Below are 69,165 nucleotides of genomic sequence, written 5' to 3'. Positions count from 1 at the left end.
AGTTTCACCATGTTGGCCAGGCTGGTCTCGAACTCCTGACCCCAAGTGATCTGCCCGCCTTGGCCTCCCAAAGTGCTGGGATTACAAGCGTGAGCCACCGCACCCGGCCCCAATCATACCATTTCATACTTTTATTTATAGACCAGATCCCACCATAACTAATTATCTGTGTGATTAATGCCTTCCTCCTCAATTTCATTGAAAATTCTACAAAAGGAAAGGCAAAATCTGCCTTACTTATCATTGTAAGTAAGCGCAGAGCCCAGTAGCATAGTGCCGGGGCCCATGGCAGGGCTTTATTCAGCACTCTGGAGTTCAAAGCTCATTAGGCCTCTTCCTCTGAAGGTCAGATTGTCCACAAGATAAAAGCTGAGAACTAATCCTGACGTCTCTCAGTGTTGGCTGGACTAAACATCTGGAGCATTCTACAAGGACAGTTCGTTGAATGCACCCTCACTGGGATTTTAGAATTTAAGTCAGCTTTCATCCTAACGGGATCAGAGCTAGAAATGTAGACGCCCCTGCATGAGGGGGGCGTGTCTGCACGTGCAAGGGGGGGATGGAAAAGACAATGACAAAACCAACAAAGAAAGGACTAGGATTGGCTGGGCGCAGTGGCTCACGCCTGTAATCCCAGCACTTTGGGAGGCCGAGGCGGGCGGATCACGAGGTCAGGAGATCGAGACCATCCTGGCTAACACAGTGAAACCCCGTCTGTACTAAAAATACAAAAAATTACCCAGGCGTGGTGGCGGGCGCCTGTAGTCCCAGCTACTCGGGAGGCTGAGGCAGGAGAATGGCGTGAACCCGGGAAGCGGAGCTTGCAGTGAGCCGAGATCGCGCCCCTGCGCTCCAGCCCGGGACACGGAGTGAGACTCCGTCTCAAAGAAAAAAAAAAAAAGACCCTTTAGACAGAAAACAAAGCCAGATAAAGCCTGAGTCAAGTCTCACTGCTTCTCTCTGCTCACGCTCAGAGACGGTCTGTGGCCCCAGCCCTCCCTGGTGTTCCGTGCTGGCCCGGATTCCTTAACCAGGAGCCTCGTGTCAGATCGTGAATGTCTGACACTGGAAGAAGGTATGCTGAAGTTAATTCTTCGAGCCCCGGAGGGGTAACAAATCAGGCTGACTTACTGCTGAATTTTCTTAGCATCTCCTTCATTCCCGTGATGCGGCACAGACTCAGCTCTGTGGTGGTGGCCTCTGGACACTGAAGCAAGAGTGGCTCGCTCCTGCAAGAGAGCAGAGAGGTTCACTCCTCGGCACAGACCGCGTGACCTGCTCCAGCTGGAGAGTCCACCTCATTTCTCCCCCAGCAACAGCGCAGACCTCCTATCCCCACTCAGAACTGTCCATCAGCACCACTGCCCCGCAGCTTGCATAACTGAACACAGAATGAAAGCCTACCTTTCCAGGGCTCCTCTCACTTCCTACGGGTAAAAAAGAAAGAAGTTAGCATGGTGCGCTTTGATCATAACACAGACGAAATTCATTTTGCATACAGTCCTTGCAAAGCTCACAGAATCTGCTTCCCATGAAGCACACCATGAGTGGGAGCACAGAGAGCAGAGAAAAGCGTCCCCAGTTTCTTCCAGGGATGTGCTGTGGTGAACACAAGGTGTTTCTCACAATGACTAGAGAATACTTTGTCCTTTTCTTTTTCTCGTATCATCACCTTGTCCAGGGAACCTGTTCTGCAAACAAGCCAACCTGTTAGTCTCGATCATCCAGTGAGAGGCAGAGATAACAAAGGAAAATGGGCTGGTGAGAACTGAGGCTAACCAAGCCTGTGTCAGGTCGGGGTGGTGTGTTTGGAAGGCACTAAATTAAATAGTAGCACTCTGTGGAACCAGTCTACAAAACAGACCTGAAGCTGGAGTTGGATCACATGGCTTATGTTTAAGAAAGTCCACGGCCGGGTGCCGGTGGCTCTCGCCTGTAATCCCAGCCTTTTGGGAGGCCAAGGTGGATGGATCACAAGGTCAAGAGATAGAGACCATCCTGGCCAACATTGTGAAACCCCGTCTCTACTAAAAATACAAAACTTAGCTGGGCATGGTGGCACACGCCTGTAATCCCAGCTACTTGGGAGGCTGAGGCAAGAGAATTGCTTGAACCCAGGAGGCGTAGATTGCAGTGAGCCAAGATTGCACCACTGCACTCCAGCCTGGGCGACAGTGCGAGACTCTGTCTCAAAAAAAAAAAAAAAGGTCCTGAAGAATGCAGCAGCCTAGAAGGGCAGTAGACCAAAGGTGGTGAGAAATAGGAGCTCCCTGCACAGAACAGGAGGGCTCTCCTGTCTATTAACTATCAGGCGGGCAGATCTCGTTAGTACCACAGGTATGAATAATTAAATCAGTGCCGCTATTAACCCATCCTGTAGATGACAGTCATCTAGACCTAGAGTTCATATCATAATGGTACTTATCTTCATCAGGTCTTTGTGAAGATTAAATTTAATGTGCCCAGCACATAGTAAATACACATTAATAAACTAGAAAAAAAAATTAACAAAGCTGAGGTTGCAGAGAGGCAGGTACAGAAGAAATTGAAGCCACTCTCAGGCTTGTTTGGGATAGTTATTCCTCTGGATGTGTTTTTTTTTTTCTCTCTCTCTCTCTTCTATAAGGCTTTATTGACATATAGAATGTCAATTCTTTAGGAAAACTACTTTTGGACCAGAACTTAGTTTTTAAGATGAATAAAGAAAACATTATTTCCTATGGCTTGAAGTACTATGAGTTACTATAATTTTTCCCATTACTCTCATGAATGTTATTCTCACCTCAAGAGATTCGAAAGCCGAGCTTTGACTTGAGGACTCAATCTGTGCGATCATTTTGCTTAGGCTTCTGATTTGCTGGGTCAGTTTGATCTCATTGTTCCTCAGCTTCCTCATGTTCTCTTTCTCTTCCTGTTCTAGTAGCTGGAGTTGCAGCTGCTCCTCTTCCTTCAGGAACTGGTGCATTTTCATGTATTCTGACACAACAACCTGTTTACAAGTCTTTGTTTCTTCCTGCCAAAACACACACACACACACACACACACACACACACACACGAGATAAAGTTAGTAAGAGAAATGCCCTTGTCTGTAGATTTTTAATCCTTACAAGTCCTAGAGTTTCTTTCTTTCTTTTTTTTTTTTTTTTTGAGATGGAGTCTCACTCTGTCGCCAGTCTGAAGTGCAGTGGCGCAATCTCGGCTCACTGCAACCTCTGCCTCCTGAGTTCAAATGATTCTCCTGCCTCAGCCTCCTGAGTAGCTGGGACTATAGTCTAGGAGTGTGCCACCACGCCCAGCTAATTTTTGTATTTTTAGTAAAGATGGGGTTTCACCATGTTGGTCAGGATTGTCTCAAGTCTCTTGACCGGGTGACCCACCCTCCTCAGCCTCCCAAAGTGCTGGGATTACAGGTGTGGGCCACCATGCCTGGCCAAGTCCTAGAGTTTCATGGCAACAATTCCTGAAATCCAACATATAATACATTTAATCTGTTGATGCGCTGGGTGTAGAGGTTGATGTTTTCGGAGGTATGTGCGCTATAGATACAATAGTAAACAAAACCAAAATCTCCATTCCCAGGAGGCGGTCGTTCTAGTGGAGAAAACCAAAAATGAGTAAGAAATATGACAAGTAGTGATCAGGACTATGATACAAATAAAACAAAATTAAGAAAAATTATGAAAAATGTGTGTTCATTTATTCAACAAATATTTATTCAATGAAAGTAGGTGTCAGATAACCAAAAAGGAACAGAAACATACATGGCAAATACTCTCACTTAAGAATTCAAAGTCTACGGCCAAGCACGGTGGCTCACACCTGTAATCCCAGCACTTTGGGAGACCGAGACAGGTGGATTACCTGAGGTCGGGAGTTCGAGATCAGCCTGGCTAACATGGTAAAACCCCATCTCCACAAATATACAAAATTAGCTGGGCATGGTGGCACACGTCTGTAATCCCAGCTACTCAGAAGGCTGAGGCAGGAGAATCACTTGAACCCGGGAGGTGGAGGTTGCAGTGAGCCGGGATCGCGCCACTGCACTCCAGCCTGGGCGACAGAGAGAGACTCCATCTCCAAAAAAAAAAAAAAAAAAACAGATTTCAAAGTCTATTGGGAGAATCAGATACATGGTTTTAAAAAATATATAATTTGATATTTAGTCCTTTGCTTTGACTGCTGGAGAGCTCAAATCCAAGTCCGTGACCAACCTTGAGGACTTGTCAGGTATCATTTAAACCACTATTTTGCTTTTATATCTCTGTCTCTTTATTTTTTTTAATTTGCATTTTCCCCTCCATGTTTTTGAGATATTTCTTTTTAAAATCGCTTTCCGTCTCATGTTACATGTCTATAAGTATCACTTGTGTTTTAAATAATTCTACCAGAGCCATCATAGAGGAAGCCACAGCGTTGTCTAGTTATGCAAAGGAGGCTCCTAGAGGGGGCGAATTGCAGCTGAGCCTTGAGACTCCCACGAGGACGCTCAGAAGAAGGCAGCCCAATGCAAGGAAACTGCATATTTTAGAGGTGAGACTGGAAAAATTTGTCTTTTTTTTTTCCTGATATTTCACTAAATTTCCCTTTAGTCCCCCTTATGGGGTCATATACAAGCAGCAAAAGTCAGACAGACACCGACCTGGCACAGTTTCACTCTCTCCTTCTCATGGGTTAGTACAGCCTGAGCTTCCTTTCTCCTTACACGCAAAAGATTCAGGATTTCCTGGAGTTTCTCCTGCAATAGAAACAAACCCTTTCTGGCAAATGAGCAGAGTCCCAGGTCATGAAGGGGCTTTGAAGACCAGTAACTGCGCAGTCCTAGGCCTCTAAAACAAAGGGCAGGCTGGGTGCGGCGCCTCACGCCTGTAATCCCAGCACTTTGGGAGGCCGAGGCAGGCGGATCACCTGAGGTCAGGAGTTCAAGACCAGCCTGGCCAACATGGTGAAACCCCGTCTCTATTAAAAATACAAAAAATTAGCCGGGCGTGGTGGTGGGTGACTGTAGTCCCAGCTACTGGGGAGGCTGAGGCAGGAGAATGGCGTGAACCTGGGAGGCGGAGGTTGCAGTGACTGAGATCGCACTGCTGCACTCCAGCCTGGGCAACAGAGCAAAACTCTGTCTCAAAAACAAAAAAAGGGAAAAAAAAGGGTGTAAACTGGACCCACGCCAGTTTGTGATGTGGTGCTCAGATGGGCCCTCGTGACTGTCCCCCACAGAGGACGTTAGGAAACGTCAGGAAAGCTAACGGAGTTAGCTGCGATGAGTCGTGGGGTTCATGCTGAGCAGCTGTCTTACTCTGTGATGCTCCTCAGCCTCGCTGGAGAGATGCACTCTGTTTGCACCATGGCTCTGGGCTACGAAGGCGCTTCCACCCTGCTCGTCATCGGAGAGCGCCTTGGCAGTGGTGGGCATCCTCCCGTAGCTGCCCTGCTCATCCTCGCTCTGCAGCACCTGGGACCGGAGCTGCCTGGCGATGCTGGCCAGCCTCCCCAGACGCTCGTTTGACTGGAAATGCGGGCCCTCCAAGGTCCTCCAGCACTCAGGACAAGATAAAGGTGTGTTATGTTCCTCCCAGCTCCTGAGGAGACACACCAGACAAAAGCTGTGCCCACACTCGGTGGTCACTGGGCTGCTGAAATAGTCTAAGCAGATGAAACAGGTGAGTTCCTCCCTGAGGTTCTCCATCAGATCTGCTGTAGACATTTTCTCGAGGCTGGATATGCAGCCAGGTTACACCTCTGTTCTGGGATTAGCAAAGCCCTCACTGCCGTCCTACAGTTTTGAGTAACACGCGGGTGACCTGTTCCTATGTTGTTATGACAAGAAACCCTTATCTCTTCTGTGCCTGATTTCACCAGCTGACATACACTGTCCAACACAAAGCCAATTATGACTTAATGTGGAACTCCTGTATACTGGGCTCCTCACCAACCCCAAACTTTGAGACTTATCTCTGTGAAAAGCACACATGCTAGAGGCTGAGGATTCTGGCTTCTAACAGGATTACCATTTTGAGAACTGGTTATTGTACATAAACAGCACTGTGGAACCATGTGAGCATGTGGGTTTTAGGCTGGAAGCTTGGGTGATTTGGTGTAAACCAGTAAAGAGATTTGAGTTTTGATGATCTCTAATAATATCTGAATTGGAAATTTGGTCCAAATCTTTTGGGAACTCCACTAATAAAACCTAGTTGAGAACTGAGAGAAGAAAACTGTAATACATAGTCCTTTTCTCATTAGCCCCTTTTGTTCTGCTTGACCAAAGCCTAAGCTTTTGTTCCTTTATTGGGTACTGTGTACTTTTATTTAATTTTATTCATCCCAACAAAATGAGAGCTCTTCCACTGAAGTATTCCTTGGTGTTAGGCGCACGATGAATTGCCAGAGCTGTTTATTGATCTTCCCTGCACACCCTAGTACTCACCCATCTGCCATCTTGGAAAGCATCTAAAATGACATTCTAATTGGAAGTTGCCTCAAGAGGCTATCCCACTATGGAGCAGATGGAAAGAATTATATTTTAGTATAAATGTAATTTTGCTCACTTATTTTCACCCATTGAAAATTTCCAAACTAGGCCCCTTCAAATCCCTGATTATCAGTTCTTACTGGACAGAAATGAAGTGTGCAGACATTTTTTCGGACATATGAAAAAGTAAATGCCTAGTGTGGAGACTGTGCACAGTGAACTCCGAGATTGGTAACAAATGCCACAAATTCACTGTGTCCCCTGCTCGGGAGTCAGCTCCTGTCCTGGCCTGCCTTCTGCTCACTGCATGCCAGGAAGTTGCACCTCAAAAGCTCTTCCTCAAAGGCCAGCGAGTTTGACCTTCCCACGAACTCATCACGCCATATTTCTGTCTCCGTCCCCTCACTCTCCAGCTTGGCAGCCTTCCACGAGTCGGGTCCATTACTCAGGCTGTTCCGTTCATTGGTTTCTGACTTTCAAGGCTCCAACTGCTACTTCTTTCCCACTTACCTCCAACAGGATGTTGGATGTTTTCTTATCTTGAACTTTGGGAAAAAGAAGTTTTCTGGCTGAGAATGTTTTTTCCTCCACCTTCCTTTCTCCTAGTCAAAACTCACCTTTCTGAAATCATTAATTCAAAATGTTTCAATCCTATACATCCCTTGTAAAGCATACGTGAATTGCTAGGATGAGAATTTAAGCTATGAAAAAATAAGAGCAAAGAGTTATACTACTGTAAAGAGGAAGAGAGGTGGCATCAGGGTGGCATCATGAAACCTCTACCAAGATAGCCTCCAGGATACTAACTTGTCACAGCTTCAGAATATTGCTATGAGTTAGTCTTGTAAGAGTCTTAAAAAAAAAAAGAAAAAAAGTTTGGCCAGGCGCGGTTGCTCACATCTGTAATCCCAGCAGTTTGGGAGGCCGAGGTGGGTGGATCACTTGAGGTCAGGAGTTTAAGACCAGCCTGGCCAACATGGTGAAACTCCGTCTCTACTAAAAATATGAAAATTAGGCCGGGTGCAGTGGTTCATGCCTGTAATCCCAGCACTTTGGGAGGCTGAGGCAGGCAGATCACTTGAGGTCGGGAGTTCGAGACCAGCCTGGCCAACATGGAGAAACTCCGTCTCTACTAAAAATACAAAATTAGCCGGGCATGGTGGCACATGCCTGTAATCCCAGCTAGTCAGGAGGCTGAGACAGAAGAATTGCTTGAACCCAGGAGGTGGAGGTTGCAGTGAGGTGAGATCACGCCATTGCACTCCAGCCTGGGCAACAAAAGCGAAACTCTGTCTCAAAAAAAAAAAAAAAAAAAGTAAAAATAGCTGGGTGTGGTGTTGCACGCCTGTAATCCCAGCTACTTGGGAGGCTGAGGCAGGAGAATCACTTGAACCCAAGAGGTGGAGGTTGCAGTGAGCCAAGATCCCACCACTGCACTCCAGCTTGGGAGACAGAGAAAGATCCCATCTCAAAAAAAAAAAAAAAAAAAAAAAAAGACTACAATAACACTAACTGCCACCACTAGAAAAAGAATTTATGAACTACCATCTCCATTCAGTGTGTTATTTCAACACAACCCCAGGAGGAGTCTTTAACATTTACCAAAATCATTAGAATAAGCCTCACAATACAGTTATAGCACATCACAGAGCCAGTATTCCAATTTGGAATAGGGAGGCTGGCATAGTCTCTGTTCAAGTCACACTGATCTGCTCTATCCCGTTTCCCTCTTCCAGATAATTTTTTTTATTTTATAGGCATCGTAACACAATAACCACGTGTTATTCATTGATGACTACAAGAATTCTTTGCACGTGGCTCGATTTTTCTGTTAATGAGTTATAAATGAATAGAGGAACTATATTATTATGGAATCATAGTCTTATATTTAGCTGGAAGTCAAGAGATCATATAGTCCAACTACCTTCTACAGATGCTGAGGAAAACTGAGGCTAGAATAAATTAAATTCATCTCCTGATACTCACTTACCACATACGCCGGATTAGGACTAGGAAACTGGAGCGCCTACCTCCCAGTCTTTCTCTTTTGTCAACACACTATACTGCATCCACTTGTTGACTTGTGAGTGGGTGAAAATTTCCAGTTATCTCAATAAAATGAACATTGCAGGCCAGGCGCGGTGGCTCACACCTGTAATCCCAGCATTTTGGGAGGCCAAGGCAGGTGGATCACGAGGTCCGGAGATCTAGACCATCCTGGCTAACACGGTGAAACCCCATCTCTACTAAAAAAATACAAAAAATTAGCCGGATGTGGTGGTGGGAACCTGTAGTCCCAGCTACTAGGGAGACTAAGACAGGAGAATGGCGTGAACCCGGGAGGCGGAGCTTGCAGAGAGCCGAGATCGCTCCACTGCACTCCAGCCTGGGAGACAGAGCAAGACTCCATCTCAAAAAAAAAAATGAACATTGTCCAATTGCTGTGAGAAGGAAGTCAGACAGCTGTCATTATGGAGTGATGGTGTGACAGGCATCTGAAATCACTGACCACATTCACTCTTGGGAAGGCAGACTTCCTTACCATCTTTCTCAACATTTTGCTTGGGCTTAATTCATAGATGAAATGCATTCATAGAATAGACCAGCCTTCCCAAAATATATGACCCAATCACACTACCAGACACGGCTTCTGAGATCAACAACTCAAGTAGCTTCTTCTCTGGCCTTTCTCTCCTGAGAGGGTGATGCTAGGAGTACTCCAAGAGGGTCACTGTCACAACTATCACCCAGATGCCATCAGGGTTGGCACATGCAGAAAAAAATGAACTTTATAGATACAGTAAGGGCTTATTTGTTGATGAGGCGGTGGACTAGTTGGGAGCTTATTTGAAAAATACATTGCTTGAAAGCCTAGCTTTAAAAATAAAGTTAGCCAGGCCCAGTGGCTTACCCCAGTAATCCCAGCACTTTGGGAGGCCAAGGCAGGTGGATCACCTGAGGTCAGGAGTTCAAGACCAGCCTGGCCAATATGGTGAAACCCTGTCTCTACAAAAATACAAAAATTAGCCGGGCGTGATGGCGGGTGCCTGTAATCCCAGCTACTCGGCGCTGAGGCACGAGAATCACTTGAACCCAGGAGACGAAGCCAGCAGTGAGACATGATCACCGGTGCACTCCAGCCTGGGCACAGAGCGAGATTAAAAAAATACAATTGACCCTTGAGCAATGCAGGGGTTACAGGTGCTGACCCCTTGCACAGTCAAAAATACACTTTAACTTTCCTAGAACATTAACTACTAATAGTCTACTGTTGACCAAGCCTTATCAATAACAGAAACAGTCAATTAATATATTTTTTTGTTACATGTATTATTTTATTCTTATCAAATAAGCTAGAGAAAAGAAAATGTTATTACGAGAAAATCTATTCACTAAGTGAAAGCGGATCCTCATAAAGGTCTTCACCCTTGTCGTTACCACTTTGAGTAGGCTGAGGAGGAGGAGGTGGGGGTGGGAGGGCTGGTCTCGCTGTCTCAGGGGTGGCAGAGGCCAGATAGGTAGAGGAAGTGGAAGGCTGAGCAGGAGAGGCAGGCATTCTTGGTGTCACTTTTATTGAGAAAAATCCGTGTATAAGTGTCCATGTTGAGGAGTTCAAACCCAGGTTGTTCAAGGGTCCTCTGTATATCTGTCATTTCATGCCAGTCTGGAAAAGATAGGTTACTCAACACACAGTTTAGGGAAAGTCAGGGAGTCATCTGGAAAAATAAATTCAGTTGATCTCTACCCAGCAACTTATACCGAAGTATATTCCAGGTAGATAAATACAGGATATATGTGTGTGTGCGTGGGCAGGGGGGAGTGTGTCTATTTTTTCCCAAGTATGAATTTCTACTCATATGTTTCCTTTTTTATTGCTTTTTTCACCTTATTTATATATTTCTAGGAAAGAGAATTTGCAACAGTTGTCAAATATATACTCTGAAATTATGGAGCAGTCTTACATGAATGTATACTTAAAATAATAGCTTTTATTACTATTATTTTTTTTTTGAGACGGAATCTTGCTCTGTCGCCCAGGCTGGAGTGCAGTGGCGTGATCTCAGCTCACTGCAACCTCCGGCTCCCAGGCTCAAGCGATTATCATGTCTCAGCCTCCCGAGTAACTGGGGATTACAGATGTGCACCACCATGCCTGGCTAATTTTTGTATTTTTAGCAGAGATGGAGTTTCACCACGTTGGCCAGGCTGGTCTCAAACTCCTGACCTCAAGTGATCCACCTGTCATGGCCTCGCAAAGCGCTGAAACTATAGGCGTGAGCCATCACACCAGGCCAAAATAATAGCCCTTCATCTTACTACATAGACATTTTTTAAAAAGCAGATCTGTTTACATACATTAACATGATATGACATCCATTATATGACATTAAGGGGAAATAAATTTTTGCCCTCAAAAATAGTTTGTCTAAATAATAAAAATTATATTCCACTATTTGTGTATTTTTCCTAAAAATAAGAGGTCATGCTATAGATGTTGACATATGTATTTGTGTAGATGAAAGCACAGAAGAAGTATGGAATTTCATGACTGTGACACTAAAAGCATGGTCAAAAAAAGCAACAACAGACAAAGGGAACTACATCAAGCCAAAAAGCTCCTGCACAGCAGAGGAAACGATCGACAGCGTGAAGATGCATATTCTGCGGAACGAAAGAAAATGCAGTGGCCCCTCAGCGTCTGCAGGAGACTCATTCCAGGACCTCCTGCAGATACCAAAATTCAGGGATACTCCAGTCCCGGAAAAAAAATGACATAATATTTGCATTAACCCTGCACATCCTCCTGTATACTTATAAATCATCTCTAGATTACATGTAATACCTAATACAATGTAAATGCTATGTAAATCGATGTTATACTGTGTTGTTTAGAGAATGACCCAAAAAAGCCTACATTTGCAGACTTTCACATTTATTATTTATTTTTAAGTATTAAAGTATTTTTAATGCTCTTGCTTTTTTCCCCCACACTCTGCATGTGGCATCCAAATAGTTAACATTCTAAATACAAAAAAACTTCAAAAATAGAAAACTTAGAGGTTTTGGCAGACTGTAGAACCTGACGAAGTGGGAGTCGGGCTGGAGGTGAGGGTGAGCAGAGAGCCAATCACAATAGGCTTCTGTGTTACGCCAAGTTTTGAAATTCTTTCTGTAATCGATGGGAATTGCTAGAGATTTTAGGCACAGGAGTGATAAAATTATAAAATATTATATAACATTTTCAGAAGATCAAAGAACCACACATGTGAAAGAAATACAAATAACATGAACACCCCAGCTTTTTCTTTATAAATGAGAAATTAGGAAAAAATAAAGGAAAATCTCTACCATCATGGAATTTATATTTTAGTAAGGAGAAGCATAAGATCAAAAACAGATATATATTAAGTAGTTATAAGTGCTAGAAAGAACAATTTTTAAACAAGGTAAGGAACATAATTTTTTTTTTTTGAGACAGGGTCTCAGTTTGTCACCCAGGCTGGAATGCAGTGGTGCAATCATAGCTCATTGTAGCTTCAGGCCCCCAGGGCTGCAGTGATCCTCCCACCTCAGCCTTTTGAGTTGCTGGGACAACAAGTGCACACCACCATGCCTGTATAGTTTTTATTTATTTTATTTTATTTGTAGAGATATGTTCTTTGTATGTTGCCCAGGCTGACCTCAGGCTCCTGGCCTGAAGCCATCCTCCCACCTCCGCCTCCCAAAGTGCTAGGATTACAGGTGTGACCCACCATGACTGGCCCCATAATGAGTCTTTTAAAAAATATTTTTGATCCACGGTTGATTGAATCAACAGATGCAGATCCCATAGATTTGGAGGGCTGACTCTGTTTGCAAATCACATGTCAGATAAGGGGTTAATTCCCAAGATATATAAGGAACTTCTATAACTGAATAGCAAAAAAACTAATAGCCAGATAACAATATGGACCAAAGAGTCAGATATTTCTCCAAAGAAGACATAGAAAGGCTAACAGGTATATGAAAAGATGCTCAATATCACTAATCATCAGGGAAATGCAAATCTACAATCACAAAGAGAGCACCTCTCACCTGTTACATGGCTATTATCAAAAAACAGAAAACAAACAAAAAACAGACAACAAAAGTTGGGGAGGATGTGAAGAAATTGGAACCCCGTTGGTGGAAATCCAAAATAGGGGCAATTGCTATGAGATGAGGGACCAGGCATGGTGACTCATGCCATAATCCCAGCACTTTGGAAGGTCAAGGTAGGAGGATTGCTTGAGAGCAGGAATTCAGCCTGGGCAACATAGCCAGACCCTTCTCTACAAAAAAACTTCTTTTTAAATTAGCCAGGCGTAGTGGTCCATGCTTGTGGTCCTTAGTCCAGCTGAGGTGGGAGGATCATTTGAGCCCAAGATGTCAAGGCTGCAGTGAGCTGTGATAGTGCCACTGCAATCCAGCCTGGGCAACAGAGTAAGACCCCGTCTCAAAACAATTTAAAAAATAGCGGAGATGAGGAAACAATTAAATGTCCATCGAGGAATGAATGGATAAAGAAAATGAGATCTACACATACCAATACATATATTGAATGCACTATATTGAATATACTCTCTTGAATATACTATACATATTCAAGTCAGTCTTGAAAAGGAAGGCCTGTCATATGCTACAGCATGGATGGACCTTGAGGACATTATACTAAATGAAATAAGTCAAGCACAGAGAACAAATACCACATGATTCCCCTTCTACAAGTTACCTGACATAGTCAAACTCAGAAGCAGAAAGTAGAAGGGTGGTTTCCAGGGACTGGGGGAGGGAAAAGTGAGAAGGTGCTAAACTGAGTTGGGGAGGCCAGGCACGGTGGCTCATACCCATAATCCTAGCACTTTGGGAGGCCAAGGTGGGCGGATCACTTGGGGGATCACTTGAGGTCAGGAGTTCGAAACCAGCCTGGCCAACGTGGAGAAACCCCGCCTCTACCAAAAATAATTTTTAAATTAGCCAGGCGTGGTGGTGAGCATCTGTAATCCCAGCTACTTGGGAGTCTGAGGCAGGAGAATCGCTTGAACCCAGGAGGCGGAATCGTGCCATTACACTCCAGCCTGGGCGACAAGAGTGAGACTCCATCTCAAAAAAAATAAAAAAATTAAAATTAAAAAATAAAACGAAGAGTGGGGGAACAGTTTGAAACCAAGGGTTTGAGACCAGCCTGGGCAACATAGAGAAACCCTGTCTCTAAATATAAATATATATATATATATATATATATATTTAGCTAGGAGTGGTGATGTGTGCCTATAGTCCCAGCTACTTGGGAGGCTGAGGTATGAGGATCTCTTGAGCTCAGGAATTCAAGGCTGCAGTGAGCTATGATTGTCACTTCATTCCACCCTGGGTGACAGAGCAAGACCCTGTCTCCAAATACACACACAGACACACACACACACATATACCTTCTAAATAATTTGTCAGCAGTTTTTTCAGTAAAGAAATATTGGAGAATAGAGTAGGAGCTAAGAAATGTGAGGTGTGACTTGGAGTAAGCCAATTAATGAAGCAATTTTCCTCAGCTTTAAGGATAAAATTGTCTCTGAAGATTGGTTTCAGCTGTGATATAATAAAATTTTTTAATAGTTTGCAACTTCAATGGCAGCTTTTATTTATTTAACGATTAGATATTGCGCCTCTATTATATAGAGAGCAATGAGCTCAGTGCTGAAAGTGACTAAAAATTATTTCTCTTCTTTGGGAGCAGAAGATATACGTGCAAAAGAAGAAGAAAAATCTACGAAATGAAAAGACGTGTGCCCTGAGAGTGGTAGAATTTAAATTAATTAACTGCTTTGGCATTTTAGTGGCGGGAACATGACATTCTTGCTGGAACAATTAGAAAAAACTTCCGGGAGAAATGGTATTCGATCTGGACCTTTACGGACTAACACGTATTTCAACTGAAGAGATAAGCTACTATTTAGGAGTGAGAAAACTCACTGAATATTTCAGAAATAAAATGTGTAATCTGATTGACGGTGAGTCAAAATATTACAAACAAACAAACAAAAATCGCAACACTCTTGTTATCTCTGAAATATTTAAAGACACAATTCAGCTTGACAATATTCGCCTTTAACATTACACAGCAAGACATGGGGCCATATCTGTGGGGAAGGTTCCGGGCACTGTAACTGCACAGGTTTCCTGGTGTGTGGAACCCAGCCACTCTCAACCAGTTGCCCAGCTTGGACACTGGGAGGTGCTCTCTAGAGCTTCCATCTGCGTAGCTTCCCTGAGGATTTAGGGGGAGGTGCTTTGTTTGTTTCTGGAGAATAAAGGCTATATTGTTCATCCCCTTGCTTTAATAAATGTTAAATGAAGAAAATTTCCTTGTTTCAGGCTTTCTGCTGGGTGCTTTATGTACTTGTCTCTTAAAGAGATTTAAAAAAATGGGGGAGAAGTCAAAAAGAAATTGTGTAAGTTGGGGAGCCTGGGCAGGAAACTTTGAAAAGCAGTTCAAACAAATAAGACAAATAAGAATTTAAACACTTGGTTGACATTTAGGAGTTATAGTCTAAGGCCAGGCGCGGTGGCTCACGCCTGTAATCCCAACACTTTGGGAGGCTAAGGTGGGTGGATCACCTGAGGTCAGGAGTTCAAGACCAGCCTGGCCAACATGGTGAAACCCCATCTCTACTAAAAATAGAAAAATTAGCCGGGCATGGTGGCAGGCATCTGTAATCCCAGCTACTTGGGAGACTGAGGCAGGAGAATCACTTGAGCCCAGGGGGCAGAGGTTGCAGTGAGCCGAGATCATGCCATTGCACTCCAGCCTGGGCGACAAGAGTGAGACACCGTCTCAAAAAAAAGGAGTTATAGTTTAACTTCTTCCCTCATTCTAATGCAGATTCTGGGGTTTGAGATTATTAGAGATAAATAATTTGAATTACTACCATGTGTATAGGATTTAATATTGGTAAAGAATAATAGCAGATTAATTTAGAAAAACTCTTGAGATCAAAGGTCACTTGTTCTGTGCTTGCTTCTATCACTTAATTCTGCAGGAATTATTAAAAACCTTTTAAGTTCTAGGTGGTGTAATACACCCAGTATATTAGGAAATAAATAATCATCCCACATTAAACTAGTATTTTATAGGGAAACAGATGCTTAAGTATATACACGTTGTTTCCTCATCTGTTTTTTTTGTTTGTTTGTTTGTTTGTTTGTTTCTGTAGAGACAGAGTCTTGCTATGCTGCCCAGGCTGGCCTTGAACTCCTGGGCTCAAGTGATCCTCCTGCCTCAGCTTCCCAAGTAGCTGGGACTATAAGTGCACACCACTTCCTTAATGAGAAAGTCCACTTTTTGCTTTTCTTAGGGAAATCTTTTTTTTTTTTTTTTTTTTGAGGCACTCTCTCTCTGTCGCCCAGGCTGGAGTGCAGTGGCGCAATCTCGGCTCACTGCAACTTCCTCTTCCCAGATTCAAGCAATTCCCTGCCTCAGCCTCCCGAGTAGCTGGGATGACAGGTGCCCACCACCATGCCCGGCTAATTTTTGTATTTTTAGTAGAGACGGGGTTTCACCATCTTGGCCAGGCTGGTCTTGAACTCCTGACCTTGTGATTCACCCGTCTTGGCCTCCCAAAGCGCTGGGATTACAAGTGTGAGCCACCGCGCCCGGCCCAGAAATCTTAACATTTATCCATAAGACTCTACCTCTCACCCCCCTGCAAAAAATAGGATCTTTAACGGAAAGAAACGAGACTAGTTGTTCTAATGGCACCCAATTCTTGCCAGACACCATTCTGAACACTTTCAACATGTGACCCTGTGAGGTGGACATGAGTTCCTGCCCCATTTACAGATGAGAAAACAAACTCTAGTTATGTGAGTTCTCTTAGATTCACAGAGGTGGCCTTTTTTTTTTTTTTTTTTTTTTTTTTTGAGATGGGGTCTCCCTTTGTTGCCCAGGCTGGAGTGCAGTGGCTCGACCTCTGCTAACTGTAACCTCTGCCTCCCAGGTTCCAGCGATTCTCCTGCCTCAGCCTCCTGAGTAGCTGGGATTACAGGTGCCCACCACCACGCCTGGCTGATTTTTTTTGTTTTTAATAGAGACGGAGTTTCTCCATGTTGGTCAGGCTGGTCTCAAACTCCTGACCTTGTGATCCACCCACCTTAGCCTCCCAAAGTGCTGGGATTACAGGCGTGAGCCACTGCGCCCGGCCCAGAGGTGGCCTTATTTCAGAGTCCAGGCTATCAACCACAGAGCCATGCTGCCATTTCCACAGAACTGAATGAGCCACAAATGCAGAACTCAAGGAGTTTGGCTGGCAACCAGACTCCTTGAGTTTTGTGACCAAAAGGAGGCTTGCTGGGCAAGGATCCTGTCAAGTCCGTCCCTGGCAGTGGATGGGCTGAGGTTCCCCTGGCCCCTGAACTATCCAATAATAATTGGTGCCAGATGCTGCCTGGGGACACTCCTCCCATGCTCATTGATTACTTGTAGCCGCAGTTGGTAAGGCCAGAGAAGAGAGCGCTTACTTCTAGGTAAGTTTATGACAGGGCTTTCAAAAGGAGCCAGCAAGGCCAGGCACCGTGGCTCACGCCTGTAATCTGGGCATTTTGGGAGGTCGAGGCAGGCAGACCACCTGAGGTCAGGTGTTCGAGACCAGCCTGATCAACATGGATAAACCCAGTCTTCACTAAAAAATACAAAAGGTAGCTGGGTGTGGTGGCACATGCCTGTAATCCCAGCTACTCGGGAGGCTGAGGCAGGAGAATCACTTGAACCTGGGAGGCAGAAGTTGCAGTGAGCTGAGATCACGCCACTGCACTCCAGCCTGGGCAGCGGAGCGAGACTCCGTCTAAAAAAAACAAAAAAAGAATCAGAATTGTTGTCACTTTTCAGGTGATTCTAACATGCAATGAAGTTAAGAAGTTAAGAATCACGACTTTCACAAATAAAACCACCTCACAAAGACTGGGTTCCCAGGCAGCTGGAGGCTGGCACCCGGGGCATGCTTTTATTCTGCCTCTTAGCAAAACTGTGCCTCCCTCCCCTCATTCCAAATGAGAGTTCCCAGATGAGTGTGGGTAGACAGTAACATTCTGAGGGAGGTGTAGGGTGGAGGGAGGAAAGTCCCAGACAACTTCTATACAGGCTAAGAATGGCAAGTGTGACTCAGTCAGAGTGTGACTCAGAAGATGAAGGCATGTGATCGTGAGCTGACATTAAAGACAAATTCCTGTTGCTGCAAAAAAATCAGGTCAAGATGAGAGGTTTTTATTGATTTTTCTCTCCTTAATCCTTCTCTTCCTCCCTGCAAAGTATGAAGGCTAGCTTGGATCTACCAGATTTCAAGAAAGAGCTGACTTGTTCTATCCATTCGCATCATTTGATCAAACCACTTGTAATTGCAGGTGCACGCAGGCCTTGCTGTGAGTGCCTCTAGGGAGATGGAAAGGAACATCTGGTTATGGCTCCAAGGTTTGCTGTGCAGTAGGGGATGATGGCTGAGATGGCAAAGCATCTGAGATGTCATGTAATGGATTTCAAGAATAGCATATGTGAGATGCACCCAAAAAGCCTGAAGGCTTGTGTTGACAGAGTTGATGCTCCTGTGTGAGACTCGTGTTCTGTCTCAGCAACACAAGTCTCTCTCAAAATTCATCACTGGGAAGGCAAAAGTCATCTTCAAGGTAAGATTGTCTACTCTGAAAATTTCAGGCTGGGAGCAGTGGCTTACGCCCATAGTCCCAGCACTTTGGGAGGCCGAGGTGGGCAGATCACCTGAAGTTGGGAGTTCGAGACCAGCCTGACCAACATGGAGAAACCCCGTCTCTACTAAAAATACAAAATTAGCCTGGCGTGGTGGCACATGCCTGTAATCCCAGCTACTCGGGAGGCTGAGGCAGGAGAATCGCTTGAATCCGGTAGGCAGAGGTTGTAGTGAGCTGAGATTGTGCCACTGCACTCCAGCCTGGGCAACAAGAATGAAACTCTGTCTCAAAAAAAAAGAAAAAAGAAAAAAAGAAAATTTCAGGGGTTCATTCTTGATCATTCTTTCCGTCTTTGAAGACGTGGGGTCTTCAAAACAATTCCTACTAGCTCATTCATTTTCTATCCCTGACCTGTCAACAACGGAGACTCAGGAGCCCCAAAAGCCCCGTTTTGACTGACAGTAATGCTAATTTCCACATTCTAATTCACGCCTAAATTTATGCTTACTTTTGACTTTATAGCTCTAGCATAGCAACCTCCAAGAGAGGATAATCGTTATCCTTTTCAGAATGAGGCCCAAGAAATCCGGAATTCTCTACACAAGGCAATGGTCTCACAAGCGGACAACTGCCTCGGCAGAGAAAAATGAACAGGTGAGTATGCTTGGGGCTCTTCCGAATAAGGATGGCCGCTTGATTAACGAGGAGTCTTCAGTGAGTCCAGGGTCACAGGCTGCAGCTTCTCCTCACCACAGTGTAAACACCAATTTGGCCAAATGTGAGCACCCAAACTATATAAAGGCCAGAAAATATAGCGAGTTCTTGCCTCAAGGAAACTATCCTCATGGAAGAGTCAGAAAAGTCACTGGACAGTCATGATCTAGAAACTATGGTAAAATGGCTGTAGTGAGTACACAAAGCACCAAAGCCAGAAACAGTTTCAAAGAAATAGTTAAGGATTCTACTCAAGCGTCACTTCTTCCATCCTAATAGGGTTTGAAGGAACAAGAAGGCTCAGAGGGCACCATTATTACGTAGAAAGGACTGGAAGGAGGAGTAAGTCAAGCTCCTCATCAGCAAAAGTTATTTGGGAGAAAATAGGCAGGGCCTTGCACATCTAAAAAATGTGTACTTAATTCCAAAGTAAATATATATCCACCAAAGTGGTAAACAAGAGATTGGCAGAGAAAGATTATTTTTTATTTATTTATTTATTTATTTTGACTGGCTTCAGGTTGGGATCAAAATAGTTTACACTGTCACAAAACTTGATATTTGGTTGCAGTTCTCAGCTAGAAGCTGGGCTGGGGTAGTGGCAGTGGGATAGAGATAAGTGGACTTTAATGTTGTATAAAGTCTTAGACATGCAGGGCACGGTGGCTGACACCTGTAATCCCAGCACTTTGGGAGGCTGAGGCAGGCGAATCACAAGGTCAGGAGATCAAGACCATCCTGGGCAATATGTTGAAACCCTGTCTCTACTAAAAATACAAAAATGAGCCAGGCGTGGTGGCACACACCTGTAGTCCCAGCTACTCAGGAGGCTGAGGCAGGAGAATCGCTTGAACCCAGGAAGCAGAGGTTGCAGTGAGCCGAGATCATGCCATTGCACTCCAGCGTGGGCGACAGAGTGAGACTCTATCTCAAAAAAAAAAAAAGTCTTAGATAGCTAAAACTTAGTAATTAACTATAGAAATATGACGCAGATAGTCTTTCCTAGACAATACTGGCATTCCTGAAAAACTGAGTGGATGTGGTTGCCTTTGACACGGGGAGAGAATGGTGTATATATATGTACATGTTTCATCTTGGACACCTTGACTTTGAGGTGTCCTGCACAATATCTGGATAGAGAGCTCCAGTGATCAATATGTACATCCTTATGAGCCTGAAGACGAACAGAGGGACCTAAACTAGAGATGAAGTTCTGGCATACAGAAGGTAGCTGAAGACTAGATCACAGGTAACTGTCCAGAAAGAATATGTAGAATGGGGAGTCTCCACTGTCATGATTATAGAAGGCAGGTGAAACTCAAAGTTCAAATAGATCTTAAACATCCTTGGGAATTGTCCTACGAGGATTAGAAATCAACTGTAGGGCTAAAAATAACATGTTTCTATAATGCAAAGTAAAGGACTTGTTTTAGTATGACAAGAAAATCATGTTGATTCAAACATGTCCTTTCCCTGGCACACTGAAGTTTGGTTGTAAGTAAGAGCAGTCGAAGGCAGAGAACACTAACGCAGCCAAGGCAGCAAGCCCTCAGTGGGGTGATCTCTCTGCTATGATGAGATCACGACAGCCATCCACACCACACTCTTCTTGGCTCAGTTTGACCAGATACTCTGTCATAGAGATGCTGATTTTGCTGTTCCTATGTGCCTCTTGTCCTGGCCACCCTAACTCGGCAGCCTCAACCCTTTCCCAAATTTCTTATCAAATAACTTTCACTTCCAAAAAAAGCAGATTCAATAGTTACCCTGTATTTTTGTTTTTGTCGTTGTTAGAAGTTTATGTGTCCTCGACTCTATATGTGGCCTTTTTTTAAGGGCTGTTAACATTTTGTAAGCATCTGGTTTGAGTTGTATAGGGATTGAGTGTTCCACTCTAACTCTTACGGAAGCACTATTATTTTAATACATTATCTGGCAGAGTGGGGTGTCTTTTTGTTTGTTTGTTAGGAAAATACATTGCACGTAGCAGAAATGCCTATATATGGAAAAATGCATTATTTCATCCAGATCAAACTCTAGATTTAAATGAAAAAGGCATTTGAGTATATTAAGAGCCAAGAAAATGCAAAATCTATCAAGTGATGTGTGTATGTTACTGAGAGGGGTGTTTTGAGCTTCATGAATAGAAAGCTTGAAAGGTTATGAGGTCACTGATGTACGGTAAGAATTCAGTGGGCCTACCGGGGCCTCTGACCAAATCCCAGTCAGCATCCTCACAAACGTATCTGGTCATTATGTCACTTCAAGCAGGCTGCAAAAGAAATACCAAAAAATCACATAGGAAGGGAAGCATCAGCATCATGTGGTGGGAGGTCAGTTCCGTGGTGGGTGCTGAGGAGAAGCACCCTGGGTATCTGCTGCCTTAGAGTTCACGCCCAGCTGAAATGTCCAACCCAATGACAGTGATTCCCTAGAAGGCTAGTGCCTTTTAACTGAAAGAAGTACCATAACCAGAGTCTTCGTACTTTTGGATATGTAAAAATCTATTTAGTTTTGCTTGTGATATTTAGGAGAACTCAGCTATGGAAATAACCAAGTAACTCCAATGTAAAACATATAATTGAGTCATTGATTTAGATTTGTGATTCTAAGTTGAGGTTTAAATATATACAAAGCATTGTGATGTTTCAGAATATCAGGTTCACTATTTTTATAAGTTTGATTTATCATATAAGAATTTTGGGCCGGGTGCGGTGGCTCATGTCTGTAATCCCAGCACTTTGGGAGGCTGAGGCGGGTGGGTCACCTGAGGTCAGGAGTTTGAGACCAGCCTGGCCAACATGGTGAAACCCTGTGTCTACTAAAAATACATAAATTAGCTCGGCATGGTGGCGTGTGCCTGTAATCCCAGCTCCTCAGGAGGCTGAGGCAGGAGAATCGCTTGAACCCAGGAGGCAGAGGTTGCAGTGAGCTGAGATCACGTCACTGCACTCCAGCCTGGGCAACAAGAGCAAAACTCCATCTCAAATTAAAAAAAAAAAAAAGAATTTCTTGCTGAGGAAGGATATTTTTCAAGTCAGACAATTAAACTATTTAAAAATATTGACTACGTTCATTGATAACTATATCCTCACTATATAAAATGGTCTAGCTTTGTAAACGAGACCAAGCATAAGGGTCTTTGAGTGGTAAAATTTACTAGAATTATATAACAACTCTAAACAAACTTAAAAGTTTAAGAAAACCTATTTTGGGGTTTGGCTTTATAAATACAAACCTTCCAGATAGTCTACGTATAAAAATACTGCCCTTGTGGCTCCCCTAACCTTTATATAAATTCACTTATGATATAAGATCTGCTACAGAGCCATGGGAACCTCCATGTAAAATGCTAACCTTTGCAAAACCCTCAAGATTTTGAAAGGACCAGACCAAAGGCACTTCTAGATGATAAGAAGAAACAAAGAAAAAAATTAAAAGAAAGGAAAAAGAAAAAAAAAGAAGAAACAAAAAATTTATTTGTTTTGTACTCGGTAATAGTTTTCCTTTTAAACCACCAATCATTTTGAAGAAGAAAGCAAGCTTTCGTTCATCTATTTGCCCAACGATGACTACTTTTAGAAGTGAGCTGCGAGGATTAATGGAAGATACCTCAGGGTAAAGGGCATCTACCCCACTTATTGCTTCTCAGCTTGAGCTTCCTCCGGGAAGCATTTCCAAGTCTCCTTGGTTAATTAAGTTCCCCCTCTGATACAAGAGCTCATAGTTCTTCCTATCTCTCCTTCAATGCCTTAGTGTTGCCATTTGTCTCTTGCCTTAGACTGTAACTCCCTTATGTCAGTGCTTTTCATACTATTGACCACGACCCACTGGAAGAAACACAGTTTTACACGACATGGGACATGCAACTGATGAAACACTTTTATCTTTGCTGCAGAAAAAGTGCCCTGAATCTTTTTTTTTGAGATGGAGTCTCACTCTGTTGCCTTGGCTGAGTGCAGTGGTGCAATCTCGGCTCACTGCAACCTCCACCTCCCACTCCAAGGATTCTCCTGCTTCAGCCTCCCGAGTAGCTGGGATTACGGGGCGTGCCACCATGCCCGACTAATTTTTTAATATTTTTTAGTAGAGACAGGGTTTCACCATGTTGGCCAGGCTGGTTTCGAACTCCTGACCTCAAATGACCTGCCCGCCTCAGCATCCCAAAGTGCTGAGATTACAGGTGTAAGCCACCACTCCCGGCCCAAATATCGTATTTTTTTTTAGTACTGGTCATGGTTAATTCAACTGACATAGCAACCTGCAGTCTAGAATAACTGGCCCAAGAGGAGGGGACTGTGTGTGTGTGTGTGTGTGTGGGTATTTTATTTTTCTCCACAAATTGCATTCTAACAGTTCTGTGCATATATATGGAGAGTAGCAACAAACAGATGCTGGATAAACAAAGGGCTGGATGAGAATTTCAACTACGTGTGTGTGTGCTGTGTGTCGGATTTCCTTTGAAGAAGGATTTATCTCCTTAAAGTGGAAAGCCACAGGTAACAATCTGTGACTACCTGTTGTTAGCCTCTGTAAGACTGAGAGCGGGTACGCCACTAACTTCGTGGAACGAACTTCAACCACGTGGATTACACAGTTAACTACCAGTAGTCAAACGTGAAACCTCTCGTGAATGAGTAGGAAGTGGAGAAAAACAAAGAAAATGCAAGAATCTGTCAATACCTGCAGGAGGCTTCTCTTATGCAGAATCTGGTCAGAAAAAAACGGAAACCATGATCGCTTCAGCAGCACATAAACTAAAATTGGAACTATACAGAGATTAGCAAGGCCCCTGTGCGAGGATGACACCCAAATTCGTGAAGCATTCCACGTTTTCTTAAAATAAGAAAATTCTTAAAATAAAATGTAAAACTACTGAAACTGGTAGCAATTTGTGCTCATTTCACTGAACATGTGAAGACATTTAGTTCATTGTCTTGTGTGAACAGGTATAGTGACAAGTAGGGTGAATTTTTGGAAAACAAATACTTTGTATCTTCTAAAGAACTTTGGTTCAGGGAGAGGGTTTCACCCTTGTAGGGGAAGGGTAAAATTTACTACTTTCTCATGAAAAAATCCTCACCGAGTATATTTTCTTTCTAGGTTAAGTTCTGTGTCAAAGCTATTCTAGGTTTGTGTTGAGGCTATCATTTTGGTCTAATAAAATAATTTTGAGTTAGAACAGAATTCTTGATTTGTTTTCTTTTTTTTTTAGATACAGTCTCACTCTGTCGCCCAGGATGGAGTGCAGTGGTGCTATCTTGGCTCACCGCAACCTCCACCTCCCAGGTTCAAGCAATTCTCCTGCCTCAGTCTCCCGAATAGCTGAGATTACAGGCATGTGCCACCATGCCCAGCTAATTTTTGTATTTTTAGTAGAGACAGGGTTTCACCATGTTGACCAGGCTGGTCTCGAACTCCTGACCTCAGGTGATCCACCCACCTCAGCCTCCCAAAGTGCTGGGATTACAAGTGTGAGCCACCACGCCCGGCTTGATTTGTTTCCTGAACCCAACATAAGATGTAGGCGTTGCTTGAAGAATCCACTTCTAATCCTCTTTCTTTATCTCCTTAGTCACTGAGCAGTTCAGTGGAGTGTCTGCGTCAGTTGTCTATTGCATTGTAACGGGTGACCACAAACTTAGCATCTGAAAACAACACCCATGTACGAGCTCACAGTTCTGCAGGCCAGAAATCCAGCATCCCATGACTGGGATCTCTGCTCAGGGTCTCAGAGGTTGGACAGCATGTATTCTTTTAAGTTTGGGGTCTTCTTCCAAGTTCATTTACATCGTTGACAGAACTCAGTTCCTTAAAGTTACAGGAGTGGATGAAGACCCCATTTTCTTGCTGACTGTCAATGAGAGTTGCTGTCAGAGGCCACTGTCCGCCACTGTCAGATCCCCGCCGTGTGTCTCTCCAGAATCCTTCTCCCAAGCCACCAATCCCTCACATTGTGTCTTCCTCACCACAAAAACCCAGTCTTTGTTGGGGGCTCACAGGAGTAGGTCAGGCCTATCCAGGGCAGTCTCCCTACCTTAAGGTCAATTGATTTGGCCTTAATTACATCTGCAAAATCCCTCACATCAACAACCAGATTTTTTTTTTTTTTTTTTTTTTTTGAGAGATAGTCTCACTCTGTCACTCTGTTGCCCAGGCTGGAGTGCAGTGGTGTGATTTCGGCTCACTGCAACCTCCACCTCCTTCCAGGTTCAAGCGATTCTCCTGCCTCAGCCTCCTGAGTACCTGGGATTATAGGTGCACGCCACTATGCCTGGCTAATTTTTGGAGGTTAGTAGAGACGGGGTTTCACCATGTTGGCCAGGGTGGTCTTGATCTCTTGACCTTGTGATCCGCCCGCCTCGGCCTCCCAAAGTGCTGGGATTACAGACATGAGCCACCGCTCCTGGCCAGCACCCAGATTAGTATGTGTTTGAAAAACTGGGAGAAAGTGTATGTGTACTAGTGGGTGAGAATCCTGGGGGCATTCTCATATTTCTGCCCACCACAGTGCCTCTTCTCTATCTGCCTGTGTCTAAGGGATGGCCTACTTACTGCAGGTATCCAGTGAGGGAAGGGAGTAAGGAAAACAAATTTTTTTCTTAGCATTACCTAAACAGAATAACTCCATCTTTGTTCACAGGCACCATTCCAAGATGAAGAACGTCCCCAAGGTGGTTTTGAGAAGGCCTGAGCATGCAGCAAGATGGTAAGAATGGATGAGAGAATTTTCAGGCGAAGTCAGCAGTGGCGCAGGCGAGCTGGCCTGGATTCACGGCTGTTCTATCACTGTACTGCACCTCCAAGCTTGGAGCAGTCAAGGGAAAAGACCAAGGCTTACCCATACAGGATTAAAATCAAATGAAACTGTCCATGGGACACAGGACTTAGATAGAAATAGCGGTTTCCTTCTATCCTCTCTCTTTTCAGGAACTATCAGTTTCAAGAAAATGCTTTTGGTTCGCAGGTTTTATGTTGCAGCTCTTCATTATTAAAGCCACATAGTCTAGAAGGCAGAGACAGTCTGAGTCCTCCTCCACGATTAACACTGCTTTTTCCATAGCTTTATCTCCTGTTCCTAAGCCACCTCCCCTCGCCATCACTGCCAAAAAACTCAGAATGATCCCATGAGTTATCCCAAACTCAAATAAATCCCATGCTCAGCTGTCCATGTTAGATCTTCCAGATCTTAACTTTAGGACAGTCAATGTATCCAATGTACTAGCTTCAGCTATGTGTGACAGTAAAAAGCAAAGTAACAGTGGCTTAAAACGGGTGGAAGTTTATTTTCCTCATTTAATACCCAGTAGGCAGAATGAATTCAGGGACCTCGACTCTCGTTTCTTCGACACATACAGCCTCCGTCCTACAGGATATCTGATGACCCAGTTTCTATCATTATGTTTACATTGAAGCCAGGCTCAAGAGGAGAAGGGTACACCCTCTCTCTTTGAGACTCTACAGAGTGACCAGGCGTGGTGGCTCACGCCTGTAGTAAACCCAGCACTCTGGGAGGCTAAGGCAAGTGGATCCCTGAGGTCAGGAGTTTGAGACCAGCCTGCCCAACATGGTGAAACCCTGTCTCTACTAAAAATACAAAAAATTAGCCGGGCATGGTGGCAGGCGCCTTTAGCCCAACTACTTGGGAGGCTGAGGCAGGAGAACCGCTTGAACCTGGGAGGTGGAGGTTGCAGTCAGCCAAGATCATGCCACTGCACTCCAGCCTGGACGCTGTCTTAAAAAAAAGAAAAAAGAAAAAAAGGACTCTACAAAGTGGCACAAAAACTTTGTGGTAGAACCTGTTGGCGAGAACATAATGACATGTCTATACATTGCTGTGGTGGGGGCTATGCTTTTTTCCCCCGCATTGTGACGACTGATTTTAGGTGTCAACTTGGCTGAATTAAGGAATGCCTAGAAACCTGGGAAAGCATTATTTGGGGTGTGTCTGTGAAAGTGTTTCTGGAAAAGATGAGGGTGAGAGTCACACTGGAGGGGATGGGGAAGATCTACCCTCAATCGGGTGGGCACTGAATCTGTGTGTCCATCTTCTGTGGTGGGATGCAGGCCCTCTTCCTCTCCTGTCCTTGTTCACCAGAACTCGGGGTTCCCAGGCCTTTGGGCCCCAGGACTTACACCAGCAGCAGCCGGGGTTTGCAGGGCTTCAGCCCTGGCCACGAGCCCCACCATCGGCCTCCCTGGCTCTAAGGCCTTCACACGTGGCTGGTCTCCGGCTGGAGACACACCCTCCAGCTGACACACCAGGGTGTGTCGCATCCTGGGACTTATCAGCCTCCTAATAGCATAAGCCAGTTCCCCTAATACACCTCCTCTCATGCATCTCTCTACCTATCCTACTGATTGTGTCTTTCTGGAGAACTCTAATCCCAGTGCCTAAACCCTGGATAGGAACAGAGCCCTTCCCTCACGGAGTCCTCAGATTTGCAGTGTGTGGTTAATCGAGGTGACCGTCTTGACAGGCTGATTCTCCTGCCATCGTGAGAACTCAGAACTTGACCTCTGGAGTCATTACTGGGGGTGCGTGTGGGAGAGAAGCGTGGCTGAGCAGTAGGAGTCAGGCAGGTATCTCGGAAGACAAAGTCGTCTCTTTCTCCAGTGTGGATTTGTATTTGCCGAGGTGCTTGGCAGACACCACTGTATTTTCTGTAACCACATTCTTTACTATTAGTTCCTCAAACAAAGCTTGTTACAGACAAGGAAGAGCTCTTCCTAGGTATTTGGGGGCTGTTTTCGTTTATGATGCTATTAGAGACTGCCTCCTACTCTGTTTGCCAATTGTGCCATTAGAACTCTGCATCCTGTCTTCTTTTTTTTCATTCCCACAATATGCGTGGGGATTCTGTACCATTAATTGTCTGCCCAGTCCACAAATCTTTAAAAAGAAAACTATTTTTAACCCTCTGAGAAAAAAAAATCCTGGATTAGGAGTCAGGGACTTTTGCACTAAGCAGATAGAATAATAGATAAAATGTAGGCCTGGCTCCTGCCTCCATTGTTTCTAGTTACAATCATAATGCGCACTGAAATAGTTACAGGCTAAAGAAGAAGTTATTTGGCAGTAATGATACCACTTACTTTCTTTCAAGATTGTAATCACCGTAACATTTAACCAGTCCCTACATTCTACCTACTACTGATGAAAAAGCATTGACAAAGCTAGCTCTATGTTCTAACAGGGCCAGCGCCGTGGCTCACGCCTGTGATCCCAGTACTTTGGCGGGGAGGATTACTTGAGGCCAGGAGTTTGCGACCAGCCTGAGAAACAAAGCCAGACTCTGTCTCTACAAAAAACTTTGTGAAAAAATAGCCAGGTGCAATGGCGTGTGTCTCTACTTAGGAGGCTCCGGTGAGAGGATTGCTTGAACCCAGGATGTCAAAGCCGCAGTCAGCCGTGTTGGTGCCACTGCTCTCCAGCCTCAGCAACAGAGGGAAAAACATTAATTTTAAGTATTAGATATATTGACTTGGTAATGATCAGAGATCAAGACCAAGCATTTAAGTTAGCATCTACACTAGTGGAAATGATATAAATATTAAGATTTAATAATGTGGGCCGGGCGCGGTGGCTCACGCCTATAATCCCAGCACCTTAGGAGGCCGAGGTGGGCGGATCATGAGGTCAGGAGATCGAGACCAGCCTGGCCAACATGGTGAAACCCCGTCTCTACTAAAAATACAAAAAATTAGCGGGCGTGGTGGCGGGCGCCTGTAGTCCCAGCTACTCAGGAGGCTGAGGCAGGAGAATCGCTTGAACCTGGGAGGCAGAGGTTGCAGTGAGCCGAGGGCACGCCATTGCACTCCAGCCTGGGGGACAAGAGCAAGACTTCATTTCAAAAGAAAAAACGATTTAATAATGTGAAAGAAACATATTTTATTCACATGCACACACACGAACTGTGATTACTACATACAGCCCATGGATGTTTCTGTCAGATTTATCCTTCTTCTACCTGCAAGAGGGATGCTCAGCTAAAATCATTTGCAGACAATTTTTTTGAGAATATAATACCAAGAGAATTATTAAGTTTTTAAAGAAACAAAACCTGAGAAAGCACACTAGGCCTAGGTAGATGTATCCCGTGTAAACTTCCGAATCTTAGAAAACAGTCTTTTGCATTAGCTAGTTTAGTCTTACAATGTTTACTAAAATATTTGTGTTTATAACTTTTCCCAAAGAGTTATATCCATAAGATCTTTTTACTTTACTACATGATCTCCACTACTTTTCTATAACTTCATGTTTGTATCCATTTTCTTTTTTTCTTTTCTTCTCTTTTTTTTTTTTTTTTTTTTTTTTGAGACAGAGTTTTGTCTTATTGCCCAGGCTGGAGTGCAATGACACGATCTCAGCTCACTGCAACCTCCACCTCCCAGGTTGAAGCGATTCTCCTGTCTCAGCCTCCCGAGTAGCTGGGATTACAGGCATGCACCACCAAGCCCAGCAAATTTTGTGCTTTTAGTAGAGCCAGGATTTCTCCATATTGGTCAGGCTGGTCTTGAACTCCCTGCCTCAGGTGATCCGCCCTCCTCAGCCTCCCAAAATGCTGGGATTTCAGGCGTGAGCCACCGTGCCTGGCTGTTTCCATTTTCTTTCTTTTTTTTTTTTTAATTTATTAATTTATTTATTTTTGAGATGGAGTCTCACTCTGTCGCCCAGGCTGGAGTGGAGTGGAGCGATCTCAGCTCACTGCAACCTCTGCCTCCCGGGTTCAAGTGATTCTCCTGCCTCAGTCTCCCGAGTAGCTGGGATTACAGGCACCCGCCACCACGCCCAGCTAATTTTTTGTATTTTTAGTAGAGACAGGGTTTCACTATGTTGGCCAGGCTGGTCTCAAACTCCTGAGCTCAGGCAATCTGCCCACCTCGGCCTCCCAAAGTGCTGGGATTACAGGCATGAGCCACCGCGCCTGGCCTCCATTTTCTTTATATAAGGTACTTTATGACTAAGAAGCAATCCATAGTTTATATCCTACCTGGTTAAATTTAAATGTGCATTACTCAGGGTGGCCCTGATGTTTTCTATCTCTGTGCTGCTTTCACCCTAGCAAACCACGCCCTTTTTCTACTTAACATTCACTTTAACCACTTTAACAAGAGAAGCAAAAAAGCAGTGTCTCTCCAGGATTGCACCGACAATACTGATCAACGGATCCATGCTAAGCCGTCGCAGCCAGGAAACGTAGTGTAAAGTTTAGTAAAGGGACTGAGTATGCTGAGGAAATACTCTTGTTTACATCACTACTAGGGCTACTATTGAAGGTGGATTTGGAGAAGGATTTCCTGCATTATATTTTGAGAGAAGATGGATAGTACTGATTTATTGATTTATTTTGTCTCTCAGCCATCTTTCTTCATTCATTCCAATCAGACTATGAAACTATGTTCACAGTAGTACAACCCTACTGTGTACTAAATTGAGTAGGTTGAATAAATTAACTCAACTGCATTAAGTTCTGCAAGACTAACACCTGGTTTTGTAAAAATATTTTGACGACATAAAATTTTCTTTTCTTTGCTTTTCTCTTTTTTGGAGGCAGAATCTTGTTCTATCCCCTAGGCTGGAGTGCAGTGGCTCGATCTTGGGTCACTGCAACCTCTGCCTCCCAGGTTCTCACCATTCTCCTGCCTCAGCCTCCTGAGTAGCTGGGACTACAGGTGCCTGCCACCACACCCGGCTAATTTTTTGTATTTTTAGTAGAGACAGGCTTTCACCATGTTGGCCAGGCTGGTCTTGATCTCCTGACCTCAGGCGATCTGCCCACCTTGGCCTCCCAAAGTGCTGGAATTACAGGTATGAGCCACCATGCCTGGCCAGATTTTCTGTTTGAACGAATATTGCCGGCATAATAACTTCTGGTCAAGTTTATTTATAAAGCTGCTTTTTTCTCTGAGATCCAATCCCTTACAACATTTGATGCCAGTCTTTTTAAACAGGTCCAGGTCCTGAAGGGTATCCAGATTATCACATAACTTTAAAGTGTGGAGGAGGCTTTTTGACTCCTTCTTTCAGGAGGGTGTAAAGATGCATATCCTCCAATGATAGTGAGCAGCATGTAGATTTTAGTATCTTGTTACATTTTTATTACTTATTTATTTTAGGGACAGGGTATCACTCTGTCACCCAGGCTGGAGTGCAGGGGCACAATCATAGCTCACTGCAGCCTCGACCTCTCTGGCTTGAGATCCTCCCACCTTAGCCTCCCAAGTAGCTGGAACTACAGGTGGGCGCCACCATGCCCAGCGATTTTAATATCTTGACAATGAGGCTTTATTGTTGAAACTGACTATAATGGAACAGAAAAAAATTCTTCCTAAAAATTTATACCAGTGGCCGGGCACGGTGGCTCACACCTGTAATCCCAGCACCTTGGGAGGACAAGGTGGGTCGATCACGAGGTCAGGAGATCGAGACAATCCTAGCCAATATGGTGAAACCCTGTCTCTATTAAAAATACAAAAATTAGCTGGGCATGGTGGCACACACCTGTAGTCTCAGCTACTCGGGAGGCTGAGGTGGGAGAATCACTTGAACCCAGGAGGCGGAGGTTGCAGTGAGCTGAGATCGTGCCACTGCACTCCAACCTGAGTGACAGAGCAAGACTCAGTATCAAAAAAAAAAAAATTATACCAGTGGCCTAAAAGTTTTCAGATAAACATTACATTAATAAAAGCTGAATATATGCCTTGATATCAATTACGCAATTACTACATTACTAATATATATATTATTAAACAAAAGAAACTGAAAAGGGCATCAAAGATCTCTTTATTTCCCATATGCCAATAATTCATCTCTACCACCTCCATCACCTTCCCGGCTGCACTCTCCCTTATGTAGAGGGCCGTGCTCTTGACTTTGCTGAAAAGAATGACTCTGGGTGAGGAGAGGAAGCATACTCATTCAGAGAGCAATTTCTGTTCTCATTACCACCCTCCTCGCTCCTACGTGTATTTCATCGAACCTCTCCTAATGCTCAGAGACTTGTGGAAGATGGTGACGGTGACTCATGGTGCAAGTGATGCTCAGCGTTCAGTGGCTTGCTGCAGGTCATGACAAGTGTGTGGCCAAGCTGGAATCAGAGCCCACGTCAGTCTAACTTCATCCATGAGACATGATGCTTTCCTCAGCCTGTGAACTTTGGCAAAAATCCGAAGTTTATTTGCTCAGGATTCACTGATTTCAGTTAAACCAGCCCGTTCCTTTTGCTGAGGGTATTCTGTCTGGTGAAAACCGATAGGGCTTGTCCCGGTGTTGTAATAGGTGAGGTGAAGGTGACCTCTTAATTCTGCTGGAATTGTTAGGAGGATTATCTTCCTTACAAAAGAGTGCAAGCAAACTGAACATGTTGGGTTCAGATAAGCATGCACTGACTTACAACAACAAATGGGTAACTGTGCTATCATGAGGTCGACCATAATGTTTGATTCTTTTTTTTTTTTTTTTTTGAAACAGAGTCTTGCTCTGTCGCCCAGGCTGGAGTGCAGTGGCTGTGATCTCGGCTCACTGCAACCTCTGCCTACCGGGTTCAAACGATTCTCCTGCCTCAGCCTCCCAAGTAGCTGGGATTACAGGTGCCCGCCACCATGCCCAGCTAATTTTTATATTTTTAGTAGAGACAAGGTTTCACCATGTTGGCCAGGATGGTCTTGATCTCTTGACCTTGTGATCCAACTGCCTCGGCCTCCCAAAGTGCTGGGATTACAGGCATGAGCCACAGTGCCCGGCCCCCATAATGTTTGACTCTTAATTTTTTTTTTTTTTTTTTGAGACAGAGCTTTGCTCTTGTTGCCCAGGCTGGAGTGCAGTGGCGCGATCTCGGCTCACTGCAACCTCCACCTCCTGGGTTCAAGTGATTCTCCTGCCTCAGCCTCCTGAGTAGCTGGGCATGCGCCCACGCCCGGCTAATTTTGTATTTTTAGTAGAGACGGGGTTTCTCCATGTTGATCAGGCTGGTCTCGAACTCCGGAACTCAGGTGATCCGCCTGCCTCGGCTTCTCAAAGTGCTGGGATTACAGGCGTGAGCCACTGCGCCTGGCCTGATTCTTAAGTTTTAATGCTTTCTTAAGCAAGGAAGAAGCAGTTGAACATGACTTCTGGACCTCTTAGAGCTGTGGGAAGTAAACCAGTGAGAGCCAAGCCCCTGCTTCTAATGGAGCAGCCTTGGAGAAAAGGAGCCAGAGAGAAGCCACACCTTCCAGATGAGTGATAACACTGGGACCACAACCAGCACACCCCCGCCTCCAGCTGTTCTTTTCTGGAATGGGAGGAGGTGGTAGTCTCCTGCCGCAGATTTGGTCCAAAGTAACAAATACAGCCTTGTTTGGCACCAGCCATACTCATCCCACCCAGAAGCCGAGAGTATGCCAGCCTGGGGCGAGTGGTGAAGGTGATGTGGCTAACAAAGGGGACAGGACTGTTTTTGTTTTGTCCTGGTTTTTTGAGACCGAGTCTTGCTCTGTTGCCCAGGCTGGAGTGCAGTGGCACGATCTTGGCTCACTACAGCTTCCGCCTCCTGGGTTCAAGCAATTTCCGGCTAATTTTTGTATTTTTAGTAGAGATGAGGTTTCCCATGTTGGCCAGGCTGGTCTCGAACTCCTGACCTCAAGTGATCCACCCGCCTCGGTCACCCAAAGTGCTGGGGATACAGGCATGAGCCAGAGTGCCCGGCTGGGATACGACTGTTATAAGTTCATGAAATGACTCAGGAGAACAATGACTCACTCATTCATAATTGTATTTGTTCTTTGACAGTGAAAAAAAACTACATTTCTTCAGGATTTTCATTTTAATGAAAAGTTTTCCTATGAAAAATCTAACTACCTTAAAATGATCTGTGTTCCTTGTAATGTGATTACTCTAGCCCTATGAAAGCATCTCGTGATAAATTGTCATACAAATTTGAGGCATCTTTTTTGTAAATTGTCAAGCCATTTGATTAATATTTAATAAGGACAAATAATTATAATAAGGAAATATCATGAAATTTGGCACCCGATTCAAATTCCATATCTTCAATTTTCTGCACCCAGTGCTCTTGGTCAATTACTTAATCCCGTGACTTAATCTCTACGTCATCTACTTCATCAGCTGCAGATGTACCTCACGGGGTTGGAGCATGCAACAGGTGGGGCATGTAACAGTAAATAAGGGTTTAGCACACTTTTTTGTAATGTTTTTAGAATTATCTTAAAATATTGACTCTTCTAGAATTAATAATTTAATTATTAATAAATATTTATTTAATAGTAAAACAGGCTTTAATAAGTATTTATTTAAGCATTTAATACTCTAAAACAGGCTTTAAGAGACTTCAAAACCTGACAATATGCTTGATGTTTATTTTCCATTTGATTCAAAGATTACAAAGTTTTCTTGTCAAGATGAGTAAGCTCAAGAGTTATGAAAGCTCAAGGGATGGTGAGAGTAAATGACAGAGTATCTGACAACAAGTATGTGTGAGTATCTTCACAGACGTTGGCCGTACCCAGGCTTAGAAGAGAAAGGAAGATTGGATTAGAAAAATAAGAGAAGTAAAGGAGGATGGACTGGCTGAGGAGGGGAGGGGGCACAGGAATAAATGTGGTCTATTTGAAGAAAGCTGGGGAATTGGGTTTTGGAAAAGAGAGTGGGTGTAGGTAATCATCTGAGATAAGAGAAAGGGTGTATGGCCAGGCGCGGTGGCCAGAACTTTTGGAGGCCAAGGAGGGTGGGTCACCTGAGGTCAGGAGTTTGAGACCAGCCTGGCCAACATGGTGAAACCCCATCTCCACTAAAAATACAAAAATTAGCTGGGTGTGGTGGGCGCCTATAATCCCAGCTACTCGGGAGGCTGAAGTGGGAAAATTGCTTGAACCTGGGAGGCGGAGGCTGCAGTGAGCCGAGATCGCTCCACCGCACTCCAGCCTAGGCAACAGAGTGAGACTCTCATCTAAAAAAAAAAAAAAAGAAAGAAAAAAGAAAAAGAGAAACGGTGTATTGAGATTCCATAAGGTAGAACCAGGTTCTGAAAGATCAGATAAGCAAAGCAGAAGAATTCTCATTATCCTGTCAGCAGCATAAAGAAAAAAACTCCCTGGTTTGATTAGCAGGGGATTGACTGACTGATGCAATAAAAACCCTCGGGGACAAAACTATAAAACTTAGAAAGCTGTGAAGAGTTCCTCCTCACTGAAGCCAAATATCAAGTATGAATTATCTGGGATTGTTCCCTGACCTCCCATCTGTGACAGATTCCATAGGCAGTTATCCCTACTCTTGGTTTTTCTTTCCACAGATACTGGAATGAACACTTCTCCAGCAAACGTTCTAGAAACTAACAAGTCAGGCATTATTTTCTACTAAGGAACAAACACAGTCTTGAGTGTTAGCTCGAAGGCTTCTTTCCTGTGAAATTGTCAATATACACTAGATTCATTAAGAAAGAAAACCCCAAACCTTAAGGAGCTAGAGGTGTTAGGCACTGTACATGGCACTGGAGATAAAACAAGATATTTATCCAACCAAGGTCAGGGCTATTAAGCATTTTCTGGGAGTCCATTAAAAATGTAAATTACGGACCCCACCGTAGATTTCTGGAATCAGAGACCCTGTGAAGAGGCTTGCGTTTTAATAAACTCAGGTGGTTCTAATGAGATTAATTGTGTGAATATGATAAGAAACTTCACAGACGCCTTCCTGATGGTGTGAGGGCGGGGCTGAGGGAGGAATTGAACAGATAAAATCTCTTCAGTCTCCACTGTTCCAGCTTTTTCCCTAAAGGAAATACCTTGGTTCGGTGTGGTGACTCATTCCTGTAATCCCAGTACTTTGGGAGGCTGAAGCAGGCAGATTGCTTGAGCCCAGGAGTTCAAGACCAGCCTGGGAAAAATACTGAAACCCCGTCTCTACAAAAAATACAAAAATTAGCCGGGTGTGGTCGTGCAGCGCCTGTAATCCCAGCTACTCAGGAGGTCAAGGTGGGAGAATCACTTGAGCCTGGGAGCTCGAGGCTGTAGTGAGCCGAGATTGCGCCACTGCATTCCAGCCTGGGTGACAGAGCAAGACCCTGTCTCAAAAAAAAAAAAAAAAAAAAAAAAGGAAATACCCAGGATTGCTACAAAGAAAGTAAGTGAGATTTTCTCTATAGATCATTTTCTTAATAATTGTTTCTTTAGATTTCTAAACTTGATCTTAGAATCTATGTGTGTGTGTGTGTATCTGTGTGTTATCAGGAAAAAGCCTGAAGAAAAATATTAGGAAAAACAAAATAAGGGTAGACAACATGCTGGGGACTTAATTCGTCAATTTTCCTTTGCTGTTTCTGTAAAAATATTTAGTCTCTGTCCCTCTCTCATTACACCTTCAATTTTTACTGGTTTAACATAAAATATCGTTTACAATATTTATTGTGCATCGAGTATGTCAGATGTAGACACAGGGCATCTCAAGGACTTAGTTTCTTATGGATGGAGAGTGACCCACAAGTAAACTTGTTCATAGAAAGATAAAATCTTTTCGCTACTAAGAAAATAAAATAAGGAGATGAGTAGTGGGAAGGTATTTCAAATTGAGTAGTGATGGAAAGGTCTCTCTTGGGAAGACATTTGAGCTGAGAACTGAAGAGAAGAAAGAAGAGGCAGCTGGAATTGCAAAAATATGAGAGAAGAGCTCTGTTGGCCACGGAAGGGGGAAGGGCTGTGATGAATTAGAGGCAGCTAGATTGACAGTGATGGGGGAAAGCTATAGAGAGATCAGAAGAAGGCAGGAGGCCAGATTGTATAGGACGGGGTTATTACCCACTTCGATCTTACTCTAATGCCATAGAAAGTGACCACAAACCTGCTCACTTGGTTTTGGTTTTAAAATAGTATTCTGGTGGTTGAGCAGAGAGGAGCTGGAGATGGACGAGGAGGGCAGGACAGAATATAAATTTGGAAAACAATAGTTGAATTGGTGAAAGGAAGGCTTAAACTGTGGCTCTAAAGGAATGAGTTTGGGGGAAGAGAGCCACTGGGTTGAGATCCTGAGCGGCTTTAGATATGTTAATTTTGAGTGCTCCTTAGACATTCTATTGCAAAAATGTTGGGAATTGGGCAGGAGATTGAAATCGGAGAATGGAACTTAAATCTTCAGAAACGAGTAAGATTACCTAGGGAGAGACCAGGACTGGGAGACCAGAACTCAACCTTGAAGCACCCCAAGATTGAGAGGTTCAGAGGATGTGGGACCAGAAAAGGCCACGGAGAACAAGACCAGACAAGTTAGAGGAATGTCAGCTGCAGACAGATGAGAGAAGAAAACATTCTAGGAAGAAGGGTGTGGTCAGCTATGTTAACTGCTGCTGAGAGCTCAAGGAAAAATTTGAGTTGGTGAATTTCTTTGTTTTGGTGACTCAGTGGAGTCATCTCGGACATGTTCAGGGACCTAAGACACGGGAAACCAGCAGGGATTTCAAAGACCTAAGCAGAAGAAAGGATGAGAGCATCAAAAACAAGGAAGGAGGGAGAAAGTATTTGCAACTCACACAATTTACAGGAACTTGGATCTATAGCTCTCTCTTAAAATTGACCCCTCCCTCCAAAAAGGCCAAACCTGATGGAATAAACTGAGAGAGAGGCTTGAACATAGACTTCACAGCAAAAGAAGTGAAAATGGTTTTTTAGCATATGAAAATAAAAGGCTTAGACATATTAATAATATAACAGATGGAAGTTGAAAATATATGAATACACTATTTCTCACCCAGCCAGTGGGCAATGATCCAAAAGTTTAACATCTTTTTAATTTGTTGCTTGGAGTGCAAAATTGTACAACTTTTGTGCTTGGGAAACTGACAAAACATATCAAAATTATGGATGCATTCATTCACAGTCCTATTTGTGGGGAATATGCCTTTTCAGGCCAAGATTCTCAACTTTTTGGAATCAGTACTCCTTTGCACTCATTATTGACGAAGATCCCAATAAGCTTTTGTTTATGAGCGTTAATATCTATGTTTACTGTATTAGAAATTTAAAACTGCATTTTATAGTTATTCATTTAAAATAATAAAAACAAGCCAGGCACGGTGGGTCACACCTGTAATCCCAGCACTGAGGCTGAGGCGGGCAGATAACCTGAGGTCAGGAGTTCCAGATCAGTGTGGCCAACACGGTGAAACCCCGTCTCTACTAAAAATACAAAAAATTAGCTGGGTGTGGTTTCACGCGCCTGTAGTCCCAGCTACTCGGGAGGCTGAGGCAGGAGAGTCGGTTGAACCCGGGAGGCGGAGGTTGCAGTGAGCTGAGATCGTGCCACTGTGCTCCAGCCTGGGCGACAGAGATTCGGTCTCAAAAATAAATAAATAAGTTAATAAAATAATAAAAACAAAAACATTTTTCTGAGAAAAAAGTTTTCGAGCTAAGTGGCTTTTTTAATAGAGAAAGCCAGAATTACAAAGGACTTAAGAAGGACATTGGGGCCCTTCTTCTTGCCAAAGATGGGCACAACGTCGACAAAGCGCCGGTGGTACCGCACCCGCGGCTCAGCCCGGCCTGTCTTCTCGCTTGGCCACCTTAGCAAGAGTCTGACCTGTCACTTTCCCAGCGCGGGCCGGGGAACCACGGACTTGGCCTCCCGGGCAGTCGGGGCCTCCCACTTCGCCCTGGTCCAGGGTGGCCTCGCCCTGCAGGGACGCGCCTGCCAGGAGCACGATAGATCTTCCGGGGCGAAGCCCTCCAGTGGCGCTGCCTGAGCCGCGACCTGGGAGACCGTCTCCTGGCCGGTCACCTGGAGGGCGTGTAGCTCCGGGGCGCGGACCAAGAACTGCATGTTGGTGACTGAACCGCGGTTCCGGCTGCCGCCCCCGCGAAGATGGAGTCAAAGAGGAAGGAGCGAGGGCGCTCACGGCCAGACCGCGGGCAGCGCGTCACGTCACTCCTGAAATTTTATTTCGGAAACAATTATTGAGAAGAGTGGCTTTGGCTTCACTGTTTTGCAAATCTCTTTAATTGATGGCTTCTTAGAAGAGCCGTTTTCGGCCGGGCGCGGTGGCTCACGCCTGGAATCCCAGCACTTTGGGAGGCCGAGGCGGGTGGATCACGAGGTCAGGAGATCGAGACCATCCTGGCTAACACGGTGAAACCCCGTCTCTACTACAAAAATACAAAAAATTAGCCGGGCGAGGTGGCGGGCGCCTGAAGTCCCAGCTACTCGGGAGGCTGAGGCAGGAGAATGGCGGGAACCCGGGAGGCGGAGCTTGCAGGGAGCCGAGATCGCGCCACCGCACTCCAGCCTGGGTGACAGAGCGAGACTCCGTCTCAAAAAAAAAAAAAGAGGAGCTGTTTTCCCTTATTTGCTTCCCCATTCCTTCTGTTGCATGTGTTTTGTCCCAGCTGTAGTCCCAGCTACTCCGGAAGCTGAGGTGGGAGGATCGCTGGAGCCTGGGAGTTCCAGAGGCTGCAGTGAGCCGTGGTCACGCCACTGTACTCTAGACTGGGCAACAGAGCAAGACCCTGTCTCTCAAAGGGAAAGTATTTTAATAACTTTTTCAGATACTTGTGGTTTTTTTCTGTAATTCTATCAACGAACCTCTTTCGCACTCTGTTACCTCACTCTAGTCCTGAAGTTCCTTCAGTAATTAGCGCGATGCCTTTAGAGCACTGTTTTCCCCTGAATGACTCGTAAGTGAGTGCTGTTCCTTGTAATTAATTTTCAGCCTATTGCTCAAGATTGTCAGAAGACCTGAGGGAAACCCGCTGGTCTTAGAACACTGGCCTAACTCTGTCTTTTCCCCAAGCAGGCAGCTGCCAGAAATTTGTTGGATTTGAGGAGTCCAGAGCGCCGACCCGCTCTGTCTGCGTGGACTTATTTCCTTGGATCTTCGTGGACTCTGAAGTTGCCAAGTGTGTGTGCCTGCTCCAGAAAACAAAGGAAGCCACCATTTTTTCTCATTCACAGTGCAGGGAGATACCTCAGTAGAAGCATACAGTCCAGTCTTCAACTAGGGACCCCTACCAGGATGTCCAAAAGGCTCAGCCCTCAGTTACAGCACAACATCACAGAAGATGCCTATTGTGAAACACACCTGGAACCAACACGGCTGTTCTGTGATGTTGACCAAATCACACTCTGCAGCAAATGCTTCCAGTCCCAGGAGCACAAACATCACATGGTGTGTGGGATACAAGAGGCTGCTGAGAATTACAGGGTAAGAGTCACTCACGCAAATCCCAAAACACTCTGGCCAACTCCTATATGGATGAAATGGACAGACATTCTGGTCCTCCAAAACCATTACCTTAGTTGATGTTTATTACAGAATATTAGATAAGTTCGTTGAACCTTCAACCTAAAGGCTAAGAAAATATATACTCAGAGTTGTTGGCTGTTTAAGGTCAGGAATCCAACTGTTCTAAATCAATGATCTCACCTGGAATTCTGTGCTTTCTCTATAGAAGTTATTCCAGGAAATATTGAACACATCGAGGGAGAAACTTGAAGCAGCTAAAAGCATATTGACTGATGAGCAAGAAAGAATGGCGATGATTCAGGTCAGTGAGTGCTTATCTTGATTCTTGGGGGGAAATTACCAGTAATGTTGTTAGAAAATAGTGTATCATAAACAAAGTCAAAAGACAAATCACAAAGCAGGAAAAATGTGAAATCTATAGGAAGGAAAAGTGCTAATATCTTAATGTATAAAAAGCTCTTTAAAGTCAGTAAGAAGCTGGGTGTGGTGGCTCACGCCTGTAATCCCAGCACTTTGGGAAGCTGAGGAGGGCGGATCACTTGAGGTCAGGAGTTTGAGACCAGCCTGGCCAACATGGTGAAACCCCATCTCTACTAAAAATACAAAAATTAGCTGGGTGTGGTTGCACGAGCCTGTAATCCCAGCTACTCGGGAGGCTGAGGCAGGAGAATCGCTTGAACTGGGAGGCAGAGGTTGCAGTGAGCCGAGATCACACTACTGGACTCCAGCCTAGGCCACAGAGCAAGACTCCATCTCAAAAAAAATAAAAATAAAAAAAGTCAGTAAGGAAAAGACTAGAAATTTAATTTTAAAAAACGATCAAATAAGAGTTTGCAGAAAAGAAAGTAAATATATTTTAAATACATTGAAAGAATTTGAACTTTGTTCGTGGTAAGAGAAATACAAATTATATGGTGAGTAAAATGGCATTTGCAATGCTATTTGCAATGATCAAAAAGATTAACGACACCGTTTATAACAATGACATAGGAGAATGAGCATCTCTTGTACTTCTGGTTGCCACATAAATTCTAAAACCCTTTAAAGAGCAATTTGAGAATAGCTATTCAGATTTGAGGGTTCACCACCTGTTAGGCATATTTCACTTCTAATTTCAGCCTGTATCTTCATACTTAATCCTATTCTGTGCAAGGTATCCCCGATTCTGGGTCTTTTCTCTCCCTCAATTTTTAAAGGAAATAAATGCCTACTTAGGGAAGATAGTGGAGGAGAATTGCCTGGCTAGGTAAGGATTTTTCAACCGATCCCCCTTCTTTTTCAGTTCCAAGTACCATGTGTTCAGCAAATACTGAGATCCCACTGTTTGCCAGGGACTATGCAAGGTGCTAGGGGCTCACCAATGGAAAACAAAAAAAACCAGCTCTGCTTTCGTGGAACTTGCATTCTAGTGGATATAAACAAAATAAGTTTAATATATAGTATGTTACCTGGGAAGTGTTTAAAAAAATTTTTTTTAAGTGAGAAAGGAAGCAATGGAGTGAGCTTGTAAATAAAGTGATCAGAACCTTGTTATTCAGAAGGTGGCACTGAAGGAGGTGGGGGATTGGGCCATGCAGTTTTCTTGGGGAGGAATATTCTAGGCAGAGGAAAGGCCTGGAGGCTGCCGTGTATGTGGCTGGAGCTGTGTAAGGAAACGGGGGCTGTAGGTGATGAGATCAGAAGAAGGCGGTCAGTCATTTAGGGTGGCAGCCTTCAATGAAATACAAGCTTCAAAACCACTGGAAGGTTTCGAACAGAAGGCTGACATGATTTAACTTCCATTTTCATAGAAACACGCTAGCTGCCAAATGAAAATAGACATTAAGATAGTAAAAGCAGGCTGGTCGTGGTGGCTCATGCCTGTAATCCCAGCACTTTGGGAGGCCGAGGCGGGCGGATCACGAGGTCAGGAGATCGAGACCATCCTGGCTAACACGGTGAAACCCCGTCTCTACTAAAAAATCGGGTGTGGTGGCAGGTGCCTGTAGTCCCAGCTACTCAGGTGACTGAGGCAGGAGAATGGCATGAACTTTGGAGGCGGAGCTTGCAGTGAGCCGAGATGGCGCCACTGCACTCCAGCCTGGGCGACAGAGCGAGACTCCGTCTCAAAAAAAAAAAAAAAAAAAAAAAAACCAAGAGAGTAAAAGCAGAGGTGGAGAGACGTGCAAAGGGACTTGCAATAATTAGGGAGAGATGATGGTGAGCTGGGGGACAGGTAGAGCAGTGGTGAGAAGTAGTCAGGTTCTTGATAAATCTTGATTTCATTGAATCTTTTTTTTTTTTTTTTTGAGATGAAGTTTCGTTCTTGTTACCCAGGCTAGAGTTCAGTGACGCGATCTCGGCTCACTGCAACCTCCGCCTCCCGGGTTCAAGCAATTCTCCTGCCTTAGTCTCCCAGGTAGCTGACATTACAGGGGCCCGTCATCATGCCTGGCTAATTTTTTTATTTTTAGTAGAGACGGGGTTTCACCATGTTGGTCAGGCTGGTCTCGAACTGCTGACCCCATGATCCACCTGCCTTGGCCTCCCAAAGTGCTGGGATTACAGACGTGAGCCCGGACAATTTCACTGAATCTTAAATAGCTTAATAGAGATGCTATTTAAGCATCTCTAAGATGACTACTTTCAAATATATATCCCTAGCTCAGATTTCCAAATGGTAGTAGGCTTCATGTCCAATTTCCTACTTACTATCTTTACTTGGATGTCTAATTGACTAATCAAATTCATCACATCCCGAGCTAACGCACACTCCTCACTTCTGGAATCCAGCCTTTCCATAGATTCTCTCTATATATTTTGGTAATTCCATTCTTCCAGTTGCTTAGTCTAAAATTTTTGGTGTCTTTCGTCCATGACTCCTTTTTTCCCCACAACTCTTACCCAAGCATCAGCAAATCCCATTGGCCCTTTTCCAATGTCCTGGTCTCCTCCTCTGTTTGACAGAGGCTATAGCTTCCTTAGTTTTTCCTTATTGATGAACATTTCTTTTTTTTTTTTTTTTTTTTAAGATGGAGTCTCCCTCTGTCGCCCAGGCTGGAGTGCGGTGGCGCCATCTCGGCTCACTGCAAGCTCCACCTCCCGGGTTCACGCCATTCTCCTGCCTCAGCCTCCCGAGTAGCTGGGACTACAGGCGCCCGCCACCAAGCCCGGCTAATTTTTTGTATTTTTAGTAGAGACGGGGTTTCACCGTGTTAGCCAGGATGGTCTCGATCTCCTGACCTCGTGATCCGCCTGCCTCGGCCTCCCAAAGTGCTGGGATTACAGGCGTGAACCACCGCGCCCAGCCAATTCATTGATGAACATTTCTTCGTCTGCATTTTATGTTCTAAAATTGTGTTGATGTCTTGGCTGATGTTGACTCAAATTCTATTTCTCCTTTGGGTTTATTCCTTTTCTTCTGTACTTTACATTTCCTCGTCTTTTTTTGTTTGTTTGTTTTTTTGAGACAGAGTCTAGCTCTGTTGCCAGGCTGGAGTGCAGTGGCGTAATCTCTGCTCACTGCAACCTCCACCTCCCAGGTTCAAGCGATTCTCCTGCCTTAGCCTTCCGAGTAGCTGGGATTATGGGTGCTCCCCACCACGCCCAGCTAATTTTTGTATTTTTAGTAGAGATGGGGTTTCACCATGCTGGCCAGTATGGTCTCGATCTCCTGACCTCGTGATCCACCCACTTTGGCCTCCCAAAGTGCTGGGATTGCAGGCGTGAGCCACTGCGCCCAGCCTTCCTTGTCTTTATATTGGGGTTAGAGATGGAAAGAATACATTGTGGTCAGTGTAAGATATATATATCTATATATAGATATAGATATCTATCTATTATGACGTGTGTGTGTGTTGTTAATCTATCATGTTTAACCTGAAGTCTATCATGTCTATATGAGGAAGGAAGAGGAACAAAATTTTAAAAAGATGATTGAGTCTGAGTATAGTATGAGACTCCGGTTGTTGAATGAAGAGTGTGAGCAGAATCTCCAGAGACAGCAGGAATGCATATCTGACTTGAACCTGAGAGAAACCCTTCTGAATCAAGCGATCAAGCTTGCCACCGAGCTAGAGGAGATGTTCCAGGAAATGCTACAGGTGAGATATTGAAAACAACATCCTCATATTTGAGAAATGAGAAAAAGAAGAGCTAAACATTATGTCAATTCCAAAATAACATAGCCAGTGACAACCACACATGTATTAAATGAATTATATACCTACCTGGCAACTCCATTTCTATGAATTTATCTTGACATGCATATAAAAAGACATAAATAAAGCACAATATACCTATAAATATATTTGTACACATATTACTGTATTATGCTTCAAACATACTTACACACATAGAAAAAGACACCTGGGTAAGGCAACACTGAAACTGAGTTTCAGTTTAGAGCCATGGTTTAGAATTCACCTTTCTTTTTTTTGAGACAGAGTCTGGCTCTGTCTCCAGGCTGGAGTGCAGTGGCGCAATCTCAGCTCACTGCAAGCTTCGCCTCCCGGGTTCACGCCATTCTCCTGCCTCAGCCTCCCAAGTAGCTGGGATTACAGGTGCCCGCCACTACGCCCGGCTAATTTTTTGTATATTTAGTAGAGACGGGGTTTCACCGTGTTAGCCAGGATGGTCTCGATCTCCTGACCTCATGATCCACCCGCCTCAGCCTCCCAAAGTGCTGGGATTACAGGCGTGAGCCACCGCGCCCGGCCTAGAATTCACCTTTGAAGCCGGATGAATGGAGTTCCTATCTGAGCCAGCTGTTTACTGGCTCCTGGGTGGCCTACGACCTGCTGCTTAACCTTTGACTTGGTTCCTTTAGCTGTAAACTGGATATAACAGTGACCCCTAATTTATAAAATTATTGTGAGATTTGAGTGAGATAATCTGCTAAAGCTTATTAAATCGTGTCTTGTTCATGTTAAGCAGTTGATGAGTAGCAGATGTTACAATTATAACATTCATAGCAAGAGGTTAGAAACACCCTGTATTTGTCAATAGAAGACTCACAAAATGTGCTCCATACATACATGGAAGAATACTCTTCAGCATGTTAAGATGATGTCATGGCTCTGTGTATATGAATAAGGAATGTTCTCCAAGAATAAAGTAAGTTGTCAGATTAGTAATCAAATATAATAAACTATCACTTATGTTTATGTTTTTTCCCCCTAAATAACATACTCAAGTTGCGTATGTGACTACGCAGTATATGTAAAGTATACTTGGAAGGATAAAAAGAAAATTGATATCAGTAACGTAATTATTTATTTCTTATTAGTTAATCTATATACCTTAATTTTAATTGATTTCAAGTTAATGAAAAAATAGGGAACCTTCTGAACAAACAGCCACAGAAAAAACATGAAATGTTTTAGGTGCATATTAATGTGAGTAAGGGCTGCGTGCACACACATCTGTATTGGCTTAAACATACATAACAGGGGGCAAAGAATCAACTGTCTCTTGAGAGGAATCCTGCTTCAGCAGAAGAATATCATGGCCTTGCCTAATTATGTCTGTTCCTGGGGTAGCAGGCAGAAAAGCAGGGTTTTTTTTTTTTTGGTTTTGGTTTTGGTTTTTTTTTTTGATTTGGAGTCTTGCTCTGTCATTCAGGCTGGAGTGCAGTGGCACGATCTTGGCTCACTGCAACGTCTGCCTCCCAGGTTCAAGCGATTCTCCTGCCTCAGCCTCCTGAGTAGCTGGGATTACAGGCACCCGCCACCACGCCTGGCTAATTTTTGTACTTCTAGTGGAGACTGGGTTTCACCATGTTGGCCAGGCTGGTCTCAAACCCTGACCTCATGATCCGCCGGCCTTGGCCACCCAAAGTGCTGGGATTACAGGCGTGAGCCACTGCGCCCAACCGAAAAGCAGGTTTTTAAAAACATGGTTGAATTAATCTATAGGAGAAGTTACCGAACTCTTGTTCCTGAACTTGAGGTTGTTGAATAGTAACGAAGAAATGCTTCTGCAGAGACTGGGCCGTGTGGGGAGAGAGAACATGGAGAAACTGAAGGAGAGTGAAGCCAGGGCTTCTGAACAGGTCCGCAGCCTCCTAAAGCTCATCGTGGAGCTTGAGAAAAAGTGTGGGGAAGGCACCTTGGCATTGCTCAAGGTAAGATGCTGGGAAAAAGAAAATAAAATTCATTCCAGTATTTGAGAAATGAGAAGTGGACAGTACTCATTAGGGGTTGCTGTCAGAACACAATATCCAATGATCTTCAACCACAAAAGAAGGCTACATGACTTTCTTTCAGCTGCCAAAAGCTTTAGGAATGGTCATAGCTTTGTGGGATAGTGTGGAGCTGCTTCATGAGATGAATTCTCACCTTAAAATTATCAGCAGTAAGTTAGGGTTGAGATGTGACACAATGTGGTTAATACCTCCATGCAATGAAATATTCTGTGATCATAAAGAATAAAACAGCTCTATAGGCACTAACAGTATTTCAAGCACTCATTAAGTGAAAAAGAAAGATGCAGACTGCTTTTTGTTTGATCTTTGGATAATAAGTATATATACACACACATATACATGTGTGGTTGCTAACATTCACAGACTTTCTGGCAAAAAATTAATAAATGTATAGTCATCTGTGATAATCTTGAAACAAGGGTGAGATTATCTGCTATGATCTGAATGTTTGTGTCCCTCCAAAATATATATGTTGAAATCCTCTCCCCCAAGGCGATGGTATTGGGAGGTGGGGCCTTTGGGTAGTGAGTGGGGCCTGGGGGCAGAGCCCCTGTGAATGGGATTAGGGCTCTTATAAAAGAGGCCGAGGAAGACCTCACCCCTTCAGCTTGTGAGGCTGGAGATGGAGGCTACCTAGGAGGGATGGAGCCCTCACCGGACACTGAATCTGCCAGTGCCTTGATCTTGAAATTCGGCCTCCAGAACTGCGAGAAATGAATTTCTGCTGTGCAGAAGCTACTCAGTCTATGGTAAGTATTGCATATTTTGAATTTTGTATAGTAACATACGTTGCCTTTCAGAAAGTGGGTTACCTTTTTTTTTTTTTTTTTCCCCGAGACGGAGTCTCGCTCTATCTCCCAGGCTGGAGCAGTGGCGCAATTTCGGCTCACTGTAACCTCCGCCTCCCCAGTTCAAGCGATTCTCCTGCCTCAGCCTCCTGAGTAGTTGGGATTACAGGCGCCCACCACCATGTCCAGCTAATTTTTGTATTTTTAGTAGAAACGGGGTTTCACCATGTTGGTCAGTCTGGTCTTAAACTCCCGACCTCAGGTTATACGCCCACCTTGGCCTCCCAAAGTGCTGGGATTACAGGCATGAGCCACCGCGCCTGGCCTTACTATCTTTTTAAGACTGTCCATATCCCTCTCCTGGGCTTATAATTGCAATGAATGCGCTCATCTGGAAAGCGTCTGTAGGTAAATCCTTAGGAAGCAGCTCAGTTCTTGAGCATGCAGGCAGGTGTGGCTCTGCCTGGCTCCCACTGCCCTCCCAGCCAGTGGCCCCTTCACCTGCTGAACTCTGGCCACCCCCTGCATGGAAAGCAGATAGATGCTCCCGTCTGAAGACTGAGAAATGATGGCTCTGAGTAAGATGCCTGGGGTGAGGGATAGAAAACCTTTCCCTTGGGACTACGACAAAATGATTTCATGCATTTTTCTGACTTTTTCTGTTTCCATGTTAGAATTTGTTCATCTGATAACTAGCATTATGAGGTTGAAGAAATGACATGGAAATTGAGTTCATTGTAAGAGGATATTTTCCTGGGCACAGATTGCAAAAACAGCTCAAAAACCCAGTAGTAACCTGGTCTCTTTTCTTTCCCTTAGAATGCAAAATACTCTTTAGAAAGGTGAGTTTTCATTTTGGATACAATTGGGTGAGAATCAGAGTCCAGTAAGATGTTGATTGAGATAGGGAGATTGCATTTGCTGGTAGGATGTAATGGGATCCATCCAGTAGACTAAGGGGCCTGTGGTCTGTGCAGATGACTGAGGCTGTCCTTTCTCTTCAGGAGCAAGTCACTGCTGCTTGAGCATCTGGAGCCCGCTCATATCACAGACCTGAGTTTATGCCACATAAGAGGACTCAGCAGCATGTTCAGAGTACTCCAGAGTAAGTTGACACATGTGAATACTCACAGGGCACTGTTCTGCATTTGAGAATCAGGTGACCATCCTGCCATAAATGAAAACAAATTCCAGTAGTTTAACAATTTTAGGCCAGCACAGTGGGTCACTCCTGTAATCCCAGCACTTTGGGAGGCCAAGGCGGGCGGTTTGCTTGAGGCCAGGAGTTCGAGACCAGCCTAACCAACATGGTGAAATCCCATCTCTACAAAAAATACGAAAATTAGCCAGTTGTGGTGGCGTGTGCCTGTAGTCCCTGCTACTTGAGTGGCTGAGGTGGGAGAATTGCTTGAACCCAGGAGGTGGAGATTGCAGTGAGCTGAGATCACACCACTGCACCCCAGCCTGGGCAACAGAATGAGACTCTGTCTTAAAATAAATAAATAAAAATTTTAGGAGACTGGAGAGCTTAATATGTTATACATATTAGATAAGGATCAAAAAAATAACTGTATGATCTCATATGAAAGCTCTTCCCATGCAAAATCTTTTTTTTTTTTTTTTTTTTTTTTTTTTTTGAGACAGAGTTTCACTTTGCCCAGGCTGGAGTGCAGTGGTGCGATCTTGGCTCACTGCAACCTCCCCCTCCTGGGTTCAAGTGATTCTCCTGCCTCGGCCTCCCAAGTAGCTGGGATTACAGGCATGCACCACCACACCTGGCTAATTTTTTGTATAGTAGAGATGAGGTCTTACCATGTTGGTCAGGATGGTCTTGAACTCCTGATCTCAGGTGATCCACGCGCCTTGGGCTCCCAAAGTGCTGGGATTATAGGCGTGAGCCACCACGCCTGGCTAATTTTTTGTATTTATGGTAGAGACGAGGTCTTACCATGTTGGTCAGGCTGGTCTTGAACTCCTGATCTCAGGTGATCCACGCGCCTCAGGCTCCCAAAGTGCTGGGATTACAGGCGTGAGCCACCACGCCTGGCTGCAGATTCTTTACCAGTTCCCCAGCCATGAAACATGATTGCAGGCAGATTCCACTGCTTAAAAATTTAAAACTTCTGGGGAAGAAATTCAGCATGTATAACAAAGGGTTTATATCTCCTGTCCTTATAGCTTTGCCTTTCCCAGAATGTCCTATCGATGGAATCCTACAGTGTGTGGCCTTTCGAGGCTGACAGCATACTGCAGTTGACATATAGAACGTCCAGGCTGCTTCGTGTATCAGTAGTTTGTTCCTTTTTATTGTTGATAATATTCCATTGTATAAATATACCATAATTTACTTATCCTTTTGCAATTCTACGGACATGGGTTGTTTCCAGCTCTGTGCTGTAAATATTAGCAGCAGATTTTTGTGTGGGCACAGCTTCATAGTTCTTGATTGACTGTCTAAGGGTGGGATTGCCAAACTTGTTTTCCAAATTGCCTGTGCCATTTTGCCTTCCCACCAATAACGTGCGAAAGATTCAGTTACTCTGTATTCTCACCAGGGTTTGGTATTGTCAGTTTGTTTTACTACATCCGACCCGATAGATGGGTAGTGGTATGTCATTTTAATTTGCATTTCCAGAATGACTAATGATGCTGAGCATATTTTCATGTGTTTGTTTTCCCTCTATCTCAACTTTGGTGAAATACATGTACAAACCCCTTTTCTAAATTGGGTTGTATGTCTCTTGAGTTTTATAATTTCTTTATATGTTCTGTTTAGCATTCATTTATCAGATAAATTTTGCAAATATTTCCTCCCAGCATGGTTTGTATTCTCATTTTCCTAATACTGTCTTTTGAAGTGTAGAGGTTTTGCATTTTGATGAAGTTCAATTTATCAAGTTTTTTCTTTTATGACTTCTGCTTTTTGTGTCTTATTTAAGAAATTTTGCCAAAGCCAACAAAGATTTCCTTCCAAAAGTTTTATGGTTTTCGGTTTTACATTGTGGCCTATGAACCACTGAGAGTTAATATCTGTATACAGTTCACAGAATGGTGCAAACCCTCTCCTCCCCCCACCTTCTATTTTTATTTTTTGACTCACATGTATCCATTTGTTCCAGTTTCATTTGTTAAAAACACTACCTTTGTCCATTCAATTTACTTGGCCCCTTTGTTGAAAATCAACTGGTATATGCGATCACGTCTATTTGTGACTCTAATAGGTCTATTGATGGTTGACTCTTTCCCTTTGCCAATAGCACACTGGCTTGATTGATAACTCTGTAGGAAGTCTTGAAAGCAGGTACTGTGCATTCTCCAAATTTATTCTTTTTCAGAATAGTTTTGGCTACTGTAGGTTGTTTGCTTTTCCACATAAATTTTGAAATCAGCTTGTTGGCTTCTTCAAAATGGACCGCTGGGATTTTTATTCATATTACATTGAATCCGTTGATCAGTTTGGGGAGAATTGACATCTTGACAATATTTGGTGCTTTCAGTCCAGGAATACAAAATATCTCCATTTATTTAGGTCTTCGATTTCTCTCATCAGTGTTTTGTCACTTTCAGCATAAAATGTTATATGTATTTGGAGATGTATCCCTAAGTATTTTATGTTTTTTACAGCCACTGTAAACGGTATTTTAAAATATCAATTTCTAATTGACATTTCATTCATTTCTAGTTCATTGCAAGTATATAGAAATGGAATTGTTTTATATATATTGACATTTGTACCCTATAACTATGCAAAACTCACTCATTAGACAGTGGATTTCTATAAATAGATCCTTCAGGATTTTCTACAAAGTCATGCAGTATATGAGTATAGATAGCTTTATTTCTGCCTTTCCAGTCTGTAAGCCTTTTCTGAATTTTTCTTGCCTTATTATACTGGCTCAGACCTGCAGTGTGTTGAACAGAAGTGGTGAGAGTGGACACTTGCTTATTCTCGATCTTAGGAAGAAAGAAAACATTAAGTCTTTTCACTCTAAATTCTGATACAGCTATAGCGCTTTTTGTTGTTGTTTTGTGTTTTTTGTTTTTGTTTTTGTTTTTGTTTTTGTTTTTGTTTTTTGAGATGCTGTCTGGCTCTGTCACCCAGGCTGGAGTGCAATGGCGAAGCCTCAGCTCACCGCAACCTCCTCCTCCCAGATTCAAACGATTCTCCTGCCTCAACCTCCCGAGTAGCTGAGTGCCACCACACTCAGCTAATTTTTGTATTTTTAGTAGATACGGGGTTTCACTCTGTTGGTCAGGCTGGTCTCGAACTCCCAACCTCGTGATCTGCCTGCCTCAGGTTCCCAAAGTGCTGGGATTAAAGGCGTGAGCCACCGCACCTGGCCCTAGCTATAGTTTTTTTTAATGGCTGCCTTTCATCAAATTGAGGATGTCCCCCTTTATTTCTGGTTTACTAAGAATTTTTATGAATCAATGTTGAATTTATCAAGTTCTTTTTCTCTTGAGATACTCCTGTTGTTTCTTCAACCTTTTTTGTTTTTGTTTTTGAGATGAGCCTCGCTCTGTTGCTCAGGCTGGAGGGCAGTGGCATGATCTCGGCTCACTGCAACCTCTGCCTCCCAGATGCAAGCGATGCTCCTGCCTCACCCTCCTGAGTAGCTGGGATTACAGGCCGCCACCAGGCCTGGCTGATTTTTGTAATTTTAGTAGAGATGGGGTTTCGCCAGGCTGGTCTCAAAGTCCTGGCCTCAAGTGATCCGTCCTCCTCGGCCTCCTAAAATGCTGGGATTACAAGCGTGAGCCACCGTGCCCAGCCACAGCTGTGCGTTTTTCCAGAGATAATTTGCATTTGTTTCTGCCAGTCTCCTGGAAATACTGAGAGTCTCAGACAATTTTTTAAAAATTCAAGACGTGTAGCTGTTGAGACCACCCTAATAATGTGAATTGGGCTTCAAATTCAGAGATTTAAGTTCATTAAATTTACTTCAGTCAAATAATAGAAATTAAGCTGGATTCCACATTACAGAAAGTAGGAAATAAAGGCCTTCCAGGTTTATGGCTTAGACAACTGAAGCAATGAGGGAGCTGTGAACTGAGAAGTAGAGACTGCAGAGGGCTGGCGTTGAAGTTCCATTTTGGGTGTGTTATGTTTGAAATTCCTGTGTTTTTTCCAACTGGTATTTAGCTGTTTATGGAGCGAGTCACAAACACAGAGAAGATGTTTAAAACTGAAGCTATGCACAGTTACCTGGGGGCAGTGAAGGAGAATATACTACTTGAAAGAAGAAGTCCCAGGACCAAGCCCTGAAAGATCACAATAGTTAGAGGCTGGGCAGAAAGAGATGAGAGGAACAGTCAGAGATAGGAAGAAGACGTATTCATGCAGGTGTGAGGAATTCATTGAGCCTGCGTGTTCTCAGCGTGAGTTTCTGGAGGGTCCACACAGGTGTTCCATCCTCCGCTGATAAATTATCTGATGTAATGCCTGATGTCCAGGGCCTGTTGTCAGCAATTTCCAGGCCTCTATGTCACCCTGTGGGGATATTTAAGATGTGTAGAGTACGGCATCGGGAGGGCCACGAATGAGTTGCTGCTGGCCGACTCCTGTGGCCGCTCCAGGCTTGGAGATCTAGAAGACCAGGGTTGGGCCCCAAGTGATATCTGGATGGAACTTGGCACCAGGACAGTTTGACCGTCTCTGGGGTGAAGCTGTTTTTTGTTTGTTTGTTTGTTTGTTTGTTTGTTTTGAGATGGAGTCTTGCTCTGTCGCCCAGGCTGGAGTGCAGTGGTGTGATCTCGGCTCACTGCAATCTCCGCCTCCTGGGTTCAAGCAATTTTCTGCCTCAGCCTCATGAGTAGCTGGGATTACAGGCGCCTGCCACCACACTCGGCTACTTTTTGTATTTTTTTAGTAGAGATGGGGTTTCACCATCTTGACCAGGCTGGTCTTGAACTCCTGACCTCGTGAGCCACCGCGCCACGTTGGATGAAGGTGTTTCTAAACCTTCCTTAGCTCATTCATCTTTGTTTTATTCTTCCCGCTCAGGTAGACTGTGTCCCTTTCCATATCTTATGGACTTTTTCCTCCATGAGGTCCATATTGAAGTTCAGCAGTTCCTTTTCCTGGACCCTCCCAAATTGCCTCTCCCGTATCTGGGCCTGGGACTTGTGCCCACTCAGTGGGAAGCCCAGGTGTGTTAGAAATCATGTCTCTGGCATTGGCATTGGTGAACTCCTAGGTTAACGAGGGTTTTCTCTCCTGATAGGACATTTAACATTGGATCCTGAAACAGCTCATCCCTGCCTGGCACTATCTGAGGACCTGAGAACTATGAGATTGAGACATGGGCAGCAGGATGGGGCTGGCAACCCAGAAAGATTGGATTTCAGTGCCATGGTGCTGGCTGCGGAGAGCTTCACCTCAGGGAGGCACTACTGGGAGGTGGACGTGGAAAAGGCAACCAGGTGGCAAGTGGGCATATACCACGGCTCTGCAGACGCGAAGGGCAGCACGGCCAGAGCTTCCGGAGAGAAAGTCTTGCTCACGGGGTCGGTGATGGGGACCGAGTGGACTCTCTGGGTCTTCCCCCCTCTGAAAAGGCTCTTCCTGGAAAAGAAGTTGGACACAGTTGGCGTTTTCCTTGACTGCGAACACGGGCAGATATCATTCTACAATGTGACCGAGATGTCCCTCATTTACAATTTCTCCCATTGCGCCTTCCAAGGAGCTCTCAGGCCTGTGTTTTCCCTCTGTATCCCAAATGGAGACACAAGTCCAGACTCCCTCACCATCTTACAACATGGTCCTTCTTGTGATGCTACTGTTAGCCCTTAATCTTCTGTGTGTAAAATCCAAGACCACGAGACACCAGAAAGTTGGAGAACAAGACTTTGAAAGAATTTGTGTAAACTAACCCAATAAAAAGCGTTCCAGGAGTAGGAGCCTGATTTAATATCCAGAGCCTTTGCATTTGTGTAACTGTCAACACCTGTGTGTAGTGGAAGAGGTTGCACTTAACCTGAATCATGAATGATAATAACGGGGAGATCCTATGCTAATGAGAAAAAATGCATATGCATCGTAAGCTTGGGGAATTAGAGAAGAAATACAGTCTGGGGTCCTTAGAACTAGGTTAGGAACTTGATGTATTTCTGAAAACATTTGCAGAATCAGGTATAATCAGGAATGAAAGCGGGACTTTAGATATGAGCATGCCACCATGCGGAACAGGTGTCCATTACTGACAGTGAGTATCAGGACTTCCTAAAGTGTTTTATTCCAAATAGAGAATAATAATTTATATAGATATTTTATGTGGATAAGAAGGAGTTGTGGAAAATGTGAATATTTTTAAATTTTCTTTTCTTTTTCTTTTTTTTGAGACGAAATTTCGCTCTTGTCGCCCAGGCTGGAGTACAGTGGCTCGATCTTGGCTCATCACAACCTCCCCGGGTTCAAGCAGTTCTCCTGCCTCAGCCTCCCGAGTAGCTAGGATTACAGGTGCCCACCACCACGCCCAGCTAATTTTTGTATTTTTAGTAGAGGCGGGGTTTCACCATGTTGGCCAGGATGGTCTCGAGCTCCTGACCTCAAGAGATCCACCAGCCTCAGCCTCCCAAAGTGCTGGAATTACAGGTGTGAGCCACCACACCCGGCCTACCTCTCTTTCTGATAGGAACAATTTGATTTATTAGAAGAAGCCCGACAGGTAATGGTTTGAATCAGGTAAGTAATACCGATGATGCCTGGTGTTCACCCTCTTCTTTCTCTGTTTGGTGGTCTACAGGCAAATGCCTTCTCTTACATCCTTGCTCAGGGATGGTTGTATAATGCTGAGAAAATAAGTATCTACATAGGGACTTTTATGTTTAAGTTCTATCATGCTTTATCTCCTTTAATGTTTTTAACAACCTATGAGTGTGCATTAATCTTTTTACTCATGTGGAAACTGATGCTCAGAGAGCTGATTTGTTTTTTCTAAAGTGACATTGCTGTTACATATCTAGTGACAAGGAGAAGGAATTAAATTGAGACGGTCATCAGATCAAAAAGCAAGCTCCGCCTTGACTCCTGTCGCACAGGGATCAGTTGTAATGAGCATGACTAGGTGGAACGGTGGTCCAGTTTTACTCAAATGTTCTCAAAATGCAAGTCAGTTCCCACAGAAAATAGAAGCAGCATATCATGTACACAGCCCTCTGTAGGTGGGCTCTGGCTCATGGAGGCCAAGTTCTTTAGGATGGGCAGAGGAGGAAGGAACGAAAGGCAAATGTCAGAAAATTGCCTCTGTTGACTCATGGGAGTCAAGGAAGATGTAGGATCTTGCTTACCTATCTTTTGGGGAGACATTTTTGACCATTTCGAATTCTCAAAATGTGCTTTTAAAAGATGTGAATAAGGCCGGGCGCGGTGGCTCAATCCTGTAATCCCTGCATTTTGGGAGGCCGAGGCATGCGGATCATGAGGTCAGGAGGTTGAGACCATCCTGGCTAACATGGTGAAACCCCGTCTCTAATAAAAATACAAAAACTTAGCCGGGCATGGTGGCGGGCGCCTGTAGTCCCAGCTACTTGGGAGGCTAAGGCAGGAGAATGGCGTGAACCCAAGAGGCGGAGCTTGCAGTGAGCTGAGATCACACCACTGCACTCCAGCCTAGGCAACAGAGTGAGACTCTGTCTCAAAAAAAAAAAAAAAAAAGATGTGAATAAGTATATTCTGGTAAAGATATACACTTGGAAAAGTCACAATACATCTTGTTGCTGAATCACATGGAGAATTGGGGGAAATGGCTCTATTGGAAAAGTCAGGGTCAGGTCAGATAAGTGAGCTGGAAGTGAGACAATTATTTGAAACACTGGGATGAAGAATTCAGAGCAGACCGAGCGCGATGCCTCACGCCTGTAATCCCAGCACTATGGGAGGCTGAGGCCGGCAGATCACGAGGTCCGGAGATCGAGACCATCGTGGCCAACATGGTGAAACCCTGTCTCTACTAAGATACAAAATGTTAGCCAGAGGTTGTGGTGCACCCCTGTAGTCCCAGCTACTTGAGAGGCTGAGGCAGGGGAATCGCTTGAACCCAAGCGATTCAGTAGAGGTAGAGGTTGCAGTGAGCTGAGATTGCACCACTGCACTGCACCCCAGCCTGGCAACAGAGCAAGATTCTGTCTCAAAAAAATAAAAATAAAAAAAAGAATTCAGAGCAATGGCTCTCAAACCCTTACCTAATTTTTTAAGAAAATATGATGATGACTCATAAAGGGAAATGTGAGATGATTTAGCAATAAATGTATAATTAATGTTCAAAACCCAGTAATAGACATCTCCATGTCTAGCTACTGCAAATTTCAAGCTAAGATAAATACTTTGGATCAAACATTGCTATACAACCCACAACATAAAAATAAAATTGTTTATAATAAGCTAGACCATGTCTGGAGCAATTTTTTAGTTGTCACCAGAAGAGCCGTGCCACCGGAATCTGGTGAATAGAGGCCAGTGATGCTGCAGTATATCCTGCGATGGACAGCGCAGCCTGACGCACAAAGAATCATTCAGCTCAAAACATAGTAGTGCTGAGGCTGACAAACCCTGACCTAGACCAACAATAATAGCAAAAAACGAGGGTAGCAAACTGAAAAATCAGAGAACGTTGTTAAACCATTATCAGCATTCTTTCTCCAAAGTGCAGGAATTCCTAATGTACCCATGTAGTGAGGGCTTTCCAAGTTTTATCTATCTATTTATTTATTTACTTACTTATTTATTTTTCTGTTGCCCAGACTGGAGTGCAATGGCATGATCTTGGCTCACTGCAACCTCCAACTCCAGAGTTCAAAGGATTCTCCTGCCTCAGCCTCCCAAGTAGCTGGGATTACAGGTGCCCACCAACACAGCTGGCTAATTTTTGTATTCTTATAGAGATGAGATTTCACCATATTCGTCAGGCTGCAGGTTATTTGTTAACAGCTAATTATCTTCGAATATTGAATTTAAGACAGAGAAAATTAATATATTGAAATTACCTTGTGAATATCATAATAATAACTAAGTTATTAGTTAAATATTTTGGTCATAATTCTATACATTTTCATCTGTTTTTTTTCTTTTCAGATGGAGTCTCACTCTGTCGCCCAGGCTGGAGTGCAGTGGCGCGATCTCAGCTCACTGCAACCTCCGCCTCCTGGGTTCAAGCGATTCTCCTGCCTCCGCCTCCTGAGTAGCTGGGATTACAGGCATGTGCCACCGTGCCCAGCTAATTTTTTGTATTTTCAATAGAGATGGGGTTTCACCATGTTAGCCAGGATAGTCTCCATCTCCTGACCTCATGATCCACCCACCTTGGCCTCCCAAAGTGCTGGGATTACAGGCATGAGCCACTTCGCCCAGCCTTTCATCCATATTTTTAAAAAATGCATTCATAATGTCCAAAAACTCCAATTCCAACTAGTTCTACATCCTGCAAGACCCCCTTTGAACCTTCCAACCCAGACCCTGTGTCTTTCCCCTCTTTCTCCATCTGACACACTGATAAGACTGTCAGGTTGTGTGCTTATGACAGAGAGCCTGACTCTGTCAAAGCTCTAAAGCTTTGTTCGATCAACAGGATTTTCGGATGATCAATCTTTCAAGGAGCCCAGCAGTCAACATTTCTCATCTTTTGAGCAACAAATTGCAAATTCACCTTCACCTATTCTTTCTCCTTTCTTCTGTCTTGCAATAAACCAATTTTTTCCTACCTTGTATTTCCTCCAAATTCCTGAGGGCTTTTAGGAAATCCTCACCTGGAGATCAGGGCTTGGCAAACTTTTTCTGTAAAAAACTAGGTAATTAATATCTTAGACTTTATTGGTCGTACTGTCCCTCTTGAAACTAACTCTGCTGCTCTAGTGCATACACAGCCAGGACAGTGCTTACATTAATGCATGTGGCTCTACTCTTCCAATAAAACTTTATAAAAACAGGGGCCACAGTTTGCCTACCCCTGCTATAGGTGATTCGTTTTCTCTTTTCAATATTGAAACTATTCCTCAATCAGGACCTTCTAAAATTAACTTTTAAAAAGCTAATGTAGGCCAGACGTGGTGGTTCCTTCTGTAATATGAACACTTCAGCAGGCCCAGGCAGTATGACACCTTGAGGCCAAGGCTTTGCGACCAGCCTGGGCAACACAGGGAGACATTGTCTCTACAAAAGATAAATTAGCTGGGCATGGTGGCTTGCACCTGTGGTCCCAGCTACAGGGAAGAGTGAGGTGGGAGGATCACTTGATCCCAGAAGTTCGAGGCTACAGTGAGCTATGATTGCACCATTGCACTCCAGCCTGGGCGACAGAGCGAGATGTTGTCTCCAAAAAAAAAAAAAAAAGACTATATCTCCCTTTTTTTTTTTTTTTTTTTTTTTTTTGAGACGGAGTCTCGCTCTGTCACCCAGGCTGGGGTGCAGTGGCGTGATCTCGGCTCACTGCAACCTCCTTCTCCTGGGTTCAAGCAATTCTGCCTCAGCCTCCTGAGTAGCTAGGTTTACAGCCATGTGCCTCCACGCCCGGCTAGTTTTTGTATTTTTAGTACAGATGGGGTTTCACCATATAGGCCAGGCTGGTCTCGAACTCCTGACCTCGTGATCCGCCCGCCTCGGCCTCCCAAATGCACTCTGGTGTGTGTGTTGGTTTATGCTATCCATTCCTGTGTTCAGTCCAATTTGCTTTCTGTCTCTTTCTGCCTACAGGTCTTAATCGCTTCCATATTGCTAAATCCAACTGATTTTATTTTATGTATTTATTTTTTTTTGAGGTGGAGTTTCGTTCTTGTTTCCCAGGCTGGAGTGCAATGGTGCAATCTCGGCTCACCACAATCTCTGCCTCTCGGATGCAAGTGATTCTCCTGCCTCAGCCTCCCAGGAAGCTGGGATTACAGGCATGTGCCACCATGCTCAGCTAATTTTGTATTTTTAGTAGAGATGGGGTTTCTCCATGTTGGTCAGGCTAGTCTCAAACTCCCGACCTCAGGTGATCCATCTGCCTCAGCCTCCAGAAGTGCTGGGATTATAGGTGTAAGCCACCACACCCGGCCACTTCCATTTCATATTACTCAAGCTCTCAGAAGTAGTCAATGCTATTAATCTCTTTATCCTTAATATATTCTTCCTTGACCTATAGGATGTGCACTGTCCTCATTTTCCTACCATTGTGCCAAATGCATCTTTCCTTTTAAATATGTAGTAAATACTTCATGTTCCTTCCTAGGATCTCACTTCTCATTCACTTCTAAGTGAACCTCATATCCACAGCCAAAACTATCAACTCCTCAGCAGTGACCCCTAAATGTATACAGTTAAGTGTTGCATAATAGTGTTTTGGTCAATGATAGATCATATATATGATGGTGGTCCCACAAGATTACAATACTATATTTTTACTGTACCTTTTCTATGTTTAGATACACAAAACCATTGTGTTACAGTATGCAGTCCAGTAACCTGCTGTACAGGTTTGTAGCCTAGAGAGGGCAACAGGCTACACCATATAGCCTAGGGGGCAACAGGCTACACCATATAGCCTAGGGGGCAACAGGCTACACCATATAGCCTAGGCGGGCAACAGGCTACACCACATAGCCTAGGGGGGCAACAGGCTACACCACACAGCCTAGGGGGGCAACAGGCTACACCATATAGCCTAGGGGGCAACAGGCTACACCATATAGCCTAGGGGGGCAACAGGCTACACCATATAGCCTAGGCGGGCAACAGGCTACACCATATAGCCTAGGCGGGCAACAGGCTACACCATATAGCCTAGGGGGGCAACAGGCTACACCATATAGCCTAGGGGGGCAACAGGCTACACCATATAGCCCAGGGGGACAACAGGCTACACTATACCATATGGCCTAGGGGTGCAGCAGGCAGTGCCATTCAGGTGTGTGTAAGTACACTGACATTTGCACAAGGACAAATCGCCTAAGGATGCATTTCTCAGGAACTGGGGAGACACACACATGATTGTACTTCTAACCCATGAGTTCAATTGGTAAAAATCGGTTCATGAGAGGTGAAAAAAGTCTTATATATTACTGTGGCTAGGGCCCTCCAAAAGAGCCCAGTCCATAAACATATGCAGTATGTATGTGGTAGTAAAATTTCATGAGGGAGGAAGTGATTAAGGAAAAAAGTCCAAAAAATCTGTAGACGGTCTGGTAGAAAAAGATCATCTCAAAGGTTTTCATTTTATAGCCTTGTGGGGTTTTAACCAGTTTTGTATCTAATGTAACGAAAATGTTGAGAGACATTGCTCTACCCCTAAGTTTTTTTTTGAGACAGAGTCTTGTTCTGTCGCCAGGCTGGAGTGCAATGGCGCAATCTCGGCTCACTGCAACCTCCGCCTCCTGGGTTTAAGCGATTCTCCTGCCTCAGCCTCCCGAGTTGCTGGGACTACTGGCGCCCGCCACCACGCCTGGCTAGTTTTTTGTATTTTTTAGTAGAGACGCGGTTTCACCATAGTGGCCAGGCTGGTCTCAAACTCCTGACCTCGTGATCCGCCCACCTCAGCCTCCCATAATGCTTGGATTGCAGGCGTCAGCCACCACGCCCGGCCCACGTGTTTCTTTTTTTTCTTTTCTTTTTTTTTTTTGAGATGGAGTCTCGCTCTGTCCCCAGGCTGGCGTGCAGTGGCACGATCTCGGCTCACTGCAAGCTCCGCCTCCCGGGTTTACGCCATTCTCCTGCCTCAGCCTCCCGAGTAGTTGGGACTACAGGCGCCTGCCACCAAGCCTGGCTAATTTCCTCTATTTTTAGTAGAGACAGGGTTTCACCATCTTGGCCAGGTTGGTCTCGAACTCCTGACCTCGTGATCCGCCCGCCTCGGCCTCCCAAAGTGCTGGGATTACAGGTGTGAGCCACCGCACCCGGCTGACCTGAGAAGTTTTTATAAATCCTAATATCTAAACCATATCTCCACAAGAATTATATCAGAATCTTTGGGGTTGAAAACTAGGCATCATTTTTTTTCAAAGCTCCTTAGTTGATTACAATATCCAACCAAGACAAACAGCAAAGTTGGCAGAAGCAAGAAATAGAAAACAACAGGCGGTTTGTTCAGTGGCTCTGGTGTAGTGTACGGTTTACTGTTTAAATGTAAAAATGTGTTGATGGTGCTAGGGATTAGTTATAATGAAACAGCTGTATTAGGAAGATTGTTAATTGGGCAAAGTATAATTGGAAGTAGCTTTAAGAAGTGATAAGTGGGCTGGGCGCAGTGGCTCATGCCTGTAATCCCAGCACTTTGGGAGGTCAAGGCAGGCAGATCACAAGGTCAGGAATTTAAGACCAGCCTGACCAATATGGTGAAACCCCGTCTCTATTTAAAAAATACAAAAATTAACTGGGCATCATGGTTCACGCCTGTAGTCCCAGCTACTCGGGAGGCTGAGGCAGGAGAATCGCTTGAACCCGGAAGGCAGAGGTTGCAGTGAGCTAAGATCACGCTATTGTACTCCAGCCTGGGCTACAGAGCAAGACTCCATCTCAAAAAAAAAATAAATAAATAAAAGCGGTAAGTGGCCAGGCATGGTGACTCACATCTGTAATCTCAGCATTTTGGGAGGCCAAGGCAGGAGGATCACCTGAGTCCAGGAGTTCCAGACCAGCCTGGGCAACAAGGCGAGATCTTGTCTCTACAAAAAATACAGAAATTAGCCTGGCATGGTGGCACACACCTGTAGTCCCAGATACTCAGGAGGCTGCGGTGGGAGGATCACTTGAACCTGGGAGATCGACGCTGCAGTGAGCCAAGAGCAAGTCACTGCACTCCAGCCTAGGTGACAGAGCAAAACCCTGTCTCAAAAAAAAAAAAAAAAGAAAGTGTAAGAGTTGGATATTTGAGCTAAGTAGACCTAGGAAGCCTTTGGCCAGTGGGGCCTCCAGTGCTATGGAACGCCTGGGATTACCTCACTACACTGAAAAGATGTCTCTGTATTTGTATATGGTAAATGTACCTTGGACAACAAATGTATCAATAAAGTAGAATATCTAGTTTTGTTCTGTAGTTATAACTTGGAAAAAGTGCTCTTACATGTGCAGGGATGTCAAGCTGTGAGTTTTTTTATAGCCAAATGACGAATACATTTCTGGGTTAAGGATTAGCGGGAGAGGCTCAGGAAATCTCACAGCTCATAGGAATCTAGACCAGCTCCTTCTGTCTTCAATGGAAAGGCAGGGCAGTCAGCTTGAAATAGTCTGTGTAGGGCTGAAAGAAGGAGAGAGGTAAGTGACCTCACTGCAGTTAATTTTTTGATCTTGCACAAAGCAGGAAAAGGAATTACAGGATAGAGAGGAGATAAGAATTCACAGGGAATAAGGAAGGAATTTGAAGCTTTGATTTTTCGGATTTTCTGACTGGAATGTGATAAATATTATCAATGGTACATGGAAGTTAAAAAACACGTAGGTGGGTAACGGCAAAACATGGGTAAATTTGCATTTCAGTTATGCCTCGACAAATTGGAACATATATAAGAGAATGAGACTTTTGACCTGGAAAAAATCAAGTATGAGATTGGAAATTTAACCTCACATGAGAAGAAGGAATTCTCTGTAATGATAGATGGATGTGGTAGAATGATAAATAGAAAGGATGTAAATGTAAATATTGCTTCTCCTTTCAAAATAGCAATTTCAGTTTGTCGTACATTTGCTACCTGCCAGGGAAGGTTCAGAATGCTTTCTATGACCTCATCTACCCTAAGTGGCAGTACTTTTTTTTTTTAACTGAGTCAGAAATAGAGCCAATACATTCAAAATCTCCAGAGAGTGATATTCAGACTCTTGAAACCTGGGCTGTTTATTCTTTCCAACCACACAAATTGTATCTCGTTAAAAGTATTTGCAGACAGATAACAGGCTCACTGGAGGGGAGAGTTGGGGAAGTCGAGGCCTGGCAAAGATGTGGAAGTGAGGTTCACATTACTCAAAGGAAGCCGTTGATGGAAACTTAAAATTATTTTCAAAAAGTGTATTTATGTAAAATAAAATTTTTAATTAAAAAACAGGTTAAAACCAGGCTGGGTGCAGTGGCTCATGCCTGTAATCCCAGCATTTTGGGAGGCCGAGGCAGGTGGATCACGAGGTCCGGAGTTCAAGACCAGCCTGACCAATATGGTGAAACCCCGTCTCTACTAAAAATACAAACATTGGCCGGGCGCAGTGGCTCACGTCTGTAATCCCAACACTTTGGGAGGCCGAGACAGGCAGATCACGAGGTCAGGAGATTGAGACCATCCTGGCTAACATGGTGAAACCCCGTCTCTACTAAAAATACAAAAAATTATCCGGGCGTGGTGGCGGGCGCCTGTAGTCCCAGCTACTCTGGAGGCTGAGGCAGGAGAATCGCTTGAACCCAAGAGGTGGAGGTTGCAGTGAGCCAAGATCACGCCACTGCACTCCACCCTGGGCGACAGAACGAGACTGTCTCAAAAAAAAAAAAAAAAGTTAAAACTATGTGAATAAGCTTTTCCCCTCCCTAACCGTTTTAGTGAGCTTTGTGTTTATCCCAGCACTCTCTGGTCAGCTAGATTACCCTGTTTTGTGTGTCTGTCTTATTTCAGATAGGAGAACTATGTGGTCATTCCAGATACTCAGAGATACAAGAGAACTTTGTATTTGAAAAAGAGGGTGGAGGTAAAAGCTCCTGTTGCAATCTTCTTAATGGTTATCATTGTTCTTTGGCCTGTGGAATTTCTGAAGCTAAAAGCTGTTCCTACATTGGATGTTAACATTCAGAGCTTCAGATAGGAGTGAGCTATAGTCCAGGAACTGTCCATGTCAATTTCCCCTGAGAATGTGCTGTCCCTATCTTCATTGTGGAGTTAGATTGCTTGTATGGAGGGAAAAGGAGAAATAGAATTCGTTTCCTAGGTCTACAGTGATGTAGGGAACATGCTTCACCCCTTTAGCCCGAAATCTCTTCCCAAATACTTATAAAAAAGACGTGTGAATGTTCATCAAGAATGTCTTCCCCACCCTGCCTGTGTTTTTATTGATTTCTTGGGGTAATTTAATTGGCTTTATGGGTAGAGCTGAATTAATGTGGAGTCGTAGTCAATGATGAATTGCTTGATAAAAATGAAAACCTATTTCCTCAATTTAGTTCTCTTCATCCTTCTGAATTACTACATTAGCTTCCCTTCTTGCCTGCGATTATAAACACAGCCAGGCTTTAATAAAGGGCCTCCTAAGCCCGCCTCAGCATCCTTTCTTCCTCACTTCTTTGCCACGTTTCTCCATAGCTTCAGTCAGAGCCAACTAGATTCCCAAATGTGCCACCCTCGCAGGCACCCCGTGCATTCTAAAAGCTTCAGGGGCTCATTCTGACAGCACAGACTTTGGAGCCATCCTTTATTTTGCTGCCATTCTGTGTTCAATCTATCAGCAAAGACTGTCAGCTCTACCATCCATATATGTCCCTCAGCAAACACTCGCCATCCTCCCTTTGACCACACTAGTTGAGGCTGTGATCTTTCATCTGGACCGCAGTGCTAGGCTCCAGCTGGCTGCCACCACACAGGCCTTTCTTGATCTGTCCTCCACAAAGAGCGCCCTCCCTGAACATTCTCTCCAATCCCCACTCATTCTCTTACCTCTTACCCTACATTATTTTCTTTGTAGCATTAATCATGACCTGATTTAACATTATGTATTTAACTTCCTGTCTGGAATGGAAACCCCATGATGGCAAAGGCGTTAAATGAATGAACAAGAAACCCAGAAAGTGTTTATTAAACAATCCCTGTATGTCGGGTATTTGCCTTACCTGAAGGAACAAAACAAAGATCTCAGCATTAATGAACAGATGAGGAAGCTTGATTTTGAAGTTTCACAGGACAATTTTATCTAAAAAACTCTACAAATTAGCTTTTGTTTGTTTTTGTTTTTTGTTTTGTCGAACTGATGGCTACTTAATCAAGCAGCTTCTCTAGTATGCCTATAATATTTCATCATGACCCAGCAACCATTAAGTTTTGCCAAGGATGTCTCCTGAGTACAGGAAAGCAAAGAGGTGAAGGAATTAGCAAAGTGATGGTGAATGGGAAAATTCCCAGGACGACAGCATCAGTTGGCCCTAATTAGAACAAAAGGTGGAAGATTCACAGAAGGGTACCTTGAAGGAAAAAATAAATAGAATTGATTATTTCCTAGCCGTTTGGCTATGTCAAGAAAAGCTTTATAGCTCCATAGGACAGTATAAGGGATGAATCTGTGTTTGGTACACTAGGAAAAAAAAACTAAATATATATAGAGAGAACTGTTAACTCCATAAAAAACAAAGGTGTTGATGGCTTAATAAAATGTTGCTTTGACTATATTGGAATGAGGTGGCAGGGAAGTTATCTGTAGCAAGTAAAAGGTAAAAGATAATCCTTCTTTCTTTCTCTTTTCTTTCTTTTTTTTTTTCTTTTCTTTCGACAGGGTCTCACCCTGTTACCCAGGCTGGAGTGCAGTGGCACAGTCATTCTGCCCATTCTGCAGCCTTGAATTCCTGGACTCAAGGGATTCTTCTACCACAGCTTCCCAAGTAGCGTGGACTACAGGCTTGCACCGCCACGCCCAGCTAATTGTTTACCTTTTTGTAGAGATGGTGTCTTGCTCTGTTGCCCAGGCTGGTCTCAAACTTCTGGACTCAAGCAGTCCTCCACCTTGGCTTCCCAAAGTGCTGGGATTACAGGTGTGAGTCACTGCAACTGGCCAATCTTTCCAATTTAGATTTCTATTTCCAATTTCTATTTCTAAGGAAATAGAAATAGAATGCCTCATTCTGTTTCTTATAGAATATACATGATATTCCTTAACTTAAATGAAAGATGAGGGAATATCATGCATATTCTATAAGAAAGAACTGAGAGTTGGACATGACTGTATCTAGATAGCCGGAATGGGGGAGAAGAGAGGATTTTTTTTTTTTAATTATAAACCTTCGAGCACTTTTTGATCTTTGGTACTAAAATATATGTATTATTTTGGTGAATTAAATTAAATTCAAAACAATGGATAATGGATAAATGATGAATTGTGTTTCTATTAAAAGCGAAGAAAATTTTAGTGTCAGAGGTTACTAGGAATGTCAGATTATTTCAATGACAATTATAATATAAGGGATTTTTTTTTTTTTTGAGACAGAGTTTTGCTCGCTCTTGTCACCCAGGCTGGAGTGCAGTGGTGTGATCTTGGCTCACTGCAACCTCTGCCTCCCAGGTTCAAGCAGTTCTCCTGCCTCAGCCTCCCGAGTAGCTGGGATTACAGGTGCCTGCCACCACATCCAGCTAATTTTTGTATTTTTAGTAGAGACGGGGTTTCACCTTGTTGGCCAGGCTGGTCTCAAACTCCTGACCTCAGGTGAACTGCCCATCTCGGCCGCCCAAAGTGCTGAGATTATAGGTGTGAGCCACCGCAACCAGCCAATATAAGGGGTTTTTTCAAAGGTATATTGACTAAGGTGTTATGAAGATTTTTAGCTCTCAGGAGAAAATCTATATACTAACAGAGAAAGGCCCCCCAAAAAAGTAATATAATAAGGAAAACCTTACTAATTGAACAAGGAAAATAAGGAGATGCTAGCCAATAAGAGACAAGTCATTGAAGACCTGGGAAATTAACAGACAAGCTTGAATTCTGGGCAAATAAAGTGAAAATTTGGTGAAAATAAATCAATAGATTATTGCAATTGCTCCAAGTTTGCAGAAGTTGGCATACTTATGATAAAGTTAATAAAGTGAAAACAGTCTAATATAGAAAATTATTCTTGTAATAACAAAACTTAAAAAAAAGAGAAAGAAAGAAAGAATGACATGGAGCTATTCCAACTGGCCATGGTCCAGAGGCCGGTAATCAGCCACTGGTTATTTAGTGAGTGCTTTTGTCCTCCAGCAATACTCAAATGTTTCCCTAAACTTGTGTCTAACTAAACATTTGGCTTCCTAGGCTAATGGTTTCCTGGATTAATAGCTGTACAAAATTGTGAGCAATTGTTTGAATTGTGAATGGATGGAAATTGTTTTGAATACTTAAAATTAATGGACTACAGTCATATGCTGCCTAATGACGGCTCCAGTCAACTGCGGACATATACGACGGTGGTCTCATGAGATTATAATACTGTATTTTTACTGTGCTTCTTCCAGGTTTAGAAACACAAATATTTACATTGTGTTACAGCTGCCTACATATGTAAAATAAAATTTTCAGCCTACATTTTCAGTACAGTCATATGCTGGACAGGTTTGTACCTAGGAGCAATAGGCTGTACCAAATAATCTAGGTGTGTTAGGAGGCTACACCATCTGTTTGTGTAAGTACACTCTATGATGTTCACACAATGCACAATTGCCTAATGATGCATTTCTCAGCATATGTCCCCATTATAAAACAATGCATGGCTGTAAACTGATTATTAATACTTTTAAAATACATTGATTTATCCTCTGGGGACACAAGATCTACCAGACACCCAGAATCAGAAGATTGAGAGCATTAACTGTGAGGGAAGACTATGCTTTTTACCCCAGGGTAAAGGTGTGTTCCGCTGACACTTCCTATACCAAAGCCTGTGGAATTTCTATGAGTGGAAATGTTACAAACAAAACTGTGTGTGTGAGTATTTTTGAATAGTAAGTTAGGCACTATAAAATGTCCATGGCTCAGTTTGAAATGAAACCTTTGGGATCCGTCGTGACACTGATTTGCACATTCTCAGTAGCATCTGGAATGGAAGATGCACCAAGCCCTCTGCTCTTGCTATGTGTGACCCTCCTCCTCCAGCGAAGTTTCTCTACTATTTATAAAAACAAATTGGGAATGTCATCTGGCCTTGTCAAGTGTATACAACACCATTGACATAAGTAATTCCATCTTAACAAAAGACTCCATCTTCTATTTCACAAAGCACTTTGCCAACAGGGACCAAATGTTTCACCTGATCAACAAAGAGTGCATCCAGCCAGATAAGGGCATCACCAGGCACACTCCTCCACAATCAGTCCTCACCAGAGGACTCTGGGGCTATCAAACAGCAGGACTTCACCAGCTCGAAACAGCCATCTTAACAGACCCCATCTTGCTGTCACTGGTAATTGGTACCCAGAATCTACCACCAAAGGCTCTGCCCACATCAAAGACTCTTCCTTGCAAGACTGATGGGCCACCTGGGCCAGACCAGGAGATTCTTTGGGACTGGTTCATTAACGCTCTTTCCTATCCCCTTTCTCTTGGTGTTAAATGCTACTTTGTTTGTTGTGGAATTTTGTTTTGTTTTGTTTTTTTGAGACGGAGTCTCACTCTGTCACCCAGGCTGGAGTGCAGTGGCACGATCTTGGCTCACTGCAAGCTTCGCCTCCCGGGTTCACGCCATTCTCTTGCCTCAGTCTCCCGAGTAGCCGAGACTACAGGTGCCCACCACCACGCCCTGCTAATTTTTTGTATTTTTAGTAGAGACGGGGTTTCACGGTGTTAGCCAGGATGGCCTCGATCTCCTGACCTCGTGATCCGCCCGTTTCGGCCTCCCAAAGTGCTGGGATTACAGGCGTGAGACACTGCGCCCGGCCAACATTGATATATTAATTAGGTATACTATGATGTATGGTTTGCAATATCGACTGACATGTGGAGTGGCTTGAGCCTGTGTGCCCGCAGCTCTGACCACCGAGTGACCAGGAAGTACTAAGGAGAACTGCCTCCCTGGGAACTCCATGGAGCTGGTGGCTTTTATGATTTAAATAGCATCAATACAAGTCTGACGTGGAAAGACAGCATGTACGGGCCTGGTTATCTCTGACCTTGAGCCACTCATGATACCAAGGGTTTGTCTGGGCTTCTGTGTCGAGTGTGCCTGCCTGCTCTTCCCACCAGTCTGCAGCTCCCTGGGGATGTTCCCCCTCTGCTACAACAGCATTGAGCAGGTAATCCCAGCTACTCGGGAGGCTGAGGCAGGAGAGTTGCTTGAACCCGGGAGGCGGAGGCTGCAGTGAGCCGAGATCGCGCCATTGCACTCCAGCCTGGTGACAGAGCGAGACTCTGTCTCAAAAAAAAAATAATAATAAAATAAAAAATAAATAAACTTTG

General features: G+C 44.0%; 2 protein-coding genes, 1 long non-coding RNA gene and 2 pseudogenes across 14 annotated transcripts in view, besides 8 other annotated features; 3 read left to right on the top strand and 2 right to left on the bottom strand.

Annotated features, from left to right (window-relative positions):
- Positions 1 to 8,036, bottom strand: part of TRIML1 (tripartite motif family like 1) — a 13,539-nt gene extending 5,503 nt beyond the window's left edge. For 3 of the 5 annotated variants that reach the window (XR_001741216.2, NM_178556.5, XM_006714207.4), the window contains exons 1-5: positions 5,299 to 5,824; positions 4,642 to 4,737; positions 2,783 to 3,013; positions 1,405 to 1,427; positions 1,132 to 1,229 (exon numbers count right to left, since the gene is read on the bottom strand). Coding sequence is in view for 4 of the 5 variants with exons in the window: in NM_178556.5 (NP_848651.2) it covers positions 1,132 to 1,229; positions 1,405 to 1,427; positions 2,783 to 3,013; positions 4,642 to 4,737; positions 5,299 to 5,706 (856 nt within the window). In the remaining variant the exon portion in view is untranslated. Of the gene's footprint in view, positions 1 to 1,131; positions 1,230 to 1,404; positions 1,428 to 2,782; positions 3,014 to 4,641; positions 4,738 to 5,298; positions 5,825 to 6,984; positions 7,292 to 8,019 lie in introns of those variants that run through there. The other 2 variants (XM_024454028.1, XM_011531919.2) reach the window with 2 other exon arrangements.
- Positions 17,253 to 18,452: an enhancer, noted in NCBI's record as "MED14-independent group 3 enhancer chr4:189047967-189049166 (GRCh37/hg19 assembly coordinates)". NCBI's record gives its function as "activates an origin of replication core promoter dependent on BRD2, BRD4, P300/CBP and CDK7 cofactors, and independent of MED14, by STARR-seq in HCT116 cells {active_cell/tissue: HCT116}" and the evidence as "EXISTENCE:reporter gene assay evidence [ECO:0000049][PMID:35650434]".
- LOC107986337 (uncharacterized) lies at positions 17,703 to 25,906 on the top strand. Its single transcript, XR_001741958.2, has 3 exons — positions 17,703 to 18,162; positions 18,706 to 18,837; positions 25,541 to 25,906. It is a non-coding gene; the product is annotated as an uncharacterized LOC107986337 (long non-coding RNA).
- On the top strand, positions 23,631 to 23,734 carry RNU6-173P (RNA, U6 small nuclear 173, pseudogene; annotated as a pseudogene).
- Positions 31,963 to 32,480: an enhancer, noted in NCBI's record as "H3K4me1 hESC enhancer chr4:189033939-189034456 (GRCh37/hg19 assembly coordinates)". NCBI's record gives its function as "activates a minimal SCP1, AML or CMV promoter by ChIP-STARR-seq in naive H9 embryonic stem cells {active_cell/tissue: H9 hESC(naive)}" and the evidence as "EXISTENCE:reporter gene assay evidence [ECO:0000049][PMID:30033119]".
- Positions 32,481 to 32,998: an enhancer, noted in NCBI's record as "H3K27ac-H3K4me1 hESC enhancer chr4:189033421-189033938 (GRCh37/hg19 assembly coordinates)". NCBI's record gives its function as "activates a minimal SCP1, AML or CMV promoter by ChIP-STARR-seq in naive H9 embryonic stem cells {active_cell/tissue: H9 hESC(naive)}" and the evidence as "EXISTENCE:reporter gene assay evidence [ECO:0000049][PMID:30033119]".
- TRIML2 (tripartite motif family like 2) lies at positions 35,662 to 53,993 on the top strand. 8 transcript variants are annotated; one of them, XM_047449767.1, is made up of 9 exons: positions 35,662 to 36,022; positions 39,678 to 40,085; positions 40,333 to 40,428; positions 44,015 to 44,209; positions 46,090 to 46,230; positions 46,986 to 47,060; positions 47,919 to 47,941; positions 48,104 to 48,204; positions 53,324 to 53,993. In XM_047449767.1, the coding sequence occupies exons 2-9, from the start codon at positions 39,897 to 39,899 to the stop codon at positions 53,890 to 53,892; spliced, it is 1,389 nt and encodes a 462-aa protein (XP_047305723.1). In that variant the 5' UTR covers positions 35,662 to 36,022; positions 39,678 to 39,896; the 3' UTR covers positions 53,893 to 53,993. The 8 variants fall into 8 exon arrangements, with proteins under 8 accessions (XP_047305723.1, XP_011530040.1, NP_775824.2 ...); XM_011531738.3 differs by lacking the exon at positions 46,986 to 47,060; NM_173553.4 differs by lacking the exon at positions 46,986 to 47,060 and having other exon boundaries at positions 39,675 to 40,085.
- Positions 36,631 to 37,149: an enhancer, noted in NCBI's record as "OCT4-NANOG-H3K27ac hESC enhancer chr4:189029270-189029788 (GRCh37/hg19 assembly coordinates)". NCBI's record gives its function as "activates a minimal SCP1, AML or CMV promoter by ChIP-STARR-seq in naive and primed H9 embryonic stem cells {active_cell/tissue: H9 hESC(naive and primed)}" and the evidence as "EXISTENCE:reporter gene assay evidence [ECO:0000049][PMID:30033119]".
- Positions 37,150 to 37,668: an enhancer, noted in NCBI's record as "OCT4-NANOG-H3K27ac hESC enhancer chr4:189028751-189029269 (GRCh37/hg19 assembly coordinates)". NCBI's record gives its function as "activates a minimal SCP1, AML or CMV promoter by ChIP-STARR-seq in naive and primed H9 embryonic stem cells {active_cell/tissue: H9 hESC(naive and primed)}" and the evidence as "EXISTENCE:reporter gene assay evidence [ECO:0000049][PMID:30033119]".
- Positions 38,188 to 38,705: an enhancer, noted in NCBI's record as "H3K27ac-H3K4me1 hESC enhancer chr4:189027714-189028231 (GRCh37/hg19 assembly coordinates)". NCBI's record gives its function as "activates a minimal SCP1, AML or CMV promoter by ChIP-STARR-seq in naive H9 embryonic stem cells {active_cell/tissue: H9 hESC(naive)}" and the evidence as "EXISTENCE:reporter gene assay evidence [ECO:0000049][PMID:30033119]".
- Positions 38,351 to 38,707, bottom strand: FAUP3 (FAU pseudogene 3; annotated as a pseudogene).
- Positions 44,705 to 45,206: an enhancer, noted in NCBI's record as "H3K4me1 hESC enhancer chr4:189021213-189021714 (GRCh37/hg19 assembly coordinates)". NCBI's record gives its function as "activates a minimal SCP1, AML or CMV promoter by ChIP-STARR-seq in primed H9 embryonic stem cells {active_cell/tissue: H9 hESC(primed)}" and the evidence as "EXISTENCE:reporter gene assay evidence [ECO:0000049][PMID:30033119]".
- Positions 63,461 to 64,042: an enhancer, noted in NCBI's record as "H3K27ac hESC enhancer chr4:189002377-189002958 (GRCh37/hg19 assembly coordinates)". NCBI's record gives its function as "activates a minimal SCP1, AML or CMV promoter by ChIP-STARR-seq in naive H9 embryonic stem cells {active_cell/tissue: H9 hESC(naive)}" and the evidence as "EXISTENCE:reporter gene assay evidence [ECO:0000049][PMID:30033119]".

The sequence above is a fragment of the Homo sapiens genome, chromosome 4, assembly GCF_000001405.40.
Source record: "Homo sapiens chromosome 4, GRCh38.p14 Primary Assembly".
Taxonomy (NCBI): Eukaryota; Metazoa; Chordata; class Mammalia; order Primates; family Hominidae; genus Homo; species Homo sapiens.
The sequence above is the reverse complement of the archived record's forward strand: the minus strand, read 5'-3'. Positions and strand labels throughout refer to the sequence as shown.

What these genes read in the sequence shown, in the direction of transcription:
- TRIML2 (XM_047449767.1), top strand. Translation starts at nt 39,897, where the DNA reads ATGTCCAAAAGGCTCAGCCCTCAGTTACAGCACAACATCACAGAAGAT. An exon ending in CAGAAGCTACTCAGTCTATG is followed by an intron (nt 47,061 to 47,918) that starts GTAAGTATTGCA and finishes TCTTTCCCTTAG; the next exon opens with AATGCAAAATACTCTTTAGA. An exon ending in GCAAAATACTCTTTAGAAAG is followed by an intron (nt 47,942 to 48,103) that starts GTGAGTTTTCAT and finishes CTTTCTCTTCAG; the next exon opens with GAGCAAGTCACTGCTGCTTG.